Source organism: Talpa europaea (genome assembly GCF_964194135.1).
Source record: "Talpa europaea genome assembly, chromosome: 9".
NCBI classification, from domain to species: domain Eukaryota; kingdom Metazoa; phylum Chordata; class Mammalia; order Eulipotyphla; family Talpidae; genus Talpa; species Talpa europaea.
In genome coordinates, this window is record NC_140076.1 from 73,890,170 (window position 1) to 73,962,258 (window position 72,089).

Below are 72,089 nucleotides of genomic sequence, written 5' to 3' on the forward strand. Positions count from 1 at the left end.
CCAAAGGACACAGAAACATCAATTCCAAAGAGTACCTGCACCCCTATGTTTATAGCCACACTATTTACAATAGCTAAGCTTTGGAAACAACCCAAATGCCCAAAAATAGATGACTGGATCAAGAAGATGTGGTACATATACACCACGGAATATTACTCAGCATTCAAAAAAGATAAACACATGCAGTTTGCAGCAACATGGATGGAGCTGGAAGGGATCATGCTCAGCAAAATAAGCCAGAAAGAAAAAGAAAAATACCGGATGGTCTCACTCATAGCAGGAATCTAGAAAACTTAAATAAGAGACCAGGAAAAAGAATAACTATGAGAAAGAAAATATCAAAATCAACAAACAACTATGAATTAGTGACACTCTATGGGGGTGTGGAGGGCGGGGAAAGGAGGGGTTGGGGTCAAAATAAGGGGGTTGTAATTGTATGGGGAATATAAAAATAAAATTTAAATTAAAAAAAATAAAGAGGTGTGATCCTATACCTCTGAAGCATATACAATTCTGTAAACCAATATTGCCACAATAAAATAAAATAAAACTACATGCCAAAACAAAACAAAAGAAAAAAAAAAGAAAGTGGGGTGTTGACATCTCCTACCACATATATTTTCTCTTCAAAGCTGATGGTAATTGTCTAATGTATTTTGGTGTTCCTTCATTTGGTGAATATATATGGATGAGTGTTATGTGTTTCTGGTGTGTTGTCCCCTTGATCATTCAATAGTGTCCTTTGGTGTCTTTTGTCACTGTTTTTACTTTGAAGTCTATTTTATCTGATATAAGTATGGCTGTACCTGTCTTCTTTTGTGGTCCATTTGCTTGTAGAAATGTTTTCAAACCCTTTAAATCTTTGTTTATCTTTAGCAGTTAAGTGTGTTTCCTGGAGGTAGTGGAAGTTTGGATTTTGTTTTTTAAACCAGCATGCTCTGTCTTTTCATTGGTGAGCTTGGTCCATTAACATTTAGGGTGATTATTGATACACAGAAGTCTGTTAGTGCCATTTTAATGATTGTTTTGTGATTCTATGCAGTACCTTTTTCAGCCCTTCCTGTTCATTCTTCTGTTGGTTTAGGTTTTAAATCTCTTGTAGTATTTCTTGGAGTGAGGCTATAATAGTAGTGGATTTCTGAAGATTTTGTTTGTCCAAGAAGGTTTTTATTTTTTTCTCATAAAGGAAGGAGAGCATTAAAGGATAAAGTGTTCTTGTCTTGTAGTTTTTTTTAAATACGTTGTTCCATTCTCTTCTTGTCCATAGTGTTTCTTCAGATAAGTCTGAAGTCAGCCTACTTCTTTATAAGTTATCTGTTTCTTTCTCCTCATCAACTTCATTATTTTTTCTTTGTCTTGGACTCTTGGAAACTTTATTACCATGTGTGTTGCTGTAGTTTTCCTTTCGTCATGGTAGTTTGGTGTTCTTCTGGCTTTCTGTATGTCTACTTCAATCTCCTTCTTCAAGTTTGGGTAGTTCTCTTCAATTATTTCTGTGAATACTTTCTCAGTTCCTTTGCTTCTCTCTTCTCCTAGGATCCCTATGATTCATATTTCTTTTCCTCATGGTGTCAGAGAATTTTCAAAGTGTTTCTTCATTCTTTTCCCCTTATATATGTCATCCCTTTACTTTTTTGGCTTTCTTTGTATCTGTATCTTCAAGAGTATGATTCATTTTTCTATTTCATCTATTCTATTTTCATGGCTTTTCCCATTTTTTTTACCTCCTCCATTGATCTCTTAACATCATGCAATTCCTTCATTTTTCTCATTTAAAGTTTCATTCTCTATATTCTGTTTGTTGTTTATTTTTCTCATGGCTTTCTTTTCTTTTTCTGTATCTTCCCTTATAACTCTGATCTGGTTTTTCAATTCCTTGCCTTTTTAAATTATGGTTATTTTGAATTCTTCATATCTCAAGCATAAAATTTTTTTCATGTCGTTATTTTTGAGCTCTCAAGACTTGTTTTCTTTCTGTCGTGTATTGTTCTCAGTTCACTGAGAGGGCTATCAGCCCTTCCTCTAACAGTCTCCCAAGCTCTCCCTGGCCTGGAGAGGAGAGAGCATAATTTTTTGAAAGAATGGCCTGTTTAACAATTTAACACGAGAGACCCAGGTGACAGGGGACTGGACTGGGCAGTGTAGAGAGCCACAAGCTTATCCACGGCATGATCTCTGGACTCTCAGAGTGTCTCTGACTGCTCTAGGGACCCTGAGAAGACACTTAACCTTTACCTATGTCCCATAAGACCTTAGGTCTGCACTTGCAAGGAGACTGCAGGAGGCCACAGCATTCTTTGTCTCCTTAATGGCTTGCTCAAGGACACTATGCAGAATATCATGCATAGATATTTTGGAATGAGACTTATGGACCTTGGGGATCCCAGAAGCTTAGGGCATACCCACCACTTTCCCTCCCATCTACATATCACATCTGTCCTAAGTTCATTAAGAAGTTGCAGGCAATGGAAACTGCTTAGCCTCAGTGGGGAAAGCATAGCCATGGTATATACATAGACTTTGGCACAAGTGTTCTAGACTGTGGGCTTTCCAGAGGCTGGGACATGTCTACAGCTCCACCTTCCATCACAATGATCGCTGGCCAGTGTTAACAAAGAAAGTGTAAGCACAGGTGCCTTCTAGTTCTATTGCAGAGGAAAGCACAGCACTGTATGATTATTTATGCATAGATTTCTGGGCAGGGACTCTAGACTATAGGCTTCCCAGAGACTGGGAGCATGCCCATTATATCTTCTCCCATCAGCACACAACCTCTGGTCTGTGTTCTACCTAAATCAAAGAGAAACTTCCACAAAAATAAAAATGAACATGGAATTAAATAGAACCAGAAAACTAAAGACAAAAATGGCAATAACAAATTATCATATATAAATAATCATCCAAAATATAAATGGAGTGAATTCATCAATCAAAAGACATAGAGTGGACAATTGCATCAAAACACAAGACTCAACTTTTTGTTGTTTCTAGGAGACTCATCTAAATTCCAAAGATAAACATAAATTTAAAATAAAAGATTGTGAAGCAATCCTACAGGTAAATGGGTCCAGAAAAAAGACAGGAAAAGCCATGTTATAGCAGATAAAATAGAATTCCAGCTACAAAGGGTAACAAGAAACAGAAAAGACACTATATAACGATTAAAGGATTAATATGTCAGAAAGACAAAGACTAATCAATATGTCTATGCCAAACAAAGGAGCTTCAAAATATGTAAGGCAACCGTTATCAAATCTGAAAAAAGACATTTAAAGTAACACAATAAATTGTATAGAGTATCAAAAACATACTTTCACCAAAGAACAGATCAACCAACAGAAAATAAACAAGGAAACAAGAGCCTTAAATAAGGAATAAAACTACATAGGCTTAATGGGCATTTTTAGGATACTGCACTCCCAAAAGCTGAATACCAAGTGCACATGGAATATTCTCCAGGCTAGAGTACATGCCAGATCACTACAAAAATCAATAAATTCACGAATATTGAAATCATACTGTTATAGAGCAACCCCGATATTGAACGGGTTCCTGCCTGTGGGTCCTCACCCGTGCGCTTAAAAGGGACTTATGAATACTCCACTACAGGCACACACACAAAAGGTTAATAAAAGGTTTATTTACAAGGGAAAAGGAAATAAGGAAAATGTACAACTCAGGGAGAAAATAGGGAAATAAAGTCTTTAATGCGTCCTACCCGATCCGAAGACCTGGAAACCCAAAGTCACTCTCAGAGCTGGCCGGACGGCAGAGAGCCAAAATGGGGATCCCCCCAAAGCCCACGTGTCTGTCTTTTTATATCCACCTGGCTGCTTAACCCCACCCTCAGGTCCCAGCCACCTTCCCTTTTGTGGTGATGGGATTTGGAGTTCCCAGTGTCTTTGGCTTTGGCCTGGGGTGGGGGTGGAGTCCACAAAGCCTGTATGAAATTAGCTTTGGGACATCCTTTTCCCCCCTAACAATACCAAGTATCTTCTCTGATAATGATGGCAGCAAGATAAAAATCAATCACAAGAAGAAAAATTGCTACTGTATGGAAATTAAACAACACACCTCTGAATTAGTAATATATAAGAGAGGAAATCAATGAAGATATTTTAAAATACCTGGAGGTGAATGAAAATGAAGACACAAATTATCAGAACTTAGGAGACATGGCAAAAGTGGTAAAAGAGTAAAGCATATGACAATAAGGCCCACATCAAGAAACAAGAAAGAGCCAAAATAAACCATCTTACCTCTCACCACAAGATGTGATAAAAAAAGAACAATGAAATCAATATCCAGAAGAAGAAAGGAAATAATAAAATTCAGATAACAAATAAATGGAATAAAAATCAGAAAGACAATCCAAAGGATCAATTAAATCAAAAATTGGTTTATTTTTTCAATTAACAAAACAGATAAACCTCTAGCTAAACTCACCGAGAAAAAAAGGGAAAAAATCTAATAAAATTGAATCAGAAATTAGAGTAGAAATTATACTAGAGAAATACAAAGGATCATAAGAGAGAACTGTGAACATTTATATGCCAACCTATTGGATAACCAAGAGGAAATGCAGAAAACCTTAAAAATTTACAACCTTCCAATACTGAATCAGGAAGAAATACAAAAACTGAACAGATCAGTCACAAACAAGGAAATTGAAACAGCAATCAAAAGTTGCCATGAAACAAAGGTCTGGGCTCAGAGAGTTTCATAAGTGAGTTATACCAAATCTTCAGAGACGGACTAATACCTTCTCAAACTCTTCCAAAAACAAAGAGGGAAAGTTTCCAAACACAGTTTATGTGGCAAACATCATTCTGATATAAAATAAGACATCAGTGTAACAAAATAATAACAGTACAAAACACAACAAAACAAAAACAGACAATTATAAATCAGAGACATCCTGCAAAGGGAGAGGGATCGGAGGGAGGGAAGGAGGAGCACAGGGCATGAAGTGATGGTGCCCGGGTGCATTGGGGAAGGAAATTCTATGGGGACTACACCTGAGGGGGCGGGGGAAGCAAATATTGTTTAAAAATGAACAATGATGTAAAAAATAAAAATTAAAAAAAAAGAGTATCCCTCATCACCCACAATGTATAATTTACAATAGTGTTCACTCTTGGTTGTACATTCTATGGGTTCTGAAAAACATTTAGTCCATCATTTATAGCATCATAGAGAATACATTCATTGCCCTAAAATATCCTGTGACCCACATATTCATATCTCTCACCCACACTTTTCCTTGAAAGCTCTGGAAACCACAGAAATTTTCACTTCCCCATAATTTTCACTTTATCATGAATCCATGTAGTTGGAATCATGCAGTATGTAACATCAAAGTGCCTGCATTCACCAATTTTCATTTAATTTTCTTCTATATGTTTTTTTGAGGATTTAGAGTCCTTTGTCTTTTACTGTAGAAAAATTTTACTTTGTTGTAAATAAATATGCATGCAAGGATGTAACACAGTTTAGTTTTTTGTTCATCTATTGAAGGTCACGCTAATTGCTTGCATGTTTTGGCAATAATGTATAATGGTGCGATAAATATTCAAACAGGTTTTTGTGTGTAATTTTTAAATTAACTCCATAAAGTGTTTGCCGTGGACCAGCACAGCAGTAGACGATGAGGCCGTCTCAGGGTTGAGAGACTGTGCAGGGTGGTCAGGGATTCGGTTAAAGAAATGACAGACACACTTCAAGAGAGAGTGTAAATCTGAGTGCTCTTTATTTTAGTCAGTGGTCAATATATATATGTTTTTTCTAAGGCATAGGATCGGTGAACATCAAAGAAATTAGCTTGCTCATAGGTTTAGCTTATCATTGACAGGGCAGTGATTTATGTCCAAAATACATCTGGACCTAGCTGCATTCCTAAGTAGACAGGCTATTAACTCTTTATATTTTTGTTGTACTAACTACTACTACTATTACCTACTTATGTTAACTCCTAATTAATTGTCATGGGTGAATTTATGTTATAATGCAGTTAATATCAAAGGTACTAAAGTTAAGCACATAATAGAAAGATTATTAAACCAACAATTCTATTATAACACAGTGTTTAGTAATGTTTCATTTGCATTAGCCTAATTATTAAATTACGTATGTTTTTTAATTAGCAATCAATGACCAGAAAAAGGAAAGATTTTAGAAAGACAGTTGTAGCAGAATAAAGTTTGTGGGCCTTGAGAAAGTGAGATAAGGTTCCAGGTGGTCAGCATTTCTTTTAATCATCTTCGTGGCAGCTTCTGGTGGTCGTTATCTCTTGGCAGGCATTCGGCTTCTCTGCATCTTAGGGAGTTTGCTGTTCTCCCCCTGCGCGCATGGTTCCTTGCCCACGCCGGACCTCAGGGACCATGGCAACAGCCATGAGCCCTGAGGGTCACTGCAGGGGGAGGTGCAGCAGGGTTATTGTTTGATCATATACAAGGGATATATTTAGTTTTGAAAAAAACTGCTGAACTATCATCTATAGTGGTTGTACCTTGAGAATTCCTACTGTGCCACATCTTTGTTATCATTTGGTGTCAAAACTGTTTTGGATGTTAGCCTAAATATAATATTTTCATTTGTGTTCTATATGAAATAGTCTCTAACTTCTATTTTGACTTCTTTTTGGACACATGAGTAACTTAAAAATGTGCTGTTAAAGATTTCTAAATATATAGGATTTCCTAAGTTTTTAAGTTGTCTTTTTCATATGTAAATTGCATTAGGGTTGGAGAATTTATTTTTTGCTATAGTATCTATAAAAATATGCTTTCTGTTTTGGTAAGTGGTTACTTTGTGAATTTCCATGCTTGAAAAAATTTCATAACCTCTGATTGTGGGGCCCTGACTCAATGTATAAATGAATGATTTAGTGCATGGGTTTTTGCCTTTTATCCATACATGATATATGCTCAAGTTTTACCAGTACCTTAGATCCTTGGAAATTACGGCCCTTTTTCATTCTAGCAAGTTCTTCTCAATCTAGCCTCACTATTAGACTCCAGGCATCCAACTCAAGAAAGGGAGGGGCAGGTACAATTACTCCAGAATGTGCCAGGAAATGTTGATTTCACCTGCTCTTGGCTACTCCTTGTGAAATATCACCTGTTTGCCTCATAACCTATTTTGCTGCAACAATCTCTCTTTCAGGATGAGATCCCCAGGCCCTCTCCCCTATACAGTTGAACCTACTCAGACTGGACTTGAAAATATCCCTACATCTGACTTTCCCAAGCCATATTCCCAGGAGACAGTTCTCACCCAGGATAAAACCTCCTTCTAGTCTGAACCTCCCCCTTTTATCTTTGCTTCCTAGTTTGAGATAAATGTTTATGGCCCACTAATGAATGAATTGTTCCAAAGTCCAGAGTCCTTCTCCTAACACACAGCCATTTTCTGTGTTAAGGAGACTTGAAAAAGAACAATATTTTGCTGTCAGTTCACATTGAATCTCTCCATGACTCCTGCTACTCAGACAGCTGGACTGATTCCTCTTCTCTCTAACTCATCCATTCACCTATCCATCCTGTCATCTGTTTCCACAGAATGAGATGAAATTACAGGACAAACCTATGGCCTTTGTGCTCACTTTGGTTCTTAGTCTCATCAAACTGGGGTCAGGTAAGTAATCTAGACTCAATTCTTTCTGTCCCCTTCTTACTGATTGATTATTTAAGTTCTTTAGCTAATTGATTACAACACAGGGTGGTGGTATATTTGTTGTCTGAATTTCCCTGGGTTTTATAGCTGCTTCTTGGCTTTTACTTGAGATACATTGGTAAAATAAAGTTTTTGAGCACTGTAGAGACTATGATGATAGCCAAGAAAAATGCGAGCTTGGTGCTGAAGAGAGCACCCAGGAGACAGGGTTGTTAAGGTAAATAAATTAAATATTTGTTGCACATGAATGTGGTTTAGGAAGGGATGCCCTCCAGTAGATCACCCAGTTTTCTGACTTGTGTGGTTGTTTGAAGGAGGCATTTCTTAGAACATTTTGGAAAAAGACAATGTTCCCAGTTGTGGACATGAAGAGTTAGAAATGCTTGTTATGTGGCCTAGCATGAGGGGAAGGCATCCAGATCTCTGAGTGAGGGATAAGTTGGAACTTGGCATATTTTTGGCATGTACATGATTTTCTTTCCCCTTACCATCACCATGAATACCTCTTGTACAGAATGTTTACTAATTTATTAAAATCCCAGAGGAACTGGAAAGTAGATATCTGTAAAATCAGTGCCTATGTGTAAAAGTTTCAGTCAGCTGTGCTCACAACTTACCTGCTCAGGTTCTATACTGGCATCTATACTTCTGTGTTCTGATGAACAAATCTAAAAAAATGAAACAAAGGCATTTGAAAATGTATTCCACAACAAAATCCATCTTAATGTAAGGAAAATTAGTTAAAATCAGGTTATTTTTCACCTTCCACACAACAGACAACTCGCAATTTGCAATGCTATGTTTTACAACATTTGGACATCTAGTAAGCAACAGGTGGGCCCTGTGTTTGCAACAAAGTATCGGTTGTGTGACTATGGGTTCTTGACCGTGTAAAGGGGGCTAGGCAGTGGAGTTGCTATTCTGTCTCTCTCAGAGTTGGAATCTCTTACTGTCTTTCTCTGCCTGCCTGTGTATATGGTCCCCTATGTCAGCATTAAAGGATTTCAAAATCCACTGAAGTCTCCAAATTCTCTTTTCACCTATGAGAACTGACAACGAATCTACCTGGCCTGGAATGATTGCATGGCAGTTACTCGTATGGAATCCTCCAATTTAAGTTCACTCTCATCCACTTTCTTATGAGCTTCTTTGTCTCTTCTGTTTTCTGGAGAGGCAGTAGGGTACCTTGGAAATGATCTCAGAGGTATAAAGAGTTTATTTTTAAAACTCTACTTTTCCCTGCTTTTGAAATTTATGGTTCCTAACTCTTCTAGGTCTCAATTTGCTCATCAAGACTTGGAGTTGATATCATGGGCTGTAATGAGGATTGTAGGAAAATTGTATGTAAAGTGTATAGCACAGAGCTCCATTGGCACATGGTATGCATTCAAAACAGCCAAGTTCCCCTTACTGGTCCCAGGGCAAGAAAAAAAAAGAAGAAAGAACTATTACAGGAAAATCACAACAATAAGGACTGGTTAGAGGAAAATAGACACTCCAGAACATATTCTCTCAATTTAAGAATCCCTCTCAGCCCTGAAGACAGCATTGAAAGCAGCCCAGATGATATAAGCTGGTCTCAAAGTAGACCAAGGACAAGGGCCTGTGGGAAGGTAGTTTATTAGGAAGTGATTTTAGAAAACAAAAGTGAGGGAGTGGATTTAAGTTAGAAGGAGGTGCACCAATGAGCCAGTTACTGCTGTCTGCAAATGGAACATAGTCCTACTGGCACTGATACAGGGCAGCAAGGGCACTAAAACTGGTCAAGTACACTTCCCAAATAGTTTACCAGTCACTGCCTGAGTTCTTCACCTATGCACACAATTGCAAGACTACTCAGGTTCAGAGAACAATAGTGGGATTTATTTAACAAACAAGGGAAAACAAAGAGTCAATGAGGTCACAAATGGCTGCTTACCTCACTTGAGTAGTGTCCAGTGTTTTTAAAGTCCTAAACAGAAGGCTCCCAAGATGGCGTCTTCCTGCCACTGAGTCCTGGAGAACATGGCAGCCACAGAATAGTCTGGGATCCATCTCTCAATGACAACAGAAGATGCAGCAGGATATAGACACGGGAAATGCTGAGATGTGCCAGCAGAACACCAGACAACCGACACTAGAAACAGAAGCTGTAGCAGATGAATGACAGCTCACACTCACACAGCTCAGCAAGTCATCTGGCTCCAGGTCTTTGCCTGCCAGGATGTAACATCCTGCAAAGCTGGAAACAGTTTCTATAGCTCAGCTACCTGCAAAGCCTTTGAGCTTTTCTTCTCTGAGCTTGGCTCCTGGAAGCCTATCCACATCCTTCAGAGGTCCTCAATGACCTTCTGGAAGATTGGCATTGTGGGGGCAGAAATGCCTGACCCTAGAATTGCTCAAGATCCAAAATCACTGAAATTTCGAATGATGAACTCCAAGGTCTGCTTCTGCAGTCCCTTATATTTCTTATCAGAATTTCCACCCCTACAAATAGTGGTTCATATTTTCCCTGGGGCTATTCATTCTCACCAGCAGCCCACTCCAGAGGGTGCCACCTATAAGTCTTTGACTTCAGCCCCTGGTTACAGCACCTCAGAAATCATGTAGACAGTAGTTAAAAAGCAGTCCACTTCCTCCTGCCTCCGTTGGTGTGATGTGTCTTCAAGACTATACAAATCTCAACACTTTGGGCTGCTGTGAAACAGGCTGAGCGGGTTCCTAAGGTACCAGAAGTACTCAACAGAAGGCAGAGACCAGGTTCCTATGTGGAGTTGTCAGCACATGCTCATCCCATGTGGGAGGGCTCAGAGATAGGGTGGAGCAGGAATCAATGCATAATTAAAAAAACATTTCAGAAAAATTTATAAAACACTTAAAGAAAGAAGTAATTTGCACTCAAAAATATTCACTTGTTTGAAAATTCACACAGAGAACACTTTGTGATGCTCATATATTCTCCCTCCCTATATGTGTATATTCACATATCATAAGTTAATATGCTTGAATTTATCTAATGTGATTTATCCCACTAAAATTACTGAAATTATCATTAAGCAAATGAGCAAGTGGGGAAAGGAAATGGTGCCCAACCACTCATGGTGGAACCATATTGTGGAGTTCACACTCTTTGCTGGTTCCCACGCTGGAAACGAGGGATGCCATACTGACTAAGTCAGACAGACCCTGCCCCTGAGGACCTAATGTCATGTAGGGGAGAATCACAGAAAACAAGTTATCACACTTGAAACAAAATGATAAAAAACTTCAAAATGAAGATAAGAACAATTTATTCTAAGGAAAAAATGATACACAGATGCAAGATACTAGGAGCTTTTGATGAAGTCCCACCACCACCAAAAACATGTTACTAGTCCATCCATCCCTGAGCAGGACACACCAATGAGCACTTGCTGATTTATCAAATGTGTTTCCTCCCACAGGTCAGTGGCAGGTGATTGGACCTGACAAGACTGTCCAGGTCTCAGTGGGGGAGGATGCAGTGTTCTCCTGCTTTCTATCTCCTGAGACAAGTGCAGAGGCCATGGAAGTGCGCTTCTTCAAGGATCATGTCTCTGCTGTGGTCCACCTCTACAGGGATGGGAATGATGAGCCCTATATGCAGTTGCCAGAATATCAAGGAAGAACTGAGTTGGTGAAGAACTTCTTAGAGGATGGGCATGTCTCCCTGAGGCTGAAGAAGGTAACTCTCTCAGATGTTGGTCTCTATGGATGCTGGTTCAGTTCCCACACTCATGACCAGGAGGCCATCTGGGAGATGCAAGTGTCAGGTCAGTTACTTATTTTATACTTAGTTAATCTTGTAAAACCATTGGGAATGTTTTTAACAGTTTGTTTAAAATGTAGCTTTTTGAAAAAAATCTGAGGTTACTTAATTGCTAAACAAGATCCTACACTATTATTTTGCTCCTGTGTATATAACAACCACAACACCAAGATACAGATCTATCCAATAATCTCAAAGGTCTCCCTCTACTTCCTTTCTATACTCACTTTGACCTTCTTTACCCACCAACCTCCCCAACCCCTTCAACCCTTAATCTTTTCTCCATTTCTAAAATTTTTTCTCTTCTCATATGTTCACATTAGTAGTATTACACAGTATGTGATATTTTAGCATTCACTTTTCCACTCAACATCATGCCCTTGAGTTGCCTGTATCTATAATTTATTCCCTTTTATTGCAGAGTATTATTCATGGTGTAGATGTGTCAGAGGCCATTGAAGTATGTTTTGAATTTCCAGTTTTTTCTCTTTTATTGAATAAGGCATTTATAAACACATTTGTGGATATAAATTTCCATTTCTCTAGGATAAACACTCAGGAGTGCAATTGCTGGGTTATGTAATAAAAATACATTGAGGGTTTTAAAAAATCTTTTTTAAAAGATTTTTGCTCAACCATTGATCTATGGAGTTTTGCCTTTTCCAGAATTGTCATATACCGGGAATCAGTTTTTCAGATTGGTTTCTGATTGGTCTTTCAGATTGGTTTTATTCACTCACCTATGTGTATTTAGGTTCCTGTATGTATTTTAATAATTGATTGCATCATTTTTTAAAATCACTTTCTTTTCATCTAATATTTTTTGGCATATATAAATGCCACTGATTTTTGTGTATTGATTTTCTATCCTGCCATTTTATTGTATTTGTTTATTTTTTTTAAGTTTTTTTTTTTTTTTGTCGAGCCTTTTGGTTTCTCTAAGAATATTAACATGTCACCTGCAAATAGTGACAGTATAGCTTCTTTTCTGATTTGTATTCCCTTTTTGTATTTCTTTTGCTAATTGCTTCAGCTAGAATTCCTAAACTATATTGAACAAGAGTCATGTTAGTGGACATCCCTGTCTCACTCTTGATCTTAGTGGTCTTAGCTTTTATCTTTTCACCATGGAGTGTGATGTTTGCTATGTGTTTGTCATACATAGCTTTTATAATGTTTACATAAGTTCCATTTATTCCCTTCTTTGAGGACTTTTATCATAAATGGATAGTGCATCTTGTCAAATGCTTTTTAGCATCTATTGAGATGATCATGTGATTTTGTCTTCCTTTTTATTGAGCTGGTGGGTGACATTTGTTATTTTATGTTTGTATAAACAGGGTTGCATTGCTGAGATGAGGCCTACTTGCTCATGGTGGATCTCTCTCTTGATATATTGCTATATTCGTTTTGATAGGATTTTGCTGAGGATTTTTGCATCTATGTTCATCAGAGATATTGGTCTATAATTTTATTTTTTGTACTATTTTTGCTTAGTTTTTGGATCAGGGTAATGTGCCCCTCATAGACTATGTTGGGGAGTTTTCCGCCCTCTGATTTTTTTTTGAAGAGTTTGAGTAGGCTAGGTATTAGCTCTTCTTTGAACTTTTGGTAGAATTCACTGGAGAAGCCATCTGGTCATGGGCTTTTATTCTCAGGGAGACTTTCATTTTCAGGGAGACTTTTATTACTGTTTTAATTTCAACACTTGGAAATGGACTGTTTTTCAGCTGTCTATTTCATCATGTTTCAATCTTGAGAGGTTGTGTGAGTTAAAGCATTTGTTCATTTCTTCTTCATTTTCAACTTGTTCACATAGAGATTTTTGTAGTAGGATCTTATGATCCTGTGAATTTATGCCACATCTGTTGTATTTTCACCTTTTTAATTTTTGATTCTATTAATCTGAGTTTTCTCTCTTCTTTAATTCATAGGCCTAGCTAATGACTTGTCAATTTTTGTTTAGTTTTTCAGAGAAATAACTCCAGGTTTTATCTTGCACTGTCTTTTTGTTTTCTATTTCCTTTATTTCTGCTCAAACTTTCATTTCTTTCCTTTTAGTGGATTTTAGATGCTCTTTTCTTTTTTAGCATCCTCAGTTGCAGTTATATTATTAAATTGAGATCTTTGTTTTTTTCATGTGCATTGCTATGAATGTCCTACATAGCACTGCTTATGAATCATTCCATAGGAGTGATAGCTTGTCTCTTCATTTTTCTTTAGTCTCTACATACTTTTTATCTTATTTTTCATTTATCCATTGACCCATTTTTTGTTTAGTCTCCACATGTCTTGGTTTGTTACAGGATTCCTTTTGTGGTGAATTCATAGCTTTTGTTTTACATATATTAATAGTTGCTTTATATAACTAGATACTGCTATGTAATGAGCATAAACATTAATGCAAGTTACATATAAAATCAGTATATCTTCTTGTGAATTTTCCCCTTGTTCATTATATAGTGTCCATCTTTATCCCTGATTACCCTTTTAAGTTCAAAATCTAGCTTATCTGATATAAGAATAACAGTTCCTGCTTACTATTTCATTTACTAGCATGTATGATCTTATTCCAACCTATTATTTTTAGTTTATTTTTGTCTTTTGGTTTTAAATGGGTCTTTTGTAAACAAAGTATCAGTGACTGAAATTTTATTAAGATTATTCCTAAGTGTTTCATAGTTTATATGATGGTGGGATTGTTTTCTTTCTTACTCTCTCTTTTAGTTATTACTCTTACATAGGAATTCAACAGACTTTTTTTCTAACTTCATTTACTAGAATTTTCTACCTTTTTTCTTTGGGAATTTAAGAAGAAGTTTGTCTACTTTATTTTTTTCAAGGAGTCAGATTTTCATGTCATTGCTTTCTTGGACTGGTTTTGATTTCTATTTTAAATATTTCTTTTCTAATTTTTATTAAGTAAATAAAATTTGTTTCCTTCTATTGGTGTTTCATTTTCTTCTTATTTTATTTTCTTAATATGTATGTATGGTTAGATTATTTGTGATATTTCTTGTTTCTTAATGAAGTTCTGTATTGCTATATATTTTCCTTTTAGTTCAGCTATTGCTGTATTTATTATGTTCTGGTAAATCATGTCTTCATCTACTTTTGTGTTCAGGTACTTAATAATTTCTCATTTGTTTTCCTTATTTACCCTATATCATTCAATATTATATTTAGTCTTCACAGTTTTGACGTTTTTCCCACTTCCATTTTGTGGTTGATTTTTAGTTTGGTACCACTGTTATTAGAGAATTTCTTTTTTAAAAGATTTATTTATTTATGCATACAAGAACTGGAGTAGAGGCCAGAGGTACGGGGGTGAGAGGAGTCACCAGAGACAGAGTGGGGAACAGAACAGGCAGACTGACTGAAACACACTGCTGAGGGGAGCAGTGGGTGAGACAGGAGAGGTCTGCTGCACCATGTGGGTAGTTCCCTGGCCAGCCAGGGATTAAACTTGTGCTGCAGAGGCTGGCGATAGCTTCACAGTGCTGTGCTTAACCTCTTGTGCCACCAGGGAGGCCCTAGAGAATTTCTTGATATGATTTCAATCTTTGTGTATTTATTGACACTTGCTTTGTGACCCACATGTGGTCTCTTTGAGAATTAAGGTTCCATTTTCTGGTCCAACTAGTCACTTTATATTTTTTGATTGATTGATTTGACTGATTACTGCTATTATTGATATTTGAGAATTTGCTAAGGCCATTTTGTGTTTTGCTTTCTGGTTCTATCTGTCGATTTGTTTAATTTTTAGTGAATTTTTCTCCTTTTTAACTTATATTGAGGGCTCCTTTCAGCATTTCTTGTAGGGGAGATGTAGTGTTTTCAAAGTCCTTAAATTTTTGTTTTGGTAGGAAGGCTATCATTTCTCCCTCATATCTAAAGGAGTTGGAGTCTGGCAGGATAATATTTATTATTGGCAGGCCATTTTAATCTTTGAGAATTTTGAATATGTCATTCCATTCTCTCTTTTCATGTAGGGTTTCTTCTGAGAAGCAAGCTTAATGGTAGTAGCTTTAAATGTTACCTACTTTTTCTCATAGTCTCTGTCAATATTCTTTCTTTTTCTTGAGCTCCTTGCTGTTTCACTGCTTTGTTTTTTAGTGTAGGTCTTATTACATTTAGATAACCAGGTTTTCTTTTTGTTTTCATGAACTTGTATATTAGTTCCTTCCTTTGGGAGGTTTTCCTCTATTATTTCTTTGACTAAATTCTTTATTCTCCTTTCTCTTTCCTTTCTGGGATAAGTATTATATGTTCAATGTCCAACTAAAAGAGTTTTGCAATTCTTGGAGTGCTTCTTCATTTTTTCTTTCTCTTTCTTCTTCCACTTGGGTACTTTGTTAATCATAATATTCCAGATTACTAATTCAATATCACATTTAGTCAATTCCGCTTCCACAATTTTTTCTAGAATTTATTTTTACATAATGAAATACCATTGTATAACAACACTATTTTTATATTGACAACAAAGGATTTCTCCCATCAGGTGTGGTCATTATTGCTCTCCCAAAACCAAGCACCCATAGTCACTCATCATACTGCTTTGTGCTCTTCCTTCCCTTTCATTCTCAGTTCTTTCTCTGCCCTTCATCCTCTGATGCTCCATATCTATGTGTTCAACTTTAAACTATTGGTTTTAATGTTTGTCTTTGATTTCTTAAAAAAAAAATTTCTCTGTATTCTACATGTAAGGTATTTATTTACCTTTCTCCTGGCTAATTTTGCTTAGCATAATCCATTCCATCTCATTTTATGTTGCCACAAATGGAATACTTATCAATTTTGATTGCTGTGTAGTATTCTAATTGTGAAGATAAGCCACTTCTTGATCCACACATATTATTTTGGGCACTTAATTTGTTTCCATATCTGGACTACTGCAAATAGTGTGACATGAACACAGAAAGGCATATTTCCTTTTGAATTGTGTTCTTTGGGTTGATATCATGGAGTAGAATTGCTGGATCATCTGGCAGATCCATTTTCAGTTTTTGAGAACCTCCACAGGGCTTTCCACAGGGGCTGGACCAGTATACATTCTCACTTAGAATGTGAGAGGGTTTCTTTTTTCCTGCACCCTTGCCAGCACTTATTGTTTCTGATTTTTTTAATATAGGTCATTCTCACTACTGTGAACCACATGATATCTCATGTGGTTTTATTTTCATTTTCCTGATAATAACTTATGTTAAACATTTTTTTCATGTGTCTGATGGTGATCTCTATGTCTTTTTGGAGAAATGCTTATTTAGCTTTTCTGTCTATTTTTTGATTGGGTTGTCTGTTTTCGTTTGCTGAGTTGAATGAGTTATTTGTCGGTCATTGAAGCAGCACCTCATCAGATGTATTTTGTGAAAATACTTTCTCCCATTCAGTGTGGCATTTCTTCTTTTTGGTTATAGTCTCTTCCACTGGGAAGCTTTTTAGTTTGATATAGTCCAGATTGATTATATTCTCCTTCGTATTTCTTCTTGAAGGCTATGATCCACAAAGATATCTCAGAAGCTTATGTTCTGGAGGTTTTTGACTATATATCCTTCTATGTATTTTATGTTTTCAAGTCTTACATTCAAGTTGTTGTCTATTTTGAATTAATTTTCATGTATGGTGTAAGGTAGTGGTTAAATTTCATTCTTTTACATGTGTCAGTCCAATTTTACAAACACCATTTATTGAAGAGGCTTTCCTTCTTCCAATTTACTTTTTTTGCTCCATTGTCATAGATTAGCTGTCCATATATGTATGGTTTTATTTCTAGGTTTTCAGTTCTGTTCCATTGGTCTATATGTCTATTGTTATATCAGTACCAGGCTGTTTTTATTGTTATGGCTTTATAATATAGTCTGAAAATGTAATATACCATTTCCTCCCTTTAGAATTTCAGCTATTCAAGGCCACTTATGATTCCATATGAATTTCAGTTATATTTATTCCACTCCTTTGATTAATGTCATTGAAATTTTTATTGGGATTGCATTGAATCTATAAATTGATTTGGGTAGGTTGGTCAGTTTGACAATGTTGATTCTTCCAATGCATGATCATGGAATAACTTCCATGTCTTCATGCCTACTTCTATTTCTATTAACAATGCTTTATAGTTTTCCTTGTGTAGGTCCTTCACCTTCTTTGTTAGATTTATTCCTAGGTATTTATGTGTGTGTGTGTGTGTGTGTGTGTGTGTGTGTGTGTGTGAGAGAGAGAGAGAGAGAGAGAGAGAGAGGCTTTCTTAATTTCTTCTTCTAGTTCATTATTTTTGTATAGGAAGGCACTGACTTTTGTGTTTTGATTTTGTATCTTCCCACTTTACTGAACTGCTTTATAGTTTCCATTAGTTTTTCCATGGAGTTATTAAGGTTTTCCATATAATCATATCATCTGCAAAATAATGATAGCTTTGCTTATTCTATCCCAAGTGGGATTATTTTATCTTTCTCTTGCCAATACGATGTTAAATAGTTGTAGTGAGAATGGACATTCTTGTCTTGTACTAAATCTTAGTGGAAATGCTTTGAGTTTTTCATTATTTAGAACTATTCTAGCTGTGGGTTTGTCACATGTAGCTTTTATTATGTTATGATATCTCCCATTATCCCCAGTTTTTCAAGTGCTTTCATCATAAATAGGTGCTGAATCTTATCAAATTATTTCTAGACATCTACTGATTGGACCCTATGCTTTTTTATTTTCCTTTTTGATGTGGTGAATCTTATTGATTGATTTTTGGATGATTAGTGATCTTTGTGTACTTGGCATAAATCCCATTTAGTCATGAGTTACAATCCTTTTAATGCTGGATTTGGTTTGCTAAAATTTTATTGAATACTTTAGCACCAGTGGTCATTAGGGAGATTTGGTCCATAGTTTTCTTTTTGCATGTTGTCTTTGTTTGTTTTTGGACCTCATAAAATATGTTTGGAAGTATTCCTTCTCTTTCAATTTTTGAAATTGTTTGACCAGGGTAAGTATTAGTTTTTCCCTGAAAGTTTGATAGAACTTGCTTGTGATAAATAAATGCTCTGGGACTTTTGATTTTTGGGAGATATTTGTTTTGTGTTTTAGTTTCCTTGTTTATGATTGGTTTGCTCATGTTTTATTTTTCTGCTCTATTGAGTCTTGGGTAATTGTTTAATACTACAAATTTGTCCATTTCATCTAGGTTGTTGAACTTGTTTGCATATAAATGTTCACAGTAATATTATTCACTGAATTTCTTTTTTTTAGGCTACATGCAAACACTATGTGATTAATAATCTGTTTTCTTTGTTTCTTTTTTTCATTTTTTTATTTTAACATTTATCATTTTTACATTTTTAGACAATATTTGCTTCCCCCACCCTCTTAGATTGAGTCCCCAGAATTTCTGCAGTAGCTTTTGTAACTTCCACTTCATTTCTGATTCTATTTATGTGAGCTTTTCCCCTTTTTTTCTCAGTAGCCTATGTAAAGGTTTATCTATTTTGTTTAATATTTTCAAAGAACAAGCTTTTGGTTTCATTGATCTTGTGGGCTCTTTTTTAATTTCTATTTCATTTATTTGTGTTCTATTTGTTATTAATTTTTTCTTCTACTGGCTTTTGGGATTTTTTTTCTTGTTCTAGTTCCTTGAGATGAGAGACAAAATTATTTCTTCATTTTCTTGTTTTGTTGTGGCCCTGGATTGCTATTATTCCCCTCTTAGTACTGCTTTGGCTCTGTGTTCTGGAAGGTGGTGTCTTTATTGTTATTTTTTGAGTTTAAAAAAAAATTTCCTCTTTGATTTTCTCATTGACCCCATTGGTCTTTCACTTGTGTGTTGCTCAGTCTCATGATATTAGAGGATCTCCTCCTTTCTTATTCAGTTGATTTATAATTCGGTAACTTTATTGTCCAAAAAGCTATTATATGTGGTATAATTTCAATATCCATGAATTTTGATGTTTGTATTGTGGCCCAATAAGTGACCAATCCTTCAGAATATCCCATGTGTACTTGAGAAAAGTGTGTATTCTGTTTTTTTATTTTTTTGGTGTGTGTGTGTGTGTGTGTGCAGGGTCCTATAGTTGTCCATTAGGTCCTTGTGCTCTAATTCTTTGTTTAAAGCTATTATGTCCCTATTCATTTTTTTTTTGTCTTATTGATTTGTTCATTGGTGACAATGGGGTTTTGAATTCCCCTGCAACAAATGTATTCTTTTAGTGTTTTTTTTTTTTTTTCTGGGATGATAATAGTTGCCTAGTATATTTTGGTGCTCCTTAATTTAGTGAGTATATGTTGATGATTGTTATGTCCTCCTGATGTATTGTTCCTGTAATCATTACATAATGTCTATTCCTATCTCTTGTTCCCTGTTTTTTAACTCAACAACTATTTCGTTTGATGCAAATATGGCTGTACTTGCCTTTTTTTGGTTCTCATTCTCCTGTAAGATTATTTTTCCAAACTTTTTCCTTAAGCTTGTGTTTATCTTTGGGACTTAAGTGTGTCTCCTGGAGACAGTAGAAGGTTTGATTCTGTTTCTTAAGCCAACCAGATACTCTGTCTTTTAAATGATGGGTATAGTCTGTTAACATTTAAAGTGATTATTGACATACTGTAACTGTGCAAGACCTGAGGGAGCCAATGTCATGGTTGGTGGGATCTCACTCATGTGCTACAACTGCAATTGTGGGACATGACTCAGGCTCAGGGTTCAACAATAAAAGTGTTTATTTACAAAGGAGAGAGAGTGAGATTGGTGAAAAGGAAAGTGTCAGAGGCAGGTACAGAAGCAATAGCAATGGTTTAAAGGTCTTTATGAAGTTCTCTACAAAGATCTTTGTGAAGTTCTCTGCAGAAGTGTCATCATAGTAGTCAGCAATAGCAATCCAAAGGTCAGGTTGTGCAACACTGAAAACCAGATTGGACAGCACCAGATCGAAGACACAACCTTCCAGAACATAGAGCCAAAGCACTACTAAGAGGGGAATAATAGCAATCCGGGTCCACAACAAAACAAGAAAAAGAAGAAATAATTTTGTCTCTCATCTCAATAAGGGCAACAACAAGAGGGGTGGTGTTAGACATGACAGAGGAAAAGACCGGTGTTATAGTTATGTTAGGCATAAAGCCAATGTCAAACAGCTCTTTAAGGGACATCTAGCATAGGGCCAACAAACATTTAGCAGGCAATGCTAAATGGGCATTTAGAGATAGAGTCAGACATCTGTCTGAGAATGCATGGTGCCAGCAGACAGGGTTCAGTGTTACAACTCAACAAAGGTTTTCTGGATGAATCTGATGGCCTGACTGGTCCTTTTAGTTGATTGGCACATATGGGAGCTCCAATCAGATTGGTCCACATACAATTCCAGCTATTTGCATAACTGAACCCTCAGAAACAGGTTGGACTTTATAATTCACCAATAGGATCTGGGGAGGTTCCAATTCCAGCCATTTGATTAGTGCTGGTCAAGTTCCAAATCAAATATGTCCATTTTCAGGATCCTGGAGCCTGATATAAAAGAGAATAAGACTGGACCTTCATTGATGTCAGGGCAGACTCCTGTACTAGAGGACTCCAAGGAACCATGGCTAGAACCAGTCTCAATTTGGTCAAAGGCAAACTGCATGTCTCTCAGCAGGGCTGGGCATAACCTATGGAGCCCTGCTTCAAGGGCCCTACTTCAATCCCCCACTTTCATTTATATCACCATTTATATAATAATTATTTGGTAAGCCTGTTTTTTTTCATCATGGAAACCTTACTCAGATATCTTTTCCCTCCCCACTTGTGAAATTACATTGCATTGAAAGCCACATCAATAATGTTACAACATTTTTCTATTCAAAGCTCATGATGATAATCTAGTTTATTTTTCTATTCATTATATTTTTTTCCTTCCTGACATTCTAAGATTTTATCATTTTCTCTGTTGAATTTTCTTTAGCTATTTTAAAGCTAGGTTGGAAAGCAACAAATTCTCTAGCTTTCCTTCATGCAAAAATGTCTTCATTTGTCCTTTATTTTTGACAAGTCATTTTTCCAGTTAGTGGATTTCCTGTTGACAATTCTTTTACAACTTAGGGGTGCATCCTTTCAAATAATTATTTTCTTTCTGCTGTTCAGGTTTAGTAAGTTCCATTAACCTATTCTCAAGTTCACTGATTTTATCTTCTGTCCGCTCGACATTAGTGCTGAGCCCATCAAGTATTTTGTTCTTTTTATTTCTGTGTCTTTGAGAGTACTTATTCATTCTTCCATTTCATCTATTCTTCTCTTATTGCTTTTCTCAGAGTTCTTTAGCTCTTCCATTAATCCTTGGAACTCTTGCATTTCTTTCATTTCCCTCTTTAGGGACTCAATTTCATTCTTTCAGTCATTGATTATTTTTCCCTTATTGTTGATTATTTTTCCCATATTGTTTTTGACTTTTTCAGTTCTTTAGTTATGGCAACTTTAAATTCTCTATCGGGAAGACTCATGAGTTCCTCTAAGTCATGATGTTGTAGTCTGGTGTTTGATTGTCTCTTTGTGGTGTGTCTTTTCCCTGGGAACTTGCTTGGTTGTTTGTAATTTTTCTTCTCCCTGATGCTTATTTTCTAATTTGTCCTATGCATTGTTCTTCTCCCTGATGCTTATTTTCTAATTTGTCCTATGCATTGGGACACTGTGTCACTGGTACTGGCTGGCATCTCTTTGTTGTGCTCTTTCTGGAATGTCAGAAACTGGTGGTCCAATTGAGTCCAATACTGTTATGCCAGAAGTCCAATAGGGTAGTGGTACTATGGATATGTTAATGGTCTCTGTCCCAGAAAATCTTCTCCTTCTGTATTTCTGGATCGCCTGCAGGCTCCAAAACACCAGCTCCCCCTCTGGGCTCCAACTCTTCCAGGCAGAGCCTGGCTTGTGGGGGGCTTCAGCTCACCTCTCGCTGTGGGGACAGCCCTTTCCCAGTTCCACACAGTCTTGGTGGGTTCCTGACACATTCTGGACACTATTGACACATTTTAATTATAGTTAATTATCAAATAATTCCAACACAGATTTACCTCAGTGTAGGCATAAGTTAATAGATCAATTTTTCATATGTCAGGTAATATTTTGCTGGTTCTTCATATGGTGGGTAATTTTTAATTGAATCTTAAACAATTTATCTATTATGTTAAGAGACTCTAGATGCCCTTTAAATTTTCTATTTTACTAAGCCATTATATTTTTTTCTCATACCTCTCTTATTTTTTTAATTTTTAAATTTTCTATAGTTTTAACATCACTTTTCATTTTTGCACAATGTAATGCATTTTCATCTTGTGTGTAGTCCCCATAAAATTCCCATCATATATTTTTTTTAAAGATTTATTTATTTATTTATTTATTTATTTATTTATTTATCTATTTATTTATTCGAGCACTGGATACAGTCAGAAGTGCAGGAGGGTAAGAGAATTCACCAGAGCCAGAGCAGGGAACAGAACAGGCAGACTGACGAAATACACTGCTGAGGGGAGCAGCAGGTGTGGCAGGAGAGGTCTGCGTGCCACGTGGGACCCTCACTGGCAGCCGGGGATTGAACCAGTGCTGCAGAGGCTGCGGGCAGCTTCACAGCCCAGTGCTCCACTGCTGCGCCACCATGGGAGGCCACCCCATCATATTTTTTAAGCCTAGCACTAGGGACCCTGGTCTGTTTGGCTAGTTGTGCTCCAAGGACAATTTAATTTTCACAGTCTTTGCTTTATATTTGATATGCTTGGTTTATTTGGTGATGCTAAGGATAGCATTGATTTTTTTATAGTGCTACCTGTTTGAATAGAAGGTTCTCCCCAAAGTCAGACTCCATAATATCTCTTGGTAAGAGAGGGGAGACTGACCAATAGATACAAAGAACTTTTTACCTAGCATTTTGTCAGTGGGTCTCCTGCTCAATCATTTTTTAGGTTGCTCTGGGCATCTCAGATACCACTGGAATTGTCAGTGATCTGGGAAGCTAAGTTTCACTGGAGAGCCTTTCGTTACTATTTTGGAGAGTAGATTATAAGAGTTTCTTTTTTTTTTTTAAAGATTTATTTATTTATTTGTTTGTTTATTTATTTATACAAGCACTGGGTACAGCCAGAAGCGTGGGAGGGCAAGAGAATTCACCAGAGTCAGAGTGGAGAGCAGAGCAGGCAGACTGACGAAGTACACTGCTGAGGGGAGCAGCGGGCGGCAGGAGAGGTCTGTGTGCCATGTGGGACCCTCACCCGGTGGCTGGGGATTGAACCGGCGTTGCAGAGGCTGCAGGCAGCCTCACAACCCAGCGCTCAACCACTGTGCCACCGGGGAGGCCCTATAAGATTTTCTGTTGCTGTGTTTTTCTTTCATTCCTGGATCCCTAGTTAATCCATTTTAAAGTTCCCCTAGATTTGCCTCTTTAATATTTCCAGGGTTTATAATTTAAATTAGGGAGATTATCAGGGAAACATATTTCTACAACATGTTATCTGAACACCTTTCTGTAGTGCTGATACCATCATCCCGTCTTTCATTTATTCACTCAACAATCATTTATTAGACTTTGTGCACTAATCTAGATTTTCAGGAATATCAGAATATAACATATGGAGGGAATTTTTCTTTTGGAGTTGTGAGATTGGCCACAAAAAATCATCAAATTAATATCACCAATGTAGGATTCACTAATTTATTTCCCAAGTAATAAGTTAAAAGGTCAAGCTACACATTCCTCAGTCTCCACTTAAAGCTTTAGAATCAAACACTGAAATACCTTCTGCTGCTGGTATTCCCTTTATCATACACTTTCTCATCTTCTTCCCTTCTTTCCCCTCACCTGAATAAATTCAGTGGTAGCATATTGGGCATTCTTTGGAAAATTCTCTTATCTGCATGTCTGGTTAAACTCACTGGCTGAAAGTCAGTAAAGAGACCTTTAGTGTTATACTGCCTCTGTGTAATAGTCTGCATTCCGTGAATTAAGTCATTCACTTAATGGTCTGCCTCTATACTTCCTAATGTCCTATCTCATACCTTATATCCCTTCTTGATCATCACAGTCCAGAATACTAAATACTCAGCTAATATGTTGTCTTAGTCTGCTAAATCTGCTATTAAAAATACCATTGATTGGGTGGATTAGCAACAGAAATTATTTCTGACAATTCTAGAGGTTGGAAAGTACAATGTTAAGGTGTTAGCCAATGAAATTACTGATGAGACCCTGCATTCCTGCCTTCCAGACAGTTGTCTTGTCACTGTCATTCAGTCCATACTATCTGTCCTTAAACACATCATGATGTGCTTGTTTTCTACACTAGGTGATCTATAGAACCTTACATTTAGCATTCTTCTTCCTATCCTTAACTCTTCCACATATAAATCTCCTATTTATCTCACTATAGGGTGCAAATGACACCTTTAAGATGTGACTTCTCTGATAGTTACACTCTCCATAGGTGTTAAAATCATGTTATCTAAAAGGGCTTATAGCACTTTTATAACTGTATATATATGTGAAAGAAAGAATGAAGAGGGGAGGCTGGTAGGGGGTAGTATATTTATGAGTTTCATGAATTCAGCTCAGAATACCTGTAGCCATTAAATATGATCTTTGCTTACAACATTTCCCTGTTTTCTTCCCAGCACCTGGCTCAGCTCTTCTCATTTCTTTCATGGACTATGTTGGTGGAGACATCCAGCTGCTGTGCAAGTCCTCAGGCTGGTTCCCCGAACCCACAGTGAAGTGGAAAAGTCCAAAGGGACATGATTTACCCTCAGACTTGAAAGTGAACACAGACGTGCATGGCTTGTTTGATGTGGAGACCACCTTTATAGTCAAGGAAAATTCTGGAATCATATCAATTTCCATACAGCAAAATGAAGAGAAACAAGGAGTGGAATCCAGGGTAGAGATAGCAGGTAAGTGGGGAGGGTTAGGAATGAGGGAGGAATGGATACTAAGTAACTCAGAGAGAGACTAGGAGGCTTAACCACAGGTTATTATGTAGTATTGTCCAGTTGCAGTGGCTAGTTTTGAAAGTCTAAGGTCATTGAAGTATAAAAATGAAATAATAGTTTTTTATTTTTTTAATTTTGTATATATATTCTACATCATTCTTCATTTTTGTAAAAAAAATAATAAAATCATAAACATTTTATTAGGTAGAAACAGAATTGTTTGCCATTCCAGAAGAGTAAGATTAAGTTTTTTCCTTCATCTCATGAGCATCTTCGTTGTGCAGCCCTCCAAAATCACATGTAGAAAATTTAAGAAAGCTAACTCTAGGAAAGAGAAAAAATGCCTACTCATTAAAAAAAAATTATTCAATAAATAGTAAAACATTATTCTATAAAACATAATAGATTAAAAATATTTGAGGAAATATTTTAAAATGACAGGATAACATAAGCCCAAATATGTTATCCCATGATGTGGACAGAGTTGGGAGAGGGAGGGTAGAGCCACAAACACTGCAGTGCCAGAATGCATAGCCATGGCTGCTTGTGTGGAGCAGGGAGTAGGCTAAGGAGGGCCAAGATGAGTCACTGATGTGTTTCAAGCTAGAAATGTTGATTTTAGATCACACACTAGGACAAGTGTGGCAAGTACCCCAAGCCATACTCAGCCTGAGAGCAGTGGGTATCCAGATTTTATGAGGTTGATTACCAGATCAAGGTAAAAGGATGCAATGTCATGGTGGGTTTTATGCTGGGGTACACTGGGACTGGGACATTCACAAACCTACTTTTTTATAACTCACATGACTAATTAATGTCTTAAGTCTCCACCCAGGGGTATATGTGTTAGCATGTTAACACATCCTTGGTCACATTTAGGTCAGGTCTTCTGACATTTGCATCTGCATGGTCATCTTGTTTCAGTTGGTTCTGGAACTTTCCTGAAAACAGAAAACCTCTACAAGATGGAGGGTATGTTTCCACTAGTGAGTGACTTACTGGAGTTTTGTGGAATTCCTATTAACCTGGAGACTCAACAGTAAGATGGTTAGACAAACAAGGTCTAGGTACAAGAGGTCCTATAACAACAATTCTAGAACTACTGCACAGAGTTGAAGAACACCCACACGCTTTGCCCTCCTGAAACTAGAACCATGGTTTGACTTTGAATCCTGCAAATTCTCACAGTATTGTGTGGTGAACAAAGGTTGCTTTCTCACCCTTGGAAGAAATGGGAAGTACAGCCTTCACTCACTACAAAACTTGCCCAACTTACCTTCAACTGCTTGCATACTACAGCCTAAAAGCACTACCTATTATAAGGAACATCAACTGCTGGATAAGCACAGGGACGATACACCTGAGTCTGCTAGCAGCTAACATAGCCTCCCTAAAAGTACCAACTGCTCCCTCACTTGGACTTCTAGGGCTTCCCTTGATTTTGAACTCACTGAAGACTAGTGAGCACTGTCTACTACAAAGAGTGGGTGGGAATGGGTGGGTGGGAATTAAGCCTACATATCTAGGGCTAGTGTCTGCAAGCTAAATGTCCTGGAAGACATCCCGACCTCCCCTACAGCCTCTTGGGCTTGGCTTCTTCTCTGCTGCTAGCTCACCACAGTTAGGCAAGCACTGATTCTTTACCTTCCTGAAAGGAAATTAACAGCCTGTCAGGCAAGAAGCTGCCACACCTGCGCTTGAAAACTGCTAGTTTGGTGGTCCTGAAAGACACCCCTTCCTCCCTTTCCCAAAGTTCCCTGAGCTACTAGTATACAACATCTGGAGAGAGGCTGCTAATATAAGGAACACTAAGTACTGAGCAGGTGCTGAGTAGACACATATAAGCTGTTGACAGCTAGTTTAGTAGTTGCAAAAGTAACCTGATTCTCCACCACCCAGACTTCCAAGCTTTCTCCTTCTTTTTTAAAGGTTTATTTTTATTTATGCATACAAGAACTGGGATGTAGACTGGAGATGCGGCAGGAGAGAGCATTCACCAGATACAGAGTAGAGAGCAGAACAGGGAGCTCTACTGATATACACTACTGAAGGGAACAGGGGGGCAAGATAGAAGAGGTCTGCTGTGCTTTGTGGGTTAGCTCCCTGACTGGGGATCAAACTCAGGCCGCAGCAGTGATAGCACTGAGATTTAACCCCTAGGCCACCAGGGAGGCTCCCCAAGCTTTCTTGACTGCTAATCTACTGAGGCAGATGAGTATCACTTCTCCCCAAATAGAAAACTGACCTCTGGTTGAACAGGGGGTGGACTTATTGGGGGGCTACTATTTTGGCTTCCTGGAAAGCACTGCTCCTCCTTGATCTGGACTCCAGGGTTTCCTTGAGTGCTTTCTCTGGGAATCCTAAGAGGCACTCGCCTCTCACCTGCCTGGACTTCAGGACCTCTAGCAGCTCCTAGTTTACCTTAATGAGATAAGCTCACATCTCAAAGAAATTACAGATTGCTGAGTGGGCATTAAGCTAATGGTGCCTGAGTCTACTGAAGATTAGTTTGATAGTCCTGAGAAGCACAAGTCTTCTTCCTCTCTGGCTTCACAGACAACTGAATTGCCTAACTACTGTGCAATCTGAAAATTCCCAAGGTACTTGCTTACAGTCCAAGCCCACAGACTCCTGACACTTTGCTTATGCAAGAGTCTCAGGGAAGAGGCACTTCCTGCAAAACATGCTGAGATCAGAACTAGGCTATAACCAAAAGGTCAGAGCCTGGGGCTCCTGGGAGAGCTCAAGGGGGTTGCCTTGAATAGCTTTGATCAGATGGTGATTGCATATCTTTCTCTTGACTTAAGCAACAGCAGCATTGAGGGAGTTTATACACTTGGCAATATAGTGAAACTACTTCTAAACCCCACATATCTGTGGCTCCCAGACTATAGGATGGATTCTTGGACCACATCCCATTCTGGCTCTTGAGCTCAAACCATCCTGATTGGTCATATGCTTTCAAACCGTACAACACAGCATGCACAGAAAGCATAGCATCCAAGAACATCTTAGGCCAGTAACCCATACCTACAATTCTTAAGACTATCACAGCAGAGCTAACAAAGAAATAAGACTGGTTTAAAATATGGAAATAATCACAGACCATCAAATAGAATAAGGAGGCTGAGGAATTCACCCCAACTGATGGATCAAAATCAATTTCCCAATAAAAACTTGGTAAAAATCCCTTGTACAACAGAATTAACCAAACTACTAGAAGAAGGCTTCAAAGCAACAGTCTTAATGATGCTCTTGAAATTAAAATAACAATGGATTTTTAAAAATGAGAAAATCAGTAAGGATAGAGAAAATATAAAAAAGATCCAAACAGAAGTCACAGAGATAAAGAATTCAGTGACTCAAAAATACGTTGAAGACCTCATCAGTAAACTCAAGGAGACTAATGAAAGGATCCATCAGATAGAAGACCAGCAGAAAGACCAGCAAAAAGAGAAAAGAGTTGATAGAAATGAAGATGACATAAGAAAGATTTATAGGACAACATCAAGTTAACAGCATTCATATCATAAGGGGTTCCATAAGGAGAAGATAGAGAGAAAGAAACAGAAATCCTATTTGAAGAAATAATAGCTGATTTTCTTCTTCAGATTAGGTGCATGACAAGGATGTTCACTTTTACCACTACCTCTCAATACAGCTTTGGAAGTCCTAGCTAGAGCAATTAACAAGAGAAAGATACCAAAGAAATTCAAAGTTTAAAAGAAGTAAAATGATTATTATTTTCAGATGACATGATAGTATACTAAGAAAATTCTAAACACTCCACTAAAAAACTATTAGACAAAATAAATGCATATAGTAAACTCAAAGACTACAAAAGCAACATACAAAAGTCTGTTCCACTCTTATATGCAACTAATAAACAAAAAGAGAAAGACATTTTTACAATCCCATGTATAATAGCATCAAAAACTATTAAATAAACATACACTTGAAGGGTATGAGCATATACCTTTAAATAATATACATTGTTGTAAAACAATATTACTAAAAGAAAAAGTACTCAATACCCTAAAATATACACAACAAAGGAGGTGAAAGTTCTATTCAATGAAAATTATAAGACACTGTTAAAAGAAAAAGAATAAGACACGAGGAAATGGGATGATATTGCATGCTCACAAATTGCAAGAATTAACATGAATTAAGGATCCCTCTTACCCAGAGCAATATATAGACCCAGTGAAATCCATATCAAAGTTATTATGGAATTCTTCAAAGAAATATAAGATCATTACTTGTAATTTACATGGGAACACAAAACACCCTGAGTAGCCAAAGCCATCTTTAAAATAAAGAAGAGGAATGGTGGTATTACTCTCCTAGACTTCATAATATACTAGAGGGCTGTAGTAATAATAATTAAAAAAAACTATTGGAATAAAAATAGATATAGAGACCAATGGAATAGAATTGAAAGACCAGAAATAAATCCACATTTAATGGACAATTAATCTATGAACAAGATTCAAAGATATACAGAGGAGAAAGGAAAATATCTTTTTTTTGTGTGTGTGTGGGACCCTCACCAGTGGCCGAGGAAAGAACCAGCACTGCAGAGGCTGCAGGCAGCTTTGCAGGCCAGCGCTCAACCGCTGCGCCACCAGGGGAGGCCCTAAAGGAAAATATCTTTAACAAATTGTGCTGGGAAAACTGGACAGCCATATACAGGAAAAATGAAAATAAACTACTTTCTCATACCATAAACAAAAATTAAATTAGTAATTAAATCCAAATGGATTTAACACTTTGAAGCAAGATCAGAAACCATAAAAATACATAGAATAAACATGCAAAACACTCCATAACATTGGATCCAGAGATGTCTTCAAGGATTTGACTCCAAAGGCAAGGAAAGTATAAAAATAAACAAATGGAACTATATCAAACTAAAAAGCTTCTATACAGCAAAGGAAGCTATCATTAAAAGAAAAAAGACACCTTGCCAAACATGAGAAAATATTTGAACACCATATATCTGACAAGGGGTTAATATCCAAGATCTTTAAAGAACTCAGACAATTCAACAACAACAACAACGACAAAACCAAACAAATAACCCATCAAAAATGGGCAGAAGAGCTGAATAGCACTTCTTCAAAGAAGATATACAAATGGACAACAGACACATGAAAAAAAAAGTTACACATCATGTATCATCAGGGAAATGCAAATCAAAACTACAATGAGATACCACCTCACTTACATGAGAATGGTTTCCATATCAAAAAACCCAGAGACAACAAATGTTGACTAGAGTGTGGAAAGAGAGAAACCCTTCTACATGGTTGATGGGAATGTAGCTTGGTCCAATGCTATGGAAATGATTTCTCAAAATATTGAAAATAGATATATCATGTGATCCCATCATTCCAGTACTAGGTATCTATCTGAAGAATACAAAATCACTAATTCAAAGGTGTAGATGCACTCCTTTGTTCATTGTAGCACCATTTACAATAGCCAAGTTATGGAAACAACCTAAGTGACCAGCAAAGTAATAGTTGATTAAGAATATCTGATTAATATACATAGTAGAGTAATACTTAGCTAATTAAGGATGGACTTGCCATTTGCAACAACATGGATGGAACTGGAGGGGATTATCCTAAGTAAAATTAGTCAGAAGGAGAAAGACAAACACCAGATAATTTCACTTACATGTGGAATATAGAGAAATAAAACATAGGAATTGACAAAAGTAAACCAAAATAAACCTTAGAAATATTACTGCAGAAATGAGTCTATAAGAGGGTGAAGGAGAGTGGGAGTAGAGTAAATGGGGAGGGTGTCCAGTGGTCTATGGTCTATGGATGCATTGGAGTGGGTGTGTGCTGTGCTGATACTCATCAGAGAAGGTATGAGCCTATTCCCCTAAATTATATAGTGTTGTGAAGCAATGTTCCCTCAGTAACTTTTTTTAAAAAAAGGTATAATAGGTGACCACTTCTCCAAACTGAAAAGAAACTGACATCCTGATTCAGGAGGCTCAAAACTTTCCAAACAAAATAAAGCCAAAGAGATGCAGACCAAGGCACATTATAATTAAAATAGCAACAATTAAGATAAAGGGAGAATCATTACAGTCAGAAAAAGCAAGTAGTTACATATATGATAACACCCGAAAGAATATCATGGATCTCTTATCAGAATCTTTTTTTTTAAGATTTATTTATTTTTATACAAGAACCTGGGTACAGGCCAGATGCACGGGAGGGTGAAAAGATTCACCAGAGACAGAGCGGGGAACAGAACAGGCAGACTAAGGAAATACATTGCTGAGGGGAGCAGCAGGAGAGACAGAAGAGGTCTGCTTCGCCATGTTGGTTAGCCTCCTTGCTGACCACTCACTGGGAATCAAACTCATGCTGCAGTGACTGGCAATAGCTTGATAGCACTGTCTTTAACCCCTGCGCCACCAGGAAGACCTCTTCTTGAATTTACTTGTTTTATGACCCAGTATGGACTCTATCCTCAATAATGTTCTTGAGAAGGATACGTAGTTAGCTTTTTGTTGGGTGGGATGTCCTATAAATATCTACTGAGCCCATCTTTTTATTTATTAATATACATATATATTTTACATCGTTGTTAATTTTTGTACAATGTTTGCTTGCTCCTCTCAGTTGTAGTCCCTGTAAAATTTCCACCACCAATTCACCTGTGTACCATAGTCCCTTGTTCTCTTCCTTTGTCCTCTTCCCTCCCCTGTTTTGATTTCTCTTCTTCCCTGCCCCTGAAGAATGTCCCTGATTTATAGTTGCCTGTTAATTTTGTTTAATTATTATTAATTTTTCCTGATCCCTTATTTGATTCTGCTATATTCCTCCTATAAGTGAAACCATCCAATATTTCTCTTTTTCCTTCTGGCTTATTTCACTGAGCATCAATATTGCTGCAAATGACATGTTTATCTTTTTAATTGCTGAATAGTATTCCATGTTTATATATACCATGTCTTCTTGATCCAGTCATCTATTTTGGGGCATTTGGGTTGTTTCCATATCTTTCCTATTGTAAATAGTGCTGCAGGTATCCTTTTGAAAATTAATGTTTTTGTGTTCTTTGGGTAGATTCCTAGCAGTGGAATTGCTGGGTCATATGGTTGCTCCTGTTTGAGTAGTTGAAGGAAACTTCACAGAGCTTTCCATAGTATTTGGACCGGTTTGCTTTCCCACCAGCAGTGTAGGAGAGTTCCTTCTTCTCCACATCCTCACCAACATTTGTTGTTGCTAGTTTTTTTCTTTTTATTATTTTTTAAAAGATTTATTTATTTATTTATTTATTTATACAAGAACCGGGGTACAGGCCAGATGCGTGGGCAGGTGAGAGGATTCACCAGAGACAGAGTGGGGAGCAGAACGGGCAGAAGGATGGAAGACACTGCTGAGGGGAGCAGCAGGCATGACAGGAGAGGGCTGTAGTGCCACGTGGGACCCTCACCAGCTAGCAGGGATCAAACCCACGCTGCAGAGGCTTAGGACAGCTTCACAGCATGGTGCTCAACTACCTGCGCCACCAGGGGAGGCCCACTAGTTTTTTTAATATGTGCCATTCTCACTGGTGTAAGATAGTATCTCAATGTGGTTTTGATTGCCATTTCCCTGATTATAAGCAATGTTGAACATTTTTTCATATACCTGCTGTCCATTTGCCTGTTGACACTTGTGTCTTTTGAGCCTTTCTGCCCATTTTTGACTGAATTGTTTACTTTGTTCTTATTGAGTTGTGTGAGTTCTTTGTATATCTTTGTGATCAGTCCCTTATCAGTTGGATGGAGTGCAAACATTTTTTCCCAATCAGTGGGGTGCCTCTTTGTTTTTGGTTAATGTCTCTTTTGCTATACATAAACTTTATAGTTTGATATAATCCCAGCTGTTTTTAAAAATTCCTTCATTTTCTTTGTTTTAGGGAATAAGGCTTTAAAGATGTTACAGAGTTGTATGTCATGTAATGTTTTACCTATATTTTCTTCTGTGTATTTTATGGTTTCAGGTCATATGTTCAATTCTTTTATCCATTTTGTGTTGGGTTTTGTGCATGATGTGAGGTAGTGGTCTCGTTTCATTCTTTTGCATGTGGTGATCTAGTTTTCCCAGCACCATTTATGAATAAACTGTCCTTGATCCATTGTTTCTTCTTTGCTCCTTTTTAAAGATTAGTTATCCAGATATGTGTGGCTTTATTTCTGGGTTTTCCATTTGATACCATTGGTCTGTGTGTCTGTTTTTGTTCCAGTACCATTCTGTTTTAATTATTATGGCTTTGTAGTATATTTTGAAGTCTGAGCACGTGATACCTCCATTATCCTTCTTTTTATTCAGGAGAGCTTTGGCTATTCGAAGTTCTTCATGGCTCCATATGAATTTCATCAATATTTGTTCTCTTTCTTTGAAGAAAGTCATTGAGATTTTTATTGGAATAGTGTTGAATCTGAAAATTGCTTTTGGTAGGATGACCCTTTTATTTATGTTAATTCTTCCTATCCACAAGCAGGGGATGTCTTTCCATTTCTTTGCATCTTCTATTTCTTTTACCAATGTTTTATAATTTTCTTTGTATAGGTCACTCACCTCCTTTGCTAGGTTTATTCCCAGCAATTTTTTTTGTTTCAATTATAAATGGGATGGTTTCCTTAATTTCTTATTCTTCAAATTGATTGTTTGCATATAGGAAGGCTACTGATTTTATGTGTTGATTGTGTATCCTGCTACTTTACTAAAACGGGTTTATTATTTTAATGAGTTTTTCTGTGGACTTTTTAGGGTTCTCCATGTATATTATCATATCATCTGCAAATAGTGATAGTTTTACTTCTTCTTTCCCTATTTGGATTCCTTGTATGTCTTTCTCTTGTTTTAGTGCTCTGGCTAGGACTTCCAGTATTATATTGAAAAGCAGTGGCAAGAATGGACATCTTGTTTTGTTCCTGATCTTAAAGGAAAAGCTTTCAGATTTTCTCCATTGAAAATAACATTGGCTGTGGGTTTATCATATATGGCTTTTATTGTATGCATCTTTCTTCTATCCCAAGAATTTCAAGGGCCTTCATCATAAACATATGTGGCACTTTGCCAAAGCTTTCTCAGCATCCATTGATATGATCATATGGTTTTTATTTTTCTTTTTGTTGTGTTGGATTATATTAATTGATTTTTGGGTGTTGAACCATCATTTTGCCCATGGAATAAATTCCACTATTTCGTGATGTAGTATCCTCTTTATGTATTGTTGGATTCTGTTGGTGAGGAATTTTTTTGAGGATTTTTGCATCTATGTTCATTAGGGAGATTGACCTATAGTTTTCTTTTTGTGTTTTTGTTTGGTTTTGATGTAATGTTGACTTTATAAAAACGTATTTGGTAGTATTCCTTCTTTCTCAATTTTTTGAAAGAGTTTGTGTAGAAAAGGTACTAGTTTATTTCTGAATGTTTGCCAGCCTTCATTTGTGAAGCCGTCTGGTGCTGTGCTTTTGTTTATGGAGAGGGTTTTGTTTACTGTTTCAATCTCAAGGCTTATAATTGGTCTATTTAAGTATTCTCTTTCTTCTTTATCTATCTTTATATGATTATATAATTCTAGGAAACTGTATGTCTCTTCTAGATTGTTGAACTTGTTTGCATATAAATGGTCATACTAATCTCTGATTACTCTTTTGAGTTCTGCTGAGTCTATTGAAATTTCCCCTCTTTCATTTATGATCCTATTTATTTGTGTTTTCTCCCATTTTTTTCTTCATGACCCTTGCTAGAGGTTTGTCTATTTTATTTACTTTGTTGGAAGAACCAGCTTTTGGTTTTGTTGATCTTTTGGATTATTGTTTTTATTTTTTTATTATTTTTTAAAAGATTTATTTATTTATACAAGAACTAGGGTACAGGCCAGGTGCACAAGAGGGTGAGAGGATTCACCAGAGACAGAGTGGGGAACAGAACAGGCAGACTGATGAAATACACTGCTGAGGGGAGCAGCAGGTGAGACAGGAGAGGTCTGCGCACCATGTGGGACCCTCGCCAGCCAGCTGGGATAGAACTGGCACTGCAGAGGCTGTAGACAGCTTCACAGTGCTGCACTAAACCACCTGCGCCACCAGGGGAGGCCCCAGATTATTGTTTTTAATTTCTATTTTATTTATTTCTGCTTTGATTTTTATTATTTCTTTCTTCTCCTGGCTTTGGGATTTTTTGTTGTTCTTTTTCTAGTTCTTTGAGATGGAGGTTAGGTTGCTTCTTTAATTTCTTTCTTGTTTCTTGATATGAGCCTGTATTTTTATATACTTTCCTCTTATTACTGAATTTGCTGTGCCCCATAAATTCTGAAAAGTTGTGTCCTTATTGTCTTTCATCTCAAAGTATTCTTTAATTTCTTCTTTGATCTTCTCTTTATTCTAAAAGTCTTCCAGTAATATGGGTTTCAATCTCTATGATGTGAGAGGGTTCCTTGCTTTCTTTTCATGGCTTATTTCTAGTTTGATGTCTTTTATCAGAGAAGATGTGGTACAATTTTGGTATGATTTTCATCTTAATGTATGTTGATGTTTTTCTTGTGGTCCAATATGTGATCAATCCTGGAGACTGATTTGTGTGCACTTGAGAAAAATGTGTACTTGGATTTTTGGGGGTGCAGTGTCCTATAGATAGCTGTTAAGCCAATGAGGTCTAGATCTTTATTTAGGGATCTAGTATTCTTGTTTAGTTTTGTCTCGTTGATCTGTCCATTGGTGAGAGTGGAGTGTTGAAGTCTCCTGCTACATATGTGTTTTCTCTAATGCCTGTTTTCAGAGCTGATAATAATTGTCTGTTATAATTTGGTGCTCCTTCATTTGGTAAGTATATGTTGATGAGTGTTATATCCTCCTGATGTATTGTCCCCTTAATCATAATGTAGTGACCATCTATGTCTCTTTTTACCTTTTTTAGGCTGAAGTGTATTTTATCTGATATAAATATGGATGTTCCTGCCTTCTTTTTTGGTCCATTTGCTTGTAGGATTGTTTTCCAATCTTTTACTTTCAATCTCTATTTATCTTTTGTAGTAAAATGCGCTTCCTGTAAACAGAAGATTGGATTTTGTTTTTCAATCCAACCTGCTACTCTGTGTCTTTTTATTGATAAGTTTAATCTATTTACATTTAGGGTTAATACTGATATGCTGGTGTCCATATTTGCCATTTTGTTTGTCTTTTTTTGTGATTCCTTTCCATATCTTATTCTGTTCTTCCTCTTCATTCCTCTTTCGGCTTTAGGGCTTCTTGCAATGTTTTTAGGAGTGTAAGTTTAGTAGTAAAGGATTTCTAGAGATTCTGTTTGTCTGAGAAGGTCCTTATTTTTCCTTCATAGAGGAAAGAGCTTTGCAGGGCAAAGTATTCTTGGTTGGCATTTGTCAACTTTGAGCTTGTTAAATATATCACTCCATTCTCTTCTTGCTGGTAGTGTTTCTTCATAGAAGTCTGATGTCAGCCCGATTTGTTTTCCTTTATAGGTTATCTATTTCCTCTTCCCCTTCAGCTTCATTATTTTTTCCTTGTGTTAGACTCCTGTAAGCTTTACTATTATGTGTCTTGCTGTAGTTTTTCTTTGTGGTAATTTGGTGTTCTTTTAGCTTCCTGTATGTCTATTTTCATCTCCTTCTTCATGCTTGGGAAGTTCTCTCTGATTATCTCCTTGAATAGTTTTGAATAGTTTCTTGGTTCCTTTGTCTCAGCACCTTCTGGGACCCTATAACTTATATTTCCTTTCCTAATGGTGCCAGATACTTCTCAAAGTGTTTCTTCATTCTTTTTCCTTTGTAATTCTCTTTTTCCTTTTCTTTTTTGGTTCTTTTTATATCTGTATCTTCGAGTACTGATTCATTCTTCCATTTTATCAATTCTGTTTTTGTTACTTTTCCCAGGGCTCTTTAGCTCCTCCATTAGTCTTTTAATGTCCTGGGTTTCCTTCATTTCCTTCTTTAAAGAAACAATTTCATTTTTCATTTCATTAATTTTATTTCTCATATCATTCTTTTTCTCTTCATCTTCTTTATATTATTTAATCATTGTGATTCTAAATTAATCTTAAGTTAATCATGGTGATTCTATATATCAGGCAGAGAAGTTATTCCATGTCATTGTTGTTGAGTTCTTATGGCTGATTTTTTTTTGTGGTGTCCTTCTGCCTTGGTTATTTATATTTTTCTTTCTCCTTGCATTTGTTTTTGAATTTGTTCCATGTTCTGGGTCACTGTTACCTACTCTGGCAGGCATCTCTTCAGGGTGCGCCTACTGAGACATTGGGGACTGGTGGCCAAACTGAGTCATGCTAGACTTTACAAGGACAGTGATGCTGTGGATGGATTGATGGGCACTATCTCTGAAGATCACTTGAGTCTCTGTGTGCTGCTGGTCTCTTCCCTTACATTCATACCTTATCCTTTGTTTCTGAGCCCTTTCTCTGCCTTAACTCAGTTCCTGAAGAGGGGCACAGGGTCTCCTCCTCTAAAAGCCTTGCAGGCTGGCCTGTGCTTTTCTGGAACCCAATATTCACCTTGATGGTGGAGCCCTCCCTCTGCCTGTACTCAGTTATGAAAGGGGATGACAGGGTATCCAAACTCCAGCAACCTTGCAGGCAGGCCCATGTTTTCCTGGGAGGCAGAAGTGGGAATAGTTCTAAGTAAGGTTTTTTTTTTTTTTTTTTTTACAAGAAGGCAATTTATTTTAACAGAAAATAATTTGAAGAGTCCTGTTCACAGACGGCGACCACGGCGACCCCCCTTCCTGCGGGTGCTATCAGAGGGGATGGAGGTGACATCCTCAATCCGCCCAATTTTCATTCCTGAGCGGGCAAGGGCTCTGACGGCTGACTGTGCCCCAGGTCCAGGAGTCTTGGTCCGATTTCCTCCTGTAGCCCGGAGTTTGATGTGGAGGGCAGTGATACCCAGTTCCTTGCACCTCTGTGCCACATCCTGGGCTGCCAACATAGCAGCATATGGTGAGGATTCATCTCGGTCAGCCTTCACCTTCATCCCACCAGTTACACGGCAGATGGTTTCCTTGCCAGAGAGATCAGTGACATGGACTAAAGTGTCATTGAAGGATGCAAAGAAGTGGCAGACACCAAATACGTTTTCTCCTTCAGCCACCTGAGGTCCAAGGCTGATGACCCGTTCTTCCTTCTTTTCCTTCCCCTTGCGAGGTGCCATTTCTGCGCGTCTTCTCCAGACTCCGCCACTGGAAAAAGTTCTAAGTACGTTTTATGAGGCCAACATTACCTTGAAAACAAAAGCAAGCAAGAACATTACCATAAAAGCAATCTATAGAACAGTATTCCTGATGAACATTGATGTAAAAATCCTCAAGAAAATCTTAGAAAATGAAATGCAATAAAAAGGCTCACACACTATGACTGAGTGGGATTTGAGAGATGTAAGGATATTTCAAAATGCACAAACAATCAATGTAATTAACTAACATCAACAACAGGAAAAATAAAAATCATACAGTTATATCAATAGATGAACAGAAAGATTTTGACAAGATTCAACATACATTTATGATAGAAACATACCTCAACATTATAAAGAACAAAAATGACAAACCCACAACTAGCATGATACACAGTGGTGAAAATGAAAGTTTTTTCTCCTAAAATCAGGTACAAAACAAAGATACTCACTTTTACCACTATCGTTCATCATGTTATAGAAGTTCTAACTAGGTTAATTAGGCCAGAGAAAGATACAAAAGGAATACAAATTGGAAAAGAACATGTAAAACTACCACCATTTGCAGATGATTTGATGATACACATAGATTCCACATTAAAAAAAAAACTTATTAAAAACAAAACACAGTGCAATAAAGTGACAGACTACAAAATCAATATACTAAAGTCTTTTTTGTTCCTATATGCAAACAATAGACTAGAACAGAAAAAAAAATTAAAAAAAAAACAGTCCTACTGGAAATTGCATCAAAAAATTAAGTACATGGGGATTATAATTTTCTCAATACTTGAAAGTAAAACCAAGATAAATTTCAACATGCAGGAACCTAGAAATAGAAGAAAACTTTTTATAAATCTAGAAACTAAATAGAGTCTAATTGATATCATAAAAAGCTATCTAAAAATTCCTATAGCAAGCATCCTATCTAACAGTATGCCATTTATAATTGTGAACTTTATAACAATGAATATTAAACAGTGTTGTTCGACACTATACTCAATTACTAGCCATACAATAAAGAAGAATACAATCACAAATGAGCTAAAACATTTATTTATTTATTTATTTATTTATTTTAGTTTTCTCTATTTTTGGGGGGTTATTTTATTATTATTAATTTTTTAAAAAGGTTTATTTATTTATGTAAGAACCATTATACAGGCCAGATGTGTGGGAGGGTGAGAGGATTCACCAGAGACAGAGGGGGGAGCAGAACAGACAGAATGATGAAACACACTGCTGAGGGGAACAGCAGATGCAGCAGGAGAGGTCTGCTGCACCATGTGGGATTCTCGCCAACTGGCCAGGATCAAACCTGCGCTGTAGAGGCTGCAGACAGCTTCACATCATGGCACTCAATGGCCTGTGCCACCAGGGAGGCTCTCTTTTATTATTATATTTTAATAATTTTATTTTTTATATATTTTCCCATCGTTCTGAGATGCTTTCTCATCCCAGTTATAGTGCCCATGAAATTCCCACCACCAATTCACCCATGTGTGGTCACCATAGTCCTCTTCCCACCCGTTTTGCTCCTACTCCCTTTTTCTACCCTGCAGAATGTCTCTGGTTTATAGTTGCTTGTTGATTTTTATTTCCACTTTATTATAATAACTTTTTTTCCCTGATCCCTTATTTGGATCCTCTACATTCCTCCTATAATTGATAATATTCAGTATTTTTCTTTTTCTTTCTGGCTTATTTCACTGAGCATGATCCCTTCCAGCTCCATCCATTTTGCTGTGAATGGCATGGGTTTATCTTTTTGATTGCTGAATAGTATTCCATTTGTGTTTATATACCACATCTTCTTTGTGTCTATATACCATATTGTGTATATATACCACAGTCATCTATTTTTGGGCATTTGGGTTGTTTCTATAGCTTACCTGTTGTAACTAGTGCTGCAATAAACATAGAAGTGCAGGTGTCTTTTTCAATGAATGTTTTTGTGTCCTTTAGGTAGATATCTAGGAGTGGAATTGCTGGATCTGACCCATGTGCCTCCAGGTCTCCTTCTGCTCTCCATCCTGCTTCCTTCCTCAGTTTCTTCTCCAGCTTTTTCTCCTCCCTGTTCAGTTCCACCCTCCTTTGGGTGGGGTAGGGAACCTGGGACTCCCCTTTTTCTGGGCACCACCCTGTTACAAAAGGGCACCAAGAACAACTAAAATAAGGAGAAAGATGTAACTTCTTTCAGGTAACAAGATGTATAATTTTAAAGTTGTCATTTCCCAGAATTGGTCTATATAGTTAATATTTTTCTATTGAAAGTCTCAACAAAGTTTTTGAACCAGAAAAATTCTAAATGTATGTGACTACAAAATTTGCTGAGAATGTTTGAGACACAGTAACATCTGAAAAAATTGGAGACATTTAGTCTAATATATACCAATAGAGCTGTGATTATATAGTCAAAAGTATATGTCAGTCAAGATGATAATGTCAGTCAAGACAGATCAGTGGACAATGGTACAAAACAAAGATCAGGAAACAATCTATTTCTGAATAGAAGTTTGATGTGACATGTTGCATCAGCAACACCACAGTGATAAAGAAAGGAAACAAGAGTCAGGGAGTAGGATGTAAAATGAATGCTCAAGAGCAAGATCTTGGCCTTTTTATTGACAGAGAAAAGGGTGGGTTAAACTGAATACTGGATTTTGGGCTTTAAGGAGAGTGAATCTGCTGATATACTCCCGACCCCCACCCACGGCTCCAAGGTGTCCCACTAACAGCCCCCTGGGTGTTCCCGGTCATACCTCGGGATGTATATCCATTGCCCCAGGTGTGTGAATTGGTTAAGTAATGATACTGGCATAGTTGTTATCGCTTGAGGAAAAAAAAATGAAATCAAACTTTATTATCATTTTATATACAAAAATAAAATACAGATGGAGCAGAACTTATGATGTATACCCATTGCAATGATTTAAACATAAAGAAAAATTATAGAAAATTGTCTTTTTTTAATCTTGTGGTATGAGATGATTCCCCAGGAATCATCTGAGATGATTAACTGGGAATCAGGCTGTGTTTTTGTTCAAAACTGACTGAGGGGGTCTCTGTGGACTGTTTTTCAGAGACTTTTTTCCAGCCCTCACCCTGGCGCCTGCCATCTATTTTACTGGGAGTACTCTGCTTTGTCCTGTGTATTGGTGTCACTGGTCTAGGAATTTTCCTCTACAAATCCCAAGGTAAGTGAGTGAGAGAAGTGTGGGCTTGCGACCAATTCACGCACCTAGTGAGGCTTGATCAGGATATTCTCACTTGCCTCCGTGGTGTTTTCTCTCAACCTCAGGCTCCAAGGCCCCATCAGTTGAGCCACAGAGACCACAGTCAACACCCTCTTCTGGATTAGCCCAAAGTGTTTCCTGTAGGTAATGGCAGCCCCACTAGGCCTCTCCTGCCCCACAGAGGGTCCAGAATTAGGGAAAGACTGGTTTTCAGTACCTACAGGGCAGGCATAAATTTCTAAAAAACTATCAAAACTCCAGTAAAAAAAAAAAAAAGTTTCAATGTAGTTGCAAAAACTTCATATCAGAGGAAATAAAAGTGAAGACAACAAGGTATAGGTGATGCTTCCCTCTCACATTGTGTGCCTTACCCCTTCTCTTATGCCAGCAGCCTTCTTCCTCATACCCCCATCCACCTCCACAGCATCCCTGATGCTAGCCCCTCGTTTTAGTGTGAATGTTCTGATCTCTTATTTTGTCCCAGACCGAGATACTCATTAGAGGGTGAAGGTGGGCACAAAAGGGAGCTCAACGGTTGCTCTTGCTCTTCACTCAGAGCTTGTCCTCCTAAGCAGGAGGCCAGGGCTGTGCTTCTACCTTGTACACTCCTGTGTTCCCCACTGAATATTGTCTTTCTGTTTCAGAGAAAAACCAGACAGAATTGGGTAAGTGTTTTGTCATGTTCTGAGCTTTCAAACCCAGTTCTCCTGGGTCCCTCCTGTTGTGCGGTTTGAGCCATCTCTATGTTCTCTTGACTTTATAATGGGAAAAATCAAGGGAAGACAAAGGGAAAGCTGTTTCATCTTTCTACCCATTACTAGTGCATTCATCCTGGATATTTGGTGTTTGTGATGGGCATTTGAATATCAAACCGCCAAAAACTGTCTGCAAATTTTCCCTTTTGTACTTTTTGTGGGGGAAGGAAACTTAGGTTTCTGAGAATGTGTGACCCAAATGTGGGGATGAGCCTGTGTGGTGTCTCCCTCTACCAACTCCCTGGGCTGTTGCCTGGAGTCTTTATCCAGGCTTGTATCAGCCACAGAATATTCTGGGTTTTTGTGTGTGTGTGTGTGTGTGTCATGGAAACTTCATGGAAAAACTGGGGAAGAATATTATCCAGAGTTTTCCTTTCTGGATCCCTGTTCTGTGATGTGAACCTCTTCTGTGTTTTCTGTTTTCAGACTGGAGAAGGGAATACAAACAAGCAGGTGAGAGAAGCCACTCCCCTAAGGCCCCTATTTATGGTCCCATACCAGTCCCCAGGTTTCTTGAGCCCTGAGATTCATGAGTCCTTAATGTCTCTGATGGGAACCCTGAAACTTGTCTGAAGATCTTGGGAGAGGTGAATTTTATAGAGAATCCCCATGGCTTTCATCAAATCTCTGTGGGACCTGTGACACTCAAAAAGGTCAACACCCTTACTCTCCCCTCTCCCTGTCTCTTGCTCCCCCGTGTAAGAAATGACCTCTTTACTCTCTCTGCTTATTTTCAGAATGGAAAGAGGCCCGGAAACATGCAGGTACTGAGGGAATGATAGTGGAACAGAACCTCAGAGGGTGTGGGAGAGGGAGCTGATCAGTGTCAGAGAAGGAGATGCAGAGGAAGAGCAAGGCCCACCTGGCCTGCAAATGATGATCTGTGATGCCCCAATCCACCACAGGGTGCAGCTTCCTCAGACACAATTCCCAGCTTAGATTTAAGAGGGGAGAGCGCAGGGGCTAGGTCAGCCAGATGGTGGTTGCAATAAAGTCCCAGGGAATTGAGGACACTAGTGAGGGACTGGACTGAGGGGAATGAGTAAAGTTGTCAGGACTGAGGATGAGAGAAAGGGAGATAAATAGAACAATTAAGGTCTTCCAAAGTCAATACATGAAGGCACATTAGTAAGCTTAGGACAGTACAGAAGTCAGACCCTTACAGTAGGGCATCTGCAGCCATTGCTGAAGACCCAAGCTGCCCTGGACATGAGGGAGGGACTGGAAGGACAGTGTATGATGGAGACTTTGGCTCTGGGACCCCCCCTGGTACCCCCTGACCCAGTCTGTAGTGGGAGAGGCTGACCTCTGGGCCTAGTCAGTTCCCTTCAGAGTAATTCATCCTTTCTCCCCAACCATCACCAGTGGAGGTGACTCTGGATCCAGATACGGCTCATCCTCAGCTTGGGATTTCTGATCTGAAAGCTGTGACTTATATGATTTTTCGCCAGAGTGTGCCCTACTCAGAGAAGAGATTCTGGAGGAAATGTGTGGTGGCGTCTCAGGGTTTCCAGGAAGGGAAACATTACTGGGAGGTGGACGTGGGACACAATAAACAGTGGGGGTTGGGCATCTGCCGGGATGATGTTGACAGAAAGATGTATTTTGATATTTTGTCTCCCAAAAATGGGCACTGGGTGCTGAGACTGGGTAAAGAACATGAGTATTTCACATTGAGTCCTGATAGAATTGACCTATCTCCGAGAATCCCCCCTACACGAGTGGGGATCTTCCTGGACTATGAAGGTGGGTCCATCTCCTTCTTCAATATAAATGATCAGTCCCTCATTTGTACCCTGGAACATGAATTTGAAGGGTTATTGAGGCCTTACATCCTGCGTGAAGCATATGGTGCAACTCCCATATTCATCTGTCATGTGCCCCAGAGATCGGAGGAAGAAGACCCTTCTCAAAGGACCTCCAGAACCCCAAACACAGACAACCCAGACTCCTCTGCGCAGGTGACCACACCCTTCCTTTCTGGGAGTGATGCCCAGAGGGACTAACTCCTCACACTACCCTCTAGGACACTGGGGTTTCTCTCAGGCTCCAGAATTGGGCAGCATCAGCAGAGATGGCTTCAGGTGAAGGGAATTCACACTGCCCTGAGGTGGGGAGGGAAGAAGACTGACAGTGAATTCAGTTTGTGCCAACTCTTTACAGCCAATGACTTTTTGCAAGTAAAAACCTCTCCGGCTTCTCATCTCTTCAAAAAAAGTGTAATAATTCCCATCTCAGGGTCACAAGGAAGACTAAAGAGACAGTGACTGTGAATCGTAATTGTTTCTTATGCATGGGAAAATATCTGCTAATTATACATTCTTTATGTTCTTATTAAACTGTTTTTTGAAACAAGATCTGTTTATTTGTTTCATATTAATTCACCCTTCTCTATTCCAAATAATCAATGAAAGAATTATTGAATAGCTCTCCTGTGCCATGCCCAAACTCCTGGCACAACATATTCTATGAAGTCTGCTTTACCCTGACAACAAAGTTAAACAGTGCAAGAATAGAAAGGAAAACTACATCCACAGCCCTCAAAAACTTAGATGCAATCATTCTAAATAAACTTTTATCAGATTAAAATCCTTATATTCAAAGGACAATATATCACTACTGAATGTTGTCCCAAGACTGCAGGATTGGTGTAATATTCAAATATCTACCAGTGTAATTTACCACATTAATGAAATTAATAAGGAAACTATATGATCACCTCAATAGTTGCAGAAGAATGAATATGACAAATCCAACATCCACTAGTAACAGAAATTTGCAAACAAAGATATAAAAATGCCTGTTAGGCACACCAAAAGATGCTCAATGTCATTAGATAGTAAGAAAATATAAATTAAAATCAAAGAAAGATACTATAAACATCTATTAGAATAAGTTAAATAAAATATACTGACCACATGAAGTGTTGGCAAGAGTAGACGTACTGAAACTCATACACTGCTGATCACCACTTTAGAAAACTGTTTGGCAGTTTCTTTAAAAGTTAAAGATCCAGTCATCTATTTTTGGGCATTTGGGTTGTTTCCAAAGCTTAGCTATTGTAAACAGTGCTGCTATAAACATAGGGGTGCAGGTGCTCTTTGGAATTGATGTTTCTGTGTCCTTTGGATAAATACCTAGGAGTGGAATTGCTGGGTCATATGGAAGCTCTATATTTAGTAGGTCCAGAAATCTCCACACAGCTTTCCACAGTGGTTGGACCAGTTTGCACTCCCACCAACAGTGCAGAAGAGTTCCTTTTTCTCCACACCCTCGCCAACATTTGTTGTTGCTAGTTTTTTTAATATGTGCCATTCTCACTGGTGTAAGATGGTATCTCATGGTAGTTTTGATTTGCATTTCCCTGATGACAAGTGATGTTGAACATTTTTTCATATGCCTGTTGTACATATATACCATGGAATATTACTCAGCATTCAAAAAAGATAAACACATGCAATTTGCTGCAACATGGATGGCGCTGGAAGGGATCATGCTCAGCGAAATAAGCCAAAAAGAAAAAGAAAAATACTGGATGGTCTCACTCATAGCAGGAATCTAGAAAACTTAAATAAGGGACCAGGAAAATGAATAACTATAAGAAAGTGAAAATCAAAATCAACAAAAAACTATGAACCAGAGACACTTTTAGGGGGGCGGGGGCGGGAGGGGAGGGATTGGGGTCAGAATGGGGGGCTGCAATTGTATGGGGAATATAACAATAAAATTTATAAAAAAAAAAAAAAGAAAATTAAAATGAGCTGGAGGGGAGAAATCCTGTATTGTGAGAAAATAAACAAGGATGGTAAAAATAAATGAATAAAAACAAACAAACAAAAAAAAAAAAGTTAAAGATCCACTTATCATGTGGTCTTTCTATTCCACTTTAAGTATTTGTCAAGAGAAAAGGAAATACATGAATGTTCATGGCAGCTTTATTGGTAATAGCTCCAAATTGAAAACACCCAAACCCACCAACAGATAAATGGATAAACAAAACAGTATAGCCATGCAATGAAATACTACTCAGCAATAAAAGCAAATGACAATATGGATAAACATCACATGGATAAATTTTAATATAATTATTCCAAGTGAAAGCAGTTAGACCCCAAAATTATACCTACTATATAAATATATATGCATATAACTATATATAAAACTATTAACTATATAATATATAGACCTCTAATATATATAACTCTCTCTATGACTCTCTAACTATATATAATATATATAACTATAATATATATATAACTATATAATATATGTAATATATATTATTCCAAGTTAAAGAAGTTAGACCCCAAAATTATACCTACTGTATATATATAACTATATATAACTATAGCTATATATATAATATATATATATAACTTTGATAAAACCCTAGAATATACAAGTGACATTGTGACAGAAATCTCAGTAGTTGCCTGGAGAGAAGGGTGGGACAGAAAGGATCGCAAACAAGCATGAGATGATTTTAAGGCTGATGTATATCTTCAGTGTCTTCACTATGGTGAAGGTTTCTTGGGTATATATATATATGCAGAACACTACTATAAAATATAACACTTTAAATATGTATAGTTTATTTTCTACCAATTATTTCTCAACAGAGCTCTTATTAAAGTAGTTGAATAACAGCATAACAAAAGAGAGACTTTGTTTTGTTAGTGACTATATTCCCAACACTGCAGTATAAGTCCCGACAATTGTTTTTTTATTCTATTTTTGCAATGCCAGTGCCTGACTTCAGCTCTGACTGCCAAGGCCTCTACTTCAAAGAGTGATCCACTTCAATTTCAGCTGTCTCAAGCATAATGCCTGCCAAAGGACAAGATAAAAACCAGGCCACCCCAACTTCCACTTAGATTACTGGTCTTTTGGGCTGCTGTTTTTTTCTCTTTCTGTGCTTTAAATTTCTACTCTGTTTTAAATTCACAGATAAATACTAGCCCACAAAACCCTAGATTCCCAACCTCAATCCCAATAAAAACTGAATCCCAATCCTGCTTTTCCTTTTACTCCTCCTTCCCCTTTCTCTCTCTCTCCTTCCTTTCTTGTCTCCCTCTCATCCTTTCTCCCTCTCTCCCTTTCCCCTCCCCTTCCCCCTTTCTCCGTGATGTGACCGCAATTGTGCCATGTAATTTCACGAAATTGCAAATAAGAAAACAACTTATCACTGAGGTTTCCTTGCAATCATACAAGAACTACAAGGCTTGGTAGAGACACAACATTGGTTGTCAATAGGCTAAGAATGGCCTATTACCAAAGTATTACCATATTCCCCTTTTAAAAGTGGTGTTTGGGCCTCCCCAGCGGCACAGCGGTTGAGCGCTGGGTTGAGAAGCTGCCCGCGGCCTCTGCGGCGCCAGTTCGATCCCCGGCTGCTCCCCGGCCACCGGAGGAGGGTCCCACATGGCGCGCAGACCTCTCCTGCCGCCCGCTGCTCCCCTCAGCAGTGTACTTCGGTCCTTCTGCCTGTTCTGCTCCCCGCTCTGGCTCTGGTGAATTCTCTCACCCTCCCGCGCTTCTGACTGTGCCCAGTGCTTGTATAAACAAACAAACAAATATATAAATAAATAAATAAACAAACATGCCTCTTAAAAAAAAATGTAAAATGTAATAAAAGTGGTGTTTATTTTTTGGAACAGTTTCATGTTAGCAGCAAAATTTAAGTGGCAAGTACATTGAGTTTCCATATAACACCTTCTCTCCAATGCACACACACATGCTTAGCCTATTCTACAATCAACATGCCCCACCAGAATGGTATATTTGACACATTGACATATCACCTCATATCTATAGATTACATTAGGGTTCAGTTTTAATGTGGCACATTTTATTGGTTTAGACAAACGCATAAAGCTATGTATTCACCATTACAGTGTCATAGAAGATAGTTTCACTGTGCTAAAAATCTGCTGGCTCTCTTTATTCATTCTTTCTCCCTCCCCCTAATCCCAGGAAACCTCTTTTTTACTGTCTCCATAGTTCTTCCTTTTCCAGAATGTCAAGTCATACAGTATATATGCATACAGTATGCAGTCATACAGTATGCAGCTTTTCCAAATTGGATTATTTCACTTAGTAATATGAGCCCTCATGTATATATATGTATATATCACAGCTGTCTGATATACTACTTACCAGTAATTATTTTTATTTCTTCTTATTGAGGTAGGTATAATGAACAAATAAAATTGTAGTATTTAAAGAGTAAATAATGATTACAATCAAATAATCTAATAAATTCATCACCTCACATAGTTATTCTTTTTTTCTTTTTTGCATGAAAGTGTTTAAAATATAGTCTCATAGAATATCCTCAAGTAATCAAGACAGTTTTATTCACTTTAGTCATCATGCTGTACATTAGACCCTCAGAATTTATCTTTTAACTGAAAGTTTATACCCTTTGACCTACATCACCCCACTTTCCTCTCCCTCAGTTTTTGGCATTCTACTCTTATTTCTACAAAATCAGCTTTTAAAAATTTCCAATAAAAAGTGATTCTGACAAGAAGTTCTCTTTCTCTGGCTTATATGAATTTACATTATGCCTTCCAGTTTCATCTATGTTGTTGCAAATGAAAAGTCTTCCTTTTATGACTGGATAATATAGATTATATATAAATATATATAATTTTTGCATTGAAGAAGCGTTGCATTATAACATTTTATAAGCTTCAGGTGTTCATTATTGAGAATCAACATGTATATATTACATTACTTCACTACTGAAAGTGAAAGAGGAAGTAATGAAGTGGATATAGGCAGTCAATTAGGAACAGGATGCCCCAAACCCCCTAGTCCATTTATCAGCCTAACTGAGAAACAATCTAGTGGAGCTAGGAGGGCATCTCCCAGCCCAAGCCCAGGTGCCCCAGGTCTATCTATCAGCCTGACTGGAGACTGATCCAGGACCAAAAGGGTGCCTCCATAACCCAGTCAAGAGTGGAATGTTCAGAACTCTAACACAATAACACAGTGCTAAAGCAACGGACCAAATCTAATTTTGGAAAGGTAGGCCAGGTAATGTGGACAAACTCAGTGGACATATGTAGCCTAGGAAAACCCTGCAGGTCCAGCCAATCAGCAAGAGACATAACAGGGAGACACCCAACAACCAAAACTCACTCCTTGCCCACTATAACCATATAAACACCTGCTTCTTGTCCCCTCAGTGGCTACCCACTCAGGACCCCTCTCTGCTCAGAGAGCTTTCCTGTCCTTCTTTCTACCTATCAATAAATCTCTTGCTTTTCTGTAACTTTGGTCTTGATGTTGAACTCTTTCCTTGCCTAAGACAAGAATCAAGAACCAGCCAGCATGTGGTCCTCGGACTCTGGATCTGCTCCCTAAACCTCAATTCAAAATTACAAATCTGTCACTCATCATTTCCCCTTTGTTTATGCTCTCCCCCTTTTCCCTTCCCTTCGGGTAACCACTCATTGGTCTTATAGTTATTTTTCACTGACTTAGTTTATCTGTTTGTTTTCTCTATATACCATACTGTGTCTTTTTCTAAAGGGCTTATTTCACTAACTATAATTCTCTCTAGGTTCCTTAATGCTGTTGTAGGGGCCTCCCCGGCGGTGCAGCGGTTGAGTGCTGGATTGCGAAGCTGCCCACAGTCTCTGCAGCGCCGGTTCGATCCCCGGCTGCTCCCTGGCCACCAGAGGAGGGTCCCACATGGCGCGCAGACCTCTCCTGCCGCCCGCTGCTCCCCTCAGCAGTGTGCTTCGGTCCTTCTGCCTGCTCTGCTCCCCGCTCTGGCTCTGGTGAATTCTCTCACCCTCCCGCGCTTCTGACTGTACCCAGTGCTTGTATAAATAAATAAATAAATCTAAAAAAAAAAAGAGTTGTCATTTAAAAAAAATGCTGTTGTAAATGGCAGGATTTCATCTTTTCATGCAACAAATTGTAGTCCATTGATAGGCACTTAGATTGTTTCTAGTTCTGGGCTATTGAAAATAGCATTGCCAATAAACATGGGGTTGTAGAAAGCTCTTCAACTTAGGATATTTTTTGATAAATATCTAGAAGTGAGATAACTGGATAATATGAAATATCTACTATCAATGTTTTGAGGAATCTTCAATAGCTTTCCATAATTTTTTAAATTAATGTTTCAACTTCCATGCTTCTGATTGGTTTGTTCAACTTACCTATTTTTTCCTGTGTTAATGTTGGTCTACTATTTGATGTATTAATGTGCCTGTTTTTTTTTTTTAAGATTGTTAAACTTGTTGGTATAAAGTTGTTCATAGTAATCTCTTATGATCCTTTGTATTTCTATTTGTGGTGATTTTTTTTCCTCTTTCATTTATAATTCTATTTTTTAAAAAGATTTATTTATGTATACAAGAACTGGGATAAAGGCCAGAGGCACAGGAGGGTGAGAGAATTCACCAGAGACAGAGTGCGGAGCAGAACAGTCACATGGACCGAAAACACTGCTGAGGGGGATCAGTGGGTGAGACAGGAGAGGTCTGCCATGACATGTGGGTATCTCCCTAGCCAGCCGGGAATCAAACCTGCACTCTCAGTGCTGCACTCAGCCCACTGGGCCACCAAGGAGGCCCCATTTATAATTCTATTAATGTTTTCTTCTTTTCTGTTTGCCTCACTACTGGTTTATATTTTTTGCTTTTCTCCTCAAACTACCAACTCTTAGTTTCATTGAATTTTGGTATACTCCCTTTTTGATTTCTATTTCATTCATTTTTGCTCTTTTTAAAATTATTTCACTCCTATTAACATATGATCTCATTTGTTCCTCATTTTTTCGAGTTTCTTCATGTGTAACTTAAATTGTTTATTAGGGAATTTTATTCTATTTTTTTACTTCTTTTTTTTTAATCTTTTTTTTTATTTTTATGTATTTATGCAAACAAGAAGTGGGGTAGAGGCTAGATGTACGGGAGGGTGAGAGGATTCCCCAGAGGCAGAGTGGGGAACAGAGCAGATAGAGCGACTGAAATACACTGCTGAGGGGAGCAGCGGGCGAGACAGGAGAAGTCTGTTGCGCCATGTGGGACCCTCGCCAGTGGGCCGGGATTGAACTGGCGCTGCAGAGGCTTCAGACAGCTTCACAACACAGCGCTCAACCACTTGCGCCACCTGGGGAGGCCCTATTTTTTTTACTTCTTAATATGGGCTTGTATTGCAATCAATTTAACCCATAAGGTGGTTTTTGCCCTGTCCCATAGATTCTGGAAACTTGTGGCATCAATTTTGTTTGTCTCAAGGTTTCATTAAATTTCTTTTTTTTTAAATTTATTTATTTATGTATTTATTTCATATATTTTTACATCATTGTTCATTTTTAAACAATGTTTGCTTCCCCCTCCCTCAGGTGTAGTCCCCATAATTTTTCCTTCATCAATGTACCCATTCACCATTACCACAGTCCCCTGTGCTCCTCCCTCCCTCTTTCTGACCCTCTTCCTTCTCCTCTCTTGCAGGATGTCTCTGATTTCTAATTATTTGTTTTTGTTTTGTTTTGTTATTATTTTTCCCCTGATGTCTTATTTGTTTCCCCTATATTCTTCCTGTAAGTGAAACTATCTGATATTTTTCTTTTTCTTACTGACTTATTTTACTGAACATAATTCCATCTAGCTCCATCCATGTTGCTGTGAATGGGTTTATCTTTTTTGATGGCTGATTAGTATTCCATTGTGTGTATATACCACATCTTCTTGATCCAGTCATCTATTTTTGGGCATTTGGGTTGTTTCCAGGTTTTACCAATTATAAATATTGCTGCAATAAACAGGGGTATAGATATTTTTTTGAATCAGTGTTTTTGTGTCCTTTGGGTAGACCCCTAAGAGTGGAATTATTGAGTCATATGGTAACTCCATTTTTAGTAGACTGACGAACCTCTAGACTGCTTTTCATAGTGGTTGGACCGGTTTGCACTCCTACCAGCAATGTAGGAGTGTTCCATTTTCACCACATCCTCGCCAAAATGTGTTGTTTGTTGTTGCTAGTTTTTTTATATGTGCCATTCTTACTGGTGTAAGGTGCTCTCTCATTGTAGTTTTGATTTGCATTTCCTTGATTATGAGGGATGTTGAACATTTCTTCATAAGCCTGTTGGCCATTTGCATTTCCCCTTTGGAGAAATGTCTTTTAAGTTCTGCTCATTTCTTGATTGGGTTGTTTACTTTGCTTTTGTTGAGTCGTGTGAGTTCTTTGTATGTCTTTGTGATCAGTCCCTTATCAGTTGTGGAGTGCAAAGTTTTTCCCAATCAGTGGGGTGTCTCTTTATTTTGGTTAATGTCTCTTGCTCTATAGAAGCTTTTCAGTTCGATGTAATCCCAGGTGTTAATATTTTCCTTGACTTTTTCTGCTTTGGGTGGTGAATCTTCAAAGATGTTACTGAGATGTATGTCTCGTAGTGTTTTACCTATATTTTCTTCTGTATATTATGGTTTCAGGTCTTATATCCGGGTCTTTTAAACATTTTGTGTTGGTTTTTATGTGAGGTGTGAGGTAGCAGTCTCGTTTCATTCTTTTGCATGTGGTGGACTAGTTTTCAATTTATTGAACAAACTGTCCTTGTTCCGTTGCATATTCTTTGCAACTTTGCCAAGGACTAGTTGTCCATATATGTGTGGTTTTATTTCTGGGCTTTCTCTTCAGTTCCATTGGTCTGTGTGTCTGTTTTAGTTGCAATAACATACTGTTTTAACTATTATGTCTTAGCAGTATAGTTTGAAGTTTGGAAGTGTGATACCTCTGGTCTCTTTTGTTTTCATCAGTAGGGCTTTGGCTGTTTGTGTTTTTTGTGGCTCCACAAGAATTTCATCAGTAATTTTTCTATTTCTTTAAAGAATGTCATTGAGATTTTTATTGGAATAGTGTTGAATCTGTAAATTGCTTTTGATAGCATGGTCATTTTACCAACGTTAATTCTTCCAACACATGAGCAGGGATGTCTTTCCATTTCTTTGTGACTTCTTCAATTTCTTTTTTTTTTTTAAATAATAAATTTTATTTTTATATTCCCCCATACAATTGCAAACCCCCCATTCTGACCCCAATCCCTCCCCTCCCGGCCCCCACCCCCCAAAAAGTGTCTCTGGTTCATAGTTTTTTGTTGATTTTGATTTTCACTTTCTTATATTCATTTTCCTGGTCCCTTATTTAAGTTTTCTAGATTCCTGCTATGAGTGAGACCATCCGGTATTTTTCTTTTTCTTTTTGGCTTATTTCGCTGAGCATGATCCCTTCCAACGCCATCCATGTTGCTGCAAATTGCATGTGTTTATCTTTTTTGAATGCTGAGTAATATTCCATGGTATATATGTACCACATCTTCTTGATCCAGTCATCTATTTTTGGGCATTTGGGCTGTTTCCAAAGCTTAGCTATTGTAAATAGTGCTGCTATAAACATAGGTGTGCAGGTGTTCTTTGGAATTGATGTTTCTGTGTCCTTTGGGTAAATACCTAGGAGTGGAATTGCTGGATCATATGGAAGCTCTATGTTTAGTAGGTCCAGAAATCTCCACACAGCTCTCCATAGTGGTTGGACCAGTTTGCACTCCCACCAACAGTGTAGAAGAGTTCCTTTTTCTCCACACCATCGCCAAAATTTGTTGTTGCTAGTTTTTTTAATATGTGCCATTCTCACTGGTGTAAGATGGTATCTCATGGTAGTTTTGATTTGCATTTCCCTGATTACAAGTGTTGTTGAACATTTTTTCATATGTCTGTTGGCCATTTGCATTTCCTCTTCAGAGAAGTTTCTTTTTAGCTCTTCTGCCCATTTTTTGACTGGATTATTTTCTTTGTTGTTGCTGAGACTCATCAGCTCTTTGCAGATTTTTGTGATCAGTCCTTTATCATTAGTGTTGGGTGCAAAAATGTTCTCCCAGTTGGTGGGGTTTCTCTTTGTTTTTGTTATTGTCTCTTTTGCTGTGCAGAAGCTCTTTAATTTGATGTAGTCCCAGCTGTTTATCTTTGCCTTCACTATCACTGCTTTGGGTGATGTGTCTGTAAAGATGTCTTTGATGTGCAAATCACGTAGTGTTTCGCCTATATTTCCTTCTATATATTTTATGGTTTCAGGTCTTATGTCTAGTTCTTTAATCCATTTTGAGTTGATTTTTGTGTATGGTGTGAGGTAGTGGTCAAGCTTCATTCTTTTGCATGTAGCGGCCCAGTTTTCCCAGCACCATTTATTGAACAAACTTTCTTTGCTCCTTTGTCAAAGATTAGTTGACCATAAGTATGTGGGTTTATTTCTGGATTTTCTATTCGATTCTATTGGTCTGCATGTCTGTTATTGTTCCAATACCATGCAGTTTTGATTATGGCTTTGTAGTATAGTTTGAAGTCTGGGAGTGTGATGCCTCCATTTCCTTCTTTTTTTTTCAGTAGAGCTTTGGCTATTCGGGGTTTTTTGTGATTCCATATAAATTTCATCAATAATTGTTCTATTTCTGTGAAGAATGACATTGAAATTTTGATTGGAATAGCATTGAATCTGTATATTGCTTTTGGTAGGATGGCCATTTTAATAATGTTTATTCTTCCAATCCATGAGCAGGGGATGTCTTTCCATTTCTTTGTGTCTTCTTCTATTTCTTTTAACAGTGTTTTATAGTTTTCTTTGTATAGGTCTTTTACCTCTTTTGTTAGATTTATTCCCAAACATTTGATTTTTTTTGTTTTGATAATAAAAGGGATGGTTTTTTTGATTTCTTCTTCTTCAGATTTATTGTTTGTGTATAGGAAGGCTACTGACTTTTGCATGTTGATTTTGTATCCTGCCACTTTACTGAATTGATTGATGAGTTGAATTAGTTTTTCTGTGGAGTTTTTGGGGTTCTCTATGTATATTATCATATCATCTGCAAATAGTGATAGTTTGACTTCTTCTTTTCCTATTTGGATTCCTTGGATGTCTTTCTCTTGTCTTATTGCTCTGGCTAGGACTTCCAGTATTATATTGAAAAGCAGTGGTGAGAGTGGACATCCTTGTCTTGTTCCAGATCTTAATGGAATTGCTTTCAGCTTTTCACCATTGAAAATGATACTGGCTGTTGGCTTGTCATAGATGGCCTTTATGATGTTGAGGTATGTTCCTTGTTTCCCAAGAATTTCAAGGGCTTTTATCATGAATGCGTGTTGCACTTTGTTGAAAGCTTTCTCAGCATCTATTGATATTATCATATGTTTTTTATATTTCTTTTTGTTGATGTGTTGGATAACGTTGACTGATTTTCTGATGTTAAACCATCCTTGTGTCCCTGGAATGAATCCAACATGGTCGTGGTGAATTATCTTATGGATACATTGTTGGATTTTGATTTATTGAGGATTTTTGCGTCAGTGTTCATTAGGGAGATTGGCCTGTAGTTTTCCTTTTTTGTGTTGTCCTTATTCGGTTTTGGTATTAGTGTAATATTGGCTTCATAGAACGTGTTTGGTATTGTCCCTTCCTTCTCAATTTTTTGGAAGAGTTTGTGAAGGATAGGCACTAATTAGTCTCTGAATGTTTGGTAGAATTCATTTGTAAATCCATCAGGTCCTGGGCTTTTGTTTTTGGGGAGGTTTTTGATTACCATTTCAATTTCGCTGCTTGTAATTGGTCTGTTTAGGTGTTCTATTTCTTCTTTATCTAGCTTTGGGTGATTGTAGAGTTGTAGGAATTTGTCTATCTCCTCTAGATTGTTGAACTTGTTTCCATATAACTGTTCATAGTAGTTACTGATTATTCTTTTGATTTCTGCTGTGTCTGTTGTGATTTCTCCTCTTTCATTTATGATCCTGTTTATTTGTGCTTTCTCCCTTTTTTCCTTTGTGAGCCTGGCTAGGGGTTTGTCTATTTTATTTATTTTTTCAAAGAATCAGCTCTTGGTTTCATTGATCTTTTGGATTGTTTTTTTAGTTTCAATTTCATTTATTTCTGCTTTGGTTTTTATTATTTCTTTTCTTCTACTGGTTTTGGGGCTTTTTCTAGATCTTTGAGCTTCGAGATTAGGTTGTTTCTTTGAGTTCTTTCTTGTTTTTTGATGTGAGCTTCTATTGCTATATATTTTCCTCTTATTACTGCTTTTGCTGCATCCCATATTGCTATATATTTTCCTCTTATTACTGCTTTTGCTGCATCCCATACATTTAGGAAATTGGTGTCCTCCTTGTCATTCAATTCAAAGAAATTTTTAATTTCTTCTTTGATCTCCTCGTTAGTCCAGTGGTCTTCCAATAGTGTGGTTTTTAATCTCCATGAGGTAGGATAGTTCCTTGCCTTCTTTTTATAGTTTATTTCTAGTTTGATGCCTTCGTGGTCAGAAAAGATGGTTGGTATGATTTCAATCTTTGTGTATCTGTTGATGTTTGTCTTGTGCCCCAGTATGTGATCGATCCTGGAGAATAATCCATGTGCACTTGAGAAAAATGTGTACTCCGTTTTTTTTGGGTTTAGTGTTCTATAGATGTCTGTTAAGCCCAAATGCTCTAGGTCCTTATTTACAGCTTTAGTTTCTTTACTTATTTTTTGTCTCGTTGATCTATCCATTGTTGATAGTGGTGTGTTGAAGTCTCCCACTACGTATGTGTTTTCTCTGATGTCTGTTTTCAGAGAGGACAACAGTTGTCTGATATATTTTGGTGCTCCTTCGTTTGGTGAGTATATGTTAATGAGTGTTATTTCTTCTTGAAGTATTGTCCCCTTGATCATAATGTAGTGACCATTGGGGTCTCTTTTTATTTTTTTGAGTTTGAAGTCTGTTTTACCTGATATAAGTATAGCTGTTCCTGCTTTCTTTTTTGGTCCATTTGCTTGTAGGATTGTTTTCCATCCTTTTACTTTGAGCCTATTTTTATCTTTTGTAGCTAAATATGTTTCCTGGAGACAGCAAAAGGTTGGGTTTTGTTTCTTAATCCAGGCTGCAACTCTGTGTCTTTTTATTGAAGAGTTTAGTCCATTTACATTTAGAGTTAATATTGATATGTTAGCATCTGTATTTGCCATTGTGTTTGTCTTTCCTTTGATTTTATTTATTTATTGCTTTAATAACTTTTTTTTTTTTTTGGTCTTGTTTCGTTGTTATTCATCCCTCTGAGGTTCTGGCTTTAGGATTCCTTGTAGTATTTTTTGGAGTGGGGTTTAGTTGTAATGAAATTCCGGAGTTTCTGTTTGTCTGGGAAGATCCTTATTCTTTCTTCATAGAGGAAGGAGAGCTTTGCGGGATAGAGTATTCTTGGTTGGCATCTGTTTTCTTGGAGTCTGTTGACTGTGTCCCTCCACTCTCTCCTTGCATGTAGTGTTTCTTCGGAGAAGTCTGATGTCAGTCTGATTGGTTTTCCTTTGAATGTTATCTGTTTCTTCCCTCTTGTCAGCTTCATTATTATTTCCTTTTCCTGGATTCTTGGGAGCTTTACTATTATGTGTCTTGCTGTATTTTTCCTTTCGTCGTGGAAGTTTGGTGTTCTTCTTGCTTCTTGTATATCAATTTTCAGCTCCTTTTTGCATTTGGGAAGTTCTCTTCAATTATCTCCTGGAATATTTTCTCTGTTCCTACATCTCTCTCCTCTCCTTCTGGAATTCCTATAACTCTTATATTTCCTTTCCTCATGGAGTCAGATAGTTCCCGAAGTCTTTCTTCATTCTTTTTCCTTCGTACTTCTCTTTCCTTTTCTGTTTTGGTTCTTTTTATTTCTGTGTCTTCAAGAGTACTTATTCGTTCTTCCATTTCATCTATTCTGCTTTCATTGCTTTTCCCAGAGTTCTTTAGTTCCTCCATTAATTCTTTGATCTCTTGCATTTCTTTTACTTCCCTCTTTAGGGACTCAATTTCATTCTTCTGACCATTGTTTTCCCTCTTTAGGGACAAAATTTCCTTCTTCTGATCATTGTTTTCCTTTATGACTCTATCACTTTTTTAATCATGGCAATTTTAAATTCTCTTTCTGGAAGGCTCAGAAGTTCTTCCAAGTTGCTGTCGTTGCAATCTGGGGAGTGGTTTTCTTTTTGTGGTGTGCTTCTTTCCTGAGGAGTTGTTTGGTTGCGTATGGTTCTTCTACTCCCTACTGTCTGTTTTCTAATTTATCGTATGCATTGGGACACTGTGTTGCTCGGACTGGCTGGCATCTTGGATGAACTTCTCCACTCCCCTCTGGCTCCTCCAGGAGCCATCTCTGGCTTCTGGGGGAGCTTTCTGCTGGTTTTAGGTAGTCTTTACTGAAGAAATGTCCCTGTTCTAAAATGGCAAAGTGGGATGCAGTCCCTGTGCCTCCGGTCTCAGGTACACTCTTCTGCGCTCCCGGTCTGCCCCGGATGCGGGTGCCTGCTCCCTCTGTGGGCTCAGACTGCTGGTCCTAAGGGGCCTGGCGTGGGATAACTTCCCAGCTGGCCACTGGGTCCTCCAGAAGCCTTCTGCCCTTTTCAAGAAGTCTTTTCTTAAGAAGTTTCCCTGTTCTATGGGGTGTTAGTGACTTTTTTTTCTGGTCGCTAGGTGGCACCAGAGATCTCTCCTATTGTCCTTGGGGGGCTGTTTTTCGCCTCCCCCCCCCCCGTGGGACAGGGAGCAGAGCGAGAATGGTAGGGTAAACCTCAAAGGCTTTGGGGTGCTGTGTCTGCCTTGTGCCCTGCTGTCGTGGAGAACCCATGCCCCGAATTTCGTGCCCCGGGTCTCAGTTCCAAAGCCCTCAGTTCCAGGACGCGGGCTGTAGCCCAGTTCAGTGGCGCGGGAATGGCGCCTTTTGCACCCGCTCCCGTGCCTGGGCGCCTGTGTCAATTTTGTTGGTTGCAATTGGTCTGTTTGGGTGTTCTATTTCTTCTTTATCTAGCTTTGGTTGATTGTATCATTCCAGGAATTTGTCCATCTCTTCTAGTTTATTGAATTTGTTTGCATATAAGTGTTTATAGCAATCTCTGATTATTCTTTTGATTTCAGCTGAGTCTGTTGTGATTTCTCCTCTTTCATTTATAATACTATATATATGTGTTTCCTCCCATTTCTTCTTTGTGAGCCTGGCTAGAGTTTTGTCTATTTTGTTTATTTTTCGAAGAACCAACTTTTCATTTCATTGATCTTTTGGATTGCTTTTTATTTCTACTTCATTTATTTCTGCTTGAATTTTTATTATTTCCTTTCTTCTACTGGTTTTAGGGTTTTTGTTGTTTTTCTAGTTCTTTGAGAGTGAGATTAGGTTGTTTCTTTGAGTTCTTTCTTATATCTTGATGTGAACCTCTATTGCTATATATTTTCCTCTTACACTGATTTGGCTGCCTACCATACTTTCTGGAAAGTGGTGTCCTCCTTGTCGTTCATCTCAAAGTATTTTTTAATTTCTTCTTTGACCTCCTCATTAGTCCAGTGGTCTTTCAGTAATGTGAATTTCAATTTTTCCCATGAGGTGAGAGGGTTCCTTGTTTTCTTTTCATGATTTATTTCTAATTTGATACCTTTATGATCAGAGAAGATAGGTAGAATGATTTTGATCTAATGTATCTGTTTATGTTTGTTTTGTTGCCCAGTATGTGATCGATTCTGGAGAATGATCCATGCATGCTTTAGAAAAAATGTGAACTTGGATTTTTTTGGGTGCAGTGTCCTATAGATGGCTGTTAAGCCCATGAGGTCTATGTCTTTATTTAGGGCTCTAGTGTCTTTGCTTATTTTTCTGTCTCATTGATCTCTCCATTAGTGACAGTAGTGTTTTGAAGTCTCCTACTATATATGCATTTTCTTTAATGTCTGTTTTCAGAACTGATAATAATTGTATAATGTATTTTAGTGCTCCTTCATTTGGTGAGTATATGTTGATGTGTGTAATATCTTCCTGATATATTGTCCCCTTAATCATAATGTAGTGTCCATCTTTGTCTCTTTTTACCTTTTTTTAATTTGAAGTCTATTTCATCTGATATGGGTACAGCTGATCCTGCCTTCTTTTTTGGTCCATTTGCTTGTAGGATTGTTTTTCAACCTTTTAGTTTCAGTCCATGTTTATCTTTTGTAGTTAAATGTGTTTCCTGGAGACAGCAGAAGGTTGGATTTTGTTTTCTAATCCAGTCTGCTACTCTGTGTCTTTTTATTGATGGTTTTAATCCATTTACATTTAGAGTTAATATTGAAACACTGGCATCTGTATTTGCCATTTTGTTTGTCTTTTTGTGATTTTATTCCTTGATTTATTCTGTTCTTCTTATCCATTCCTCTGTAAGTTTTGGCTTTAGGACTTCTTGTAGAATTTTTTGGAGTGGGGGTTTAGTTGTAATGAATTTCTGTAGATTCTGTTTGTCTGAGAAGGTCCTTATTTTTTCTTCATAGACAAAGGAGAGCTTTACATAGTAAAGTATTTTTGGTTGGTATTTGCTGTCTTGAAGTTTGTTGAATATGTTACTCCATTCTCTTCTTGCCCGTAGTGTTTCTTTGGAGAGGTCTGATGTCAACCTGATTGGTTTTCCCTTAAAAGTTATCTGTTTCTCCCCCTTACCAGTTTCATTATTTTTTTCCTTGTCTTGGATTCTTTCAAGATTTATTATTATGTGTCTTGCTGTACTTCTTTTTTCATTGTGGTAATTTGGTGTTCTTGCTTCTTGTATGTCTATATTCGTCTTGTTTTTTAAGCTTGGGAAATTTTCTTCAATCATCTCCTTGAATAATTTCTCAGTTCCTTTGTCTCTCTCCTCACCTTCTGGAATGCCTATAACTCTTATATTTCCTCTCTTCATGGAGTCTGATAATTGTCTAAGAGTGTCCTCATTCTTTTCTCCTTTGTACTTCTCTCTCATTTTCTCTTTTGGTTCTTTTTTATTTCTGTATCTTCAGAAGTAATGATCCATTCTTCCATTTAATCTATTCTGTTTTCATTGCTTTTCCTAGAGTTCTTTATCTCCCCCAGTAATTTTTTAATCTTCTGCATTTCTTTCCTTTCCTTTCTTAAGGTCTCATTTTCATTCTTCAGTTCATGTCATTTTTTCATTTTCATTTACTTAATGTTTTTTAATCATGATGAATATTAATTCTTTATCTGAGATGGTGACTGTTTTTATTTTTGTTGTGTGTACTTCCCCTGTGGGCTTGCTTGGCTATTTATATTTTTCCTTATCCCTGCTGTTTGATTTTTAATTAGTTCTATGGGTTGGGACGTTGTGAAACTGGTGTTGGCAGGCATCTCTTTGGGGTGATCCTTCAGGTGTGTCAGAAACTCTTTACCAGACTGAGTCCAGTACTGTTAGGCCAAAACTCCACCAGAGTGTTGATGCTTTGGCTGTGTTGCCAGGCACTGTCCCTTATGGTTCCCTCCCTCTGTTTACTCAGTTCCAGCCTTCCAACTATCAACTAGTTGGTGATTTTGTTCTAATTGATAGGTGGCACCAGAGACCTGTACTTTCTGTTCTGTGCTTTTTCCCATTAATTCTCTGGGAAAAGGAGCAGAAGAGGGGAGCACCTTAACACAGGGGCTATTGCTCAGGCTGAGTGCTGTGTCTGCCCCGTTTTCACCTGGTGCTGTGCCCGCAGCTATGCGGATCTTGTGCCTTGAATTGTGCACTCTAGATCTCATTTTCAGAGCTCTTAGACCCAAAACACTGGCTGTCACCTTGTGCAGTGCCCACTGTTATGGCGTGTCTCACACCCCAGATCCTGTGCCTGGCTCTCAGTTCCCAAATGTTGTTTGTCACATGGGACCCTCAGTATTCTTGCTCCACACCTCGTTTCCCTTCTCACCCCCATTTGCATGGCCCACCCCCTCTCAGAGCCTAAGCGTGGTTTTGGAATCCCTGGCTTCCAAATATTAAGTATTCTTTGATTTTGTTCTGATCACTAGGTGGTGCCAGAGATCTTTCTTAATATCTTTTTTTTTTTTTTTTTTGGCCTTCTTTCATTGTTATTCGTCCCTCTGAGGTTCTGGCTTTAGGACTCCTTATAGTATTTTTTGGAGTGGGGGTTTAGTCGTAATGAAATTCCGGAGTTTCTGTTTGTCTGGGAAGATCCTTATTCTTTCTTCATAGAGGAAGGAGAGCTTTGCAGGATAGAGTATTCTTGGTTGGCATCTGTTTTCTTGGAGTCTGTTGACTGTGTCCCTCCACTCTCTCCTTGCATGTAGTGTTTCTTCGGAGAAGTCTGATGTCAGTCTGATTGGTTTTCCTTTGAATGTTATCTGTTTCTTCCCTCTTGTCAGCTTCATTATTTTTTCCTTTTCCTGGATTCTTGGGAGCTTTACTATTATGTGTCTTGCTGTATTTTTCCTTTCGTCGTGGAAGTTTGGTGTTCTTCTTGCTTCTTGTTTATCAATTTTCAGCTCCTTCTTCACGTTTGAGAAGTTCTCTTCAATTATCTCCTGGAATATTTTCTCTGTTCCTACATCTCTCTCCTCTTCTTCTGGTATTCCTGTAACTCTTATATTTCCTTTCCTCATGGAGTCAGATAGTTCCCAAAGTCTTTCTTTGGTCTTTTTCCTTCGTACTTCTCTTTCCTTTTCTGTTTTGGTTCTTTTTATTTCTGTGTCTTCAAGAGTACTTTTTCGTTCTTCCATTTCATCGATTCTGCTTTTATTGCTTTTCCCAGAGTTCTTTAGTGTCTCCATTAATTCTTTGATCTCTTGCATTTCTTTTACTTCCCTCTTTAGGGACTCAATTTCATTCTTCTGATCGTTGATTATTTTTCCCTTGTCATTGTTTTCCTTTATTACTTCTGTCAGTTTTTTAATCACAGCAATTTTAAATTCTCTTTCTGGAAGGCTCAGAAGTTCTTCTAAGTTACTGTTGTTGCATTCTGGGGGGTGGTTTTCTTTTTGTGGGTGCTGTTTTCCTGAGGAGTTTCTAGGTTGCGTGTGGTTCTTCTACTCCCTGCTGTCTGTTTTCTAATTTGCTGTTTGCATTGGGATACTGTGTTGCTGGGAATGGCCGGCATCTTGGGTGAACTTCTCCACTCCCCTCTGGCTCTTCCGGGAGCCATCTGTCAGTTTCAAGCAGTCTTTACTGAAGAAAGGTCCCTGAGCTAAAATGCCAATGCAGGGACACACTCTCCTGTGCGCCTGGTCTGCCCTGGAGGTGGGTTCGGACTGCAGGCCAGAAGGGCCCTGGTGTGGGCGAACTTCCCAGCTCACCTCTGGCTCCTCTGTGAGCCTTCCACTGGTTTCAGGCAGTCTTACTGAAGAAATGTCCCTGTTCTAAAATGGTGATGTGGGATGCACTCTCTGTGCTTCCGGTCTTGGGCACACTCTTCTGCGCGCCCAGTCTGCCCTGGCCGTGGGTGCCCGCTCCCCCTCTGGGCTCAGACTGCTGGTCAGAAGGGGCCTGGCGTGGGCTAACTTCCCAGCTCACCACTGGCTCCTCTGGGAGCCTTCTGCTGGTTTCAAGCAGTCTTTACTGAAGAAAGGTCCCTGTTCTATGGAGTGTTGGTGATTTTTTTTTCTGGTCGCTAGGAGGCGCCAGAGATCTCTCCTAGTGTCCTTGGGGAGCTGTTCTTTTTTCACCCCATGGGATGGGGAACAGAGTGGGAATGGTGGGGAAAACCTCAACGGCTTTGGGGTGCTGCGTCTGCCTTGTGCCCCACCGTCGTGGGGAACACATTCCCCGAATTTCATGCCCTGGGTCTCAGTTCCAAAGCCTTCAGGTCCAGGATGCAGGCTGTAGCCCAGTTCAGTGTGTGCAGAAATGGCACCTTTTTCACCCCGCTCCTGTGTCCGGGCGCCTGGTTTCTGATTACTCAGTGAGGGATTTTCACCTCAGTGAGGGCCCCTGCGCGTGTCCCCACAAGCCTAGGACGCAGGCGAGGGGACCTGGAGCCATTCGCTCACCTCCGCGGCGAATCCTGCAGGGTTCTCCACAGCTCCAGTTCACGGGGTGTGGTGGCTGAAATAGTTCCTTTCCACTCTCAGTCCCGCTTGATGCGTAGTTTGTTCTTGTTGGTTGTTTTATTTATTTATTTTTTTTTCCTCCTTTCTGTTGGTTGGAGAGTGCCGACTTTGTGGGTGGGGGAGGGTAGCAGAGTTCTGTGCTTTCCTCCCTTCTAGTCCTCTTTTATGGCAACTTTCTTCTTTGGGTAGTTTGCTGGAGTCGTCTGTTTATCTTCCGTGTTGCAGTTCTCACTGGGACCTGCCGCTTTTCCTCCCTATTAACATTTTTGTAATGGGAGATCTTACATGCAGCGTTTCCTGGCCACCATGTTGATCTGCCCCTCTCTTGATGTTTTTAATATTCTGTTCTTTTGTTTATTTTCAAGAGATTTATTATAATATGTCCTTCCATGTGCCTGTCTGGCATTATTTTGGGCATCTAGGATCACAATGACTGATATTTTTTTTTTCCAATTTGAGATGATTTTTTCCAACTATTTATTTACTAAATTTTCTATGCCTTTCTTTTTTATTCTCTTTCTGAGATCCCCATTAAATGTTTTCATTTTTGAAATATTTTGTCTATGTTGTTGTATATGTGTTTTACAGTGAATGGGCTTTTGGTTGTTTCTATTTGTCTGCTATTGAGATTCTCTTATATTTTTTAAACCAGGTGTGGTTTTTCTTAAATCTGTTATTTCTAATTGTAGTTACCTCATATTTTTTCTCTGTTTTTAATTTTTTATTTTTTTAAGGATTTATTTATTTATACAAGAACTGGGGTACAGGCCAGATGCGCAGGAGGGTGAGAGAATTAACCAGAGACAGAGTGGGAAGCAGAACAGGCAGATGGACCAAAGACACTGCTGAGGGGAACAGCAGGTGAAGCAGAAGAGGTCTGCTGTGCCATGTGGGTATCTCTCTGGCCAGCCAGGAATTGAACCAGCGCTGCAGAGGCTGTGGACAGCTTCACAGTGCAGTACTGAACCCACTGCACCACCAGGGAGGTCCCATATGCTGTTTTATATCCTCTGCTATTTATTTGAGTTCCATAAGCATTGTTAAAAGTGCTACCCTGTACTTTTCTTCCACCATTTTTTGCAGTTATGCTTGATTACATTCCCTCCAGATTACATTCCCACCAATATGAGTGCTTATAGATGTGGGCCTGTATTGTTCTGTACTCCCTGTTTTTAGAGCATACGTAGGGTTTGATAACTTGCATCTTCATTTTCATTAGTCTCCAGATGACTTTTAATTTCTCCTTTGGTTTCTTCATTAACCCAGGAGCTATTCAAATGCATTTTGTTAAGTCTTTACATGTTTGTTTTGGGTTTCATTTTGTAGTTGATGTCTACCTTTCCATTGTAATCAGAGAAAGAACATGTTTGCTATACATAATCTACAATGTTTTCACATGTTTTTTGAGACTTGTTTTGTGTCCCAGCATGTGGTATATCTTTCAGAATGTTCCATGTGCACTTTAGAAGAATGTGCATTTATTTATTTTGTATTAGAAAGATCTGTAATATCTGCTAAGTCCATCTGGTTGAACACTTCATTTTAAGGTCACTATTACTGTATTAACTTTCTGTCTGGATGATTTAGCCATGATGTAAGTAGTGTGTTGAAATGCCCAATTATCATTGTGTTGCTGTCAATGTATTGTTTTAGGTTTGTTAATAGTTGTTTCATATAATTAGGTGCACCAGTGTTGGGTGCATAAATGTTGCTTACAGTTATATATTCTTGATGAATGTTCCCTTGACCTTTATACTGCCCACCTTTTCCCCTACATACACTTTTTTGGGGGTTGAAAACCTATTTTATCCAATATGAGAATAGCAGTTCCTGCTTTTTCCTCTGTGTTAATGGCTTGAAGTAACTTGGCCCCAATCCTTCACTTTAAATTTGTGTTTGTCTTTACATTTTAAGTTAGATTCTTGTATTCAGAGTCTCATTTAATACTTTTAAAATTTGTATTATAAAACCTTTGTCTATCAGTTTCTCCAATTCTATGACTTTCATAGAATTCTCTCTGTTTCTATTCTTTTTCCTTCAGCTTTCCCATCTTGTGCTCAGATGTTCCTTTCTTCATAGACATATATTTTGCCTTGCTTGCTTTTTTTTCCTGGTTGGGGTGATTTGGATTTAGTTTTGTTTGTTTCCCTTCTTTGGTTAGTTTGGTGGCTGTTGAGGGAGTGATGGGAATTCTGATTCCAAAGATTTGGTCTCACCTTTCAATCATGCCATTACAATATTCTCAGAAGATTCAACTGCTGGAGGTTGTTCTGTAATCCTAAAAGAGTAAGAGCTTTTATTAGAGATTCTGGGGAAAAAAAACTTAGCTCTTTTTTTTTTTTAAAGATTTATTTATTTAGGCATACAAGAGCTGAGACACAGGCCAGAGATGTTGGGGGTGAGAAAATTCACCAGAGACAGAGTGGGGAACAGAACAAGCAGTCTGACCGAAGTACATTGCTGAGGGGAGCAGCGGGTGAGTCAGGATAGGTCTGCTGCGCTATGTGGGTTGCTCTCTGGTCAGCTGGGGATTGAACTCATGCTGCAGAGGCTGTGGATTGCTTCATAATGTGGTGCTTAACCCCTTGTGCCACCAGGGAGGCCCCCCGGAAAGACTTAGTTCTATCATTAACTACCAACCTCAAGTTTGTCCTCCTAATGTTGAGCAACCAATTCAACATAATGTATTTAAAACAAATCATGTTTTATGAAATCCAAAAAATCTGCTACCACTGCAATGAGGAAAAGAAAAGATTCTGCTTCCCACTTTATCTAAATAAAAGAGAAGAAAATCTCTTATTTTAATACTCATGGGCATTTCAATATTCCCCTCTTCTCCCTTGCCGTTGCTCTTCTTTTCCTTAGGCACAAAGTTCTCTATGGGAAAGTCCCCTCTCTCAGGCAATGGACTTCTGAAAATTCCTGTACGATGATATCAGCTTAGTTATAATTTTTAGTTGTGTTTAGAGGAATAGAATTGTCAAGTCTTCTTATTCAACCATGTTGTGGGAAAAAGATACCTTAATCTTCATTTTCATCATGATTAGTAATATTGAATACATTCATATACTCAGTCATTTTTATCTGTTTTTTTTTTTAATGTCTGTTCAGGTTCTTTGCCAATATTTAATCAGATTATTTTTTATTTGTTTTTACCTTTGTGTTATATGAATTTCTTACACAAATTCAATATTAATTTCTTATCAGATTTATGATTTTAAAATATTTTATCTAATTCCATAGGTTGCCTTTGCATTTTACTAAGCTCAGCTCCATTAGTGAAGTTTGGCATTGGGGAAGATTTCAGCAGTACTAGGTAGTTAAGTCTGTAGATATTTGCAGTGGCAACAGATATCTGCAACTGCCAAAACAGTTAATGTTTTGGGTGGTAAACTTACCCTTTGATACCTTCATACCTCCTGAGGATATTGTGATGTTGTAGCTGAGGAAAGTCTTCTTGCCAGAGGCTCCAATTTATGAGAACCCTCACAGTTGTGGTTTCTGACAACACAGTCATTTGTACAGCAGCCATGGAATCAGGAACTAGCATTTAGGACTTCATGGAGAAATAATACTCCATGGTCTGGGGGTCTGGCTAGGTCACAGCAGAAGTGGTAGGTAAGACTGATGCTAAATAACACAGTTAAGGTGTCTATTGTATGTGCAGGTGTGGAAAGATGCTGGCATCTTTGGTTCCATGGTAGCCTAAATCATCCCCATTTGGGGGTTGATGATGCAGAATCTTCTATTCTGTGAAGTCCTTATAACAATATCCGTAGGCTACCTCAATGGTGAAAGCTGCTGGCATCCTCTGTGGAGTCAGCCTCTGAGTTCCATACAAAAGAACACTACAGGGTCCTACTCTGAACATTACAGAGAGTCCAGGACTGCAGCAGGGACTGTTGAGGACCTCAGTGGCAATGATAATCTGCATAGCAGGTTTCTGGGGACCATGGTGGCACACCCACCCTCCTTCTTTCTTAGCCATTTCTAGATGTCTCAGTTAAAATGATTTTCCCCATGATACTTTCTGTGTGGTTATTCTCCATTTTTTGCCCCATTGTGTTGTTGTACAGTCTAAGTTAAACTTAATCCCTTCCAAGGATATTTAATTTGTAGATATCTAATTGCTGTTTTTCATGGGGAGGGAGCAAATGTTGATAGTTCCTCCTCCATCATCTTGTTAAAATCATTCCTTAATGATTTACTTTCATGACAAAATCTGTGGGTACCTGTGTACGATGGGAGAACAATCCTCCTTAATTCAATATCTCAGGAAAGCTATGTAAAGTAGGAGGTGAGTACATATCAATTGCCATTATTCAAGACCTTCTAGTCCCAGGACCACTGTATTATGAGGAAGCTGGGAGTGCAAGTCCAGAAAAACTTAGATAGGCTCAACCCCAGTACTGAGAAAGTATTCCTAAAATAACTATAGATAGACTTCTACTCGAATAAGAAATGAAAAAATTATCAATACTTGAAACATGTTGAAAGCATCTTAAGGGGATTATATTAGCTGAAAATATATATTCTCAAAATATTACATTCTGTGTGGTTCTATTATATGACATTTTCAAAATGAGAAAAATGGATAACATAATGATCCAAGGGGTGAAGGAAAGGTAGAAGGGGTAACTACAAAAGAAGAACAAAAGGTAGTGCTTTATGACAATGGAATGATATGTTAATGATTGGGTCAGTTATATGGATCTTTACATGTAATAAAATTTCCTAGAGCCACACATGCACACACACGAGAGCATGCAAAATTAGTAAAATATGAATTGTTTGTGGTATAGCTTGAATGTTTGTATCAAATGGGTATATTGAAACCCTAAAGTACAATATGATGTTATCAGGAGGTGGGTCCATGGGAGGTGATTAGGTCATGAGGTTGGAGCCCTTATGAATGAAATTAATGTCTTCATAAGGGACATCCTAGAGAGTTCCCTTACCCTTCCAGCATGTGAGCACCCAGCAAGAAGTGCCCTTTATGAAGCAGGAAAGGGGATTCACCAGAAACCAGATCTGCTTGCATCTTGATCTTGTAATTCTCAGCCTCCCAAATTTTGAGAAATAAATTCCCATTGTTTATAAGCTAACTAGTATGTGATATTTCATTTTAGAGCCCTCAAAGAACTAAGATAGACTGTACTTTACTCTAACTGGTAGTGTACCAATGTCAAGTTCTTGGTTTTGGTGATGTACTCTAGTTATCTAAGATTTTCCATTGGGTTAAGGGACTAAGCAGGTTGTATTATTATTATTATTATTATTATTATTATTATTATTAATATGGTGACGTTGCATTATAACATTATATAACTTTCAGGTGTATATCATTAAAAAAACGACATGGGAATATACAACATTAACTTCAACTAAAATGTCTGTTTCTGCAACTTCCTGTGAGGCAATAATTATTTTAAAATAAAGTGTATTTTATAAGGCAGCTATAAATCTTCAATTATGTCAAAATTATTTTAACCAGAAAAGTGATTCAGATGGGTTACAGTTCATTATGTACAGCAATTTAAGTAAGCAAATGCTAAACAGAATTTCACTGTTTCTTTTTTTTTTTTTTAAAAAGATTTATTTATTTATTTATACAAGCACTGGGTACAGTCAGAAGTGTGGGAGGGTGAGAGAATTCACCAGAGCCAGAGCGGGGAACAGAATAGGCAGACTGACGAAATACACTGCTGAGGGGAGCAGCAGGCACAGCAGGAGAGGTCTGCGTGCCATGTGGGACCCTCGCCGGTGGCCGGGGATCGAACCTGCCCTGCAGAGGCTGTGGGCTATTTCACAGCCCAGCACTCAACCGCTGCGCCACCAGGGGAGGCCCCAGATTTTCACTGTTTCAACTAGTATTGACTCACAACAAATAATAATAAAAGAGCGGGCTTCGGAAAATCGTTTTTTTTAAAGATTTATTTATTTTTATACAACAACCAGGATACAGGCCAGAGGCGCGGGAGGGTGAGAGGATCCACCAGAGACAGAGCGGGGAACAGAACAGGCAGACTGATAAAATACACTGCTGAGGGGAGCAGCAGGTGAGACAGGAGAGGTCTGCCTCGCCATGTGGGATTCTCGCCGGCTGGCTGGGATACGACCCACGCTGCAGAGGCTGCGGACAGCTTCACAATGCCGCGCTCAACTGCCTGCGCCACCAGGGAGGCCCGGCTTTGGAAAATCTTACAGCCTCAAATATCAACACAATTATCTCCAATTCATCTATACTACAAGATGCCATCCAAAGAAAATGGGATTAAAATCATGAACAATAAACCTTGTATTTAACATAATGTGGTAGTTGAATCAAAAATGATGAATGTCAATACTATGAACATATCTCCCCCAAAATCTTACCACCAGTTTGCTTTCCTTAGTGAAGTAATTAAAACAAACCAAAGTGCCCACAGACAGGACCACAACCTAGTCCATCAATGGTTGTGAGTGGCCTGTTACTGCAGGGTCAAACTGCTGTAGGCATAGATGTCACCTAGAGCAGTCTTCTGAGATTTCCACTTTCAGACGGTTGTGAGAAGCAGTGTTGTAGGGCCTGAATCAGGAATGAAGCCCATCCATTGTGCCTGGAGGTGATGATATCTCTGAGAGACTTCAAGGAGTGCGAACAAAGCATGTTATGAAGGATGGACTAAGTCTAGGAGGTTAGAGGGCATAGACTATGTCTGAGTACTTAGCAAGTGGCAGATATGATGGCTGCTTCCTTGTGTATTGAGAAGAAGTAAGAAACATAAGTCCAATAATAAGCATGAAAGATAGGAAGAGGATTGAAACAAGTGGCTTTGTCTAGCAACAAAATAGTCAGATTAGGAGACACTGTGGAAGGATGAGTCAAAACTTAGTTCCTGAGACGAACACAGAGGAACAGGAAACAACCTGGCACTGACTTGCACTGACCTGCAAGTGCTGAAGGCCAGGCCCAGCAGGTTAACTTTGGCTTTGGGTAGATCAGAGACGACCAAGAGCCATGGGAAGTCTGACATGTTGTCCCTTTTTGAAGCAACAGGTGGCAAGTCACACAAGCAGCACACACCCCATATATGATTCATAAACAAAGCAGCCTTTATATGATTCATAAACAAAGCCAGAACAAAGCCAAGTGTGTGTTTACAATTACATAAGGGGTACACTATGCACAGATGCAAAGCATTTGTCCTGGTTACAGAATGCTTGCTAATAGCTCCCACCTGAAGGCCTGGGCATGAGAAACTGAGTGACCCCATTTTCCCTACCTGGCCCCACACTCACATTTACAACCACACAGGTATTTGTGAGTGAATGACTATGTGATAGAAGTGAGGAGGAATGGGAGCAATTGATTGATTTTCTAAGCCCCACTGTGGTTTAATCATTCTTCATATTAAAAACAAAAACAAAAACAAAAAACAACCGAGTTATTCACACCTAAAATCTAACATTACATCCCATCTTCCTCAAGACTAGGAAACCCCTTTGTATTTAAATAAACATTTATTTGTATGAAAACCAATGCAGTCTCAAAATATCTAAAGAATAAAATTGGACAAAATTTTAATTAAAAAATAGCAGAATGTAAGGGTTGGTTTTTGAAAACAGAACAAAAGAGATAAATCTTAAGTTAGACTTGCCAAAGACTTATATAAATAGAAT

The 72,089-nt window shown here is 38.1% G+C and overlaps 2 protein-coding genes across 2 annotated transcripts; one reads left to right on the forward strand and one right to left on the reverse strand.

The window, feature by feature from the left end:
• Positions 1-7,586: 7,586 nt before the first annotated feature.
• On the forward strand, positions 7,587-44,591 carry LOC311176736 (butyrophilin-like protein 8; the record flags this gene model as incomplete). The annotated part of the gene is made up of 8 exons (XM_084242382.1): positions 7,587-7,635; positions 11,097-11,444; positions 25,056-25,331; positions 41,678-41,791; positions 42,475-42,495; positions 43,012-43,038; positions 43,323-43,349; positions 43,951-44,591. The coding sequence occupies 8 exons, from the start codon at positions 7,587-7,589 to the stop codon at positions 44,589-44,591; spliced, it is 1,503 nt and encodes a 500-aa protein (XP_084098508.1).
• LOC311177898 (small ribosomal subunit protein uS11-like) lies at positions 37,786-38,573 on the reverse strand (the record flags this gene model as incomplete). Its single annotated transcript, XM_084244142.1, has 1 exon — positions 37,786-38,573. The coding sequence occupies one exon, from the start codon at positions 38,571-38,573 to the stop codon at positions 38,118-38,120; it is 456 nt and encodes a 151-aa protein (XP_084100268.1). The 3' UTR covers positions 37,786-38,117.
• Positions 44,592-72,089: the final 27,498 nt, after the last annotated feature.